General features: G+C 36.7%; 1 non-coding gene across 1 annotated transcript; it reads left to right on the plus strand.

The window, feature by feature from the left end:
- Positions 1 to 25475: 25475 nt before the first annotated feature.
- Positions 25476 to 25547, plus strand: TRNAE-CUC. The gene has a single exon. It is a non-coding gene; the product is annotated as a tRNA-Glu (tRNA).
- Positions 25548 to 72089: the final 46542 nt, after the last annotated feature.

Genomic DNA, 72089 nt, shown 5'->3' on the forward strand with positions numbered 1-72089 from the left:
CTTTGCATTGATAATGATTTTGCATTGATTTTTCAGATGCAATATTATGACATTATGCCTCTAACACTGGTCCCTGGCAGACAGTGTGGATTACTGATCTGATTCAAGAAGGTCATTTGTATGTCCTTAACTAAAAAATGTCTTAAAATCAAACATCTTGAAGAAGAATGCTTCCCGTCCTGTGGAACAGTGTCAAGAAATATTTTGGTACAACATTTGCCAATCTTTGGACTCTGAAATTTTTTAAATTACTTAACAAGGGAGACCATGTCCTGCAAGTTATTGTTAAATTTATGCCATCTGTTTCTCATAGAAGCAATCAGAGGAGTATAAAACACGTGAAAAACTACTTGCATTTGAAACTCCAGCATATGCATTTTCAAAGACCTTCTTTCAATAACCCAGCTTCCTGGACTAGACATGTCTGGTAACTTAGCATTTATTTACCCAGGTCTGCTGAGACCTCTTCTACCTGTTCTAGAAAACTTACATATGATTTAAAATGCACTGCAGAGATCTAATTTTAAAGCAACATAAATATACTGTTCCCAAATTTTATGTAATAAACTATGATTTAAAGCACTTATCCTGAAGAAAAGGTGACAGGTTAAATTCCTTTTTCAACCTTGAAGGGATTCAAACCCAGAATACTTCCATGACAGGTTACAATCCCAAACAAATGCTTATTGTTCAGGTCAGGTGAGAAAAACTATTTAGGCAGCATTATAGCCCAAATCTTATGAACACGGTCTGCAACATTGTACAGGGTATGCTTGGAGTCTCCCATTCTGGTACTCAAAGCTCTGAGTAGCAGGTGAGGCTGTATTCCAGAACAGTTCACAGCTGACCTATTACAATCTAATGTCCCACTGTGCAGCAATACTTAATTTTTTTTTTCTGTGTCACATATGAGTAATTCTCTTTGCTGTACAACTGACCATTTTTAGTGGGAGCAAAGCAGAATAATTCTTTCTGTTTTTTCATTCCAGAATAAATGAAGCCTACCCTTTAATAGACACAGAATTGTGCCTTCGAGTTTCTTCAGGGCTAATAAAGGTATTGCACTCGCTAGTTTTCAAGCAAATGATCTAAGAAATAATTAGTGTGTCTTCAAATAAGATGGTCAACACTTTTTAAAAAAGGAAGGACTTTCTAGTCTTTATGGTCCATTGCTATATAATAGAAGAGATTTCACTTTTTCCCCAGTTACCCTTTTCTTCTAAGGGCTGGAGTATCTTGGACAGCATTTTTTAGGTACTTCAGCCTTTGTGATAAAGGAGCCTGTTGGCCGCATCTGTAATAGAGCACAAAACATGCTGCTGAAGTGCTACCAGGGTCTGTGGCACAACTGTGTCATGTCCAAACTCATGTGTTTTTCAATGTGCTGGTTTAAAGGTAAACCAGCAGGGGAAATGAACTCAACTCAAAAGAGAGATTATAAGTCAGAATAACAATTTAATAAAATAATACAATAAGTATAATTATACAGACAAACAATTGGTTTTAACCCACAAAGCCCAAATGTATAACCCAGCACCCTGGGGCATGAACAGAGTAGTGTTCTTTGGGCCCCGAGTCCAAAGTAAAAGGAGAGGGGAAAACCTGTTGCAGTCTGGTTGAAAAGTGGTGGTTGCAGTCCAGTCGAGAGTGGTGGTCTGCAGTCTGGTTGAGAGCAGTGGTCTGCAGTCTTCCTCTGGATCCCATGAGTGGTTAAAAAGGTCCCAAGACTCCAAGATTATATATCCTCCAGTTCAGGCAGGAATGCTCAGTACCTCCCTCAGGGCAGGGGGGTCCTTAATGGGTGTGAGGACAAAAGCAACATCCTATCTCACAGGCCTCTTAACACCTAGTTTATAGCCTGAGGAGTCAGATGGTGTAAATGGTTCAGTGGTAACAGTTTCTGGGAAATGTCATGGAAGGCTATAGAATACACAGTTTTGGGTTACACCCATCCAGTGATGAACTGGTCTCAGCTGTCCTAACTAGGACATTCAAACAATGCTTGGTCACTGCTCAGGGGTGAGCAGGAACTGAGGAGCATCCAAAAGAAAGCAGACTGGATGCAGTTATCCTCTTTTTGGTAAGGAGGGAGTAAGCATAGGTGCCTGAATACAAGCCACTCTGTGCCAGTTAGACGGATATAGGTGCTACCTGTCCTGTGTTCCTGCTATAGAAATGCAGATGGATGCCTACCTCTGGGCAACAGATTTCTTGCAAGGTGACCAAGATTCAGAATTTTGGGCATGTAATTTTTATTAGTCTATATCCTTGTACATCTAGCACAAGTTCAGCCAGGTGAACAGCTCTGTTCCACGAGTGAGAGGGAGCTTGCAAAGTCCTTGCAAGACCTTATGCCTTTGTGTATCATGTCAACTTTGCTATTGAAAAAAATCCTTGCTCAAGTCCTTTTATGTTGAGAAATGATGATTAGCACCAACTATCTGAAATTGGTGGATTTATGTACTGATTAAAGCACCACTCAGTGTATCTCTAATGAAAGCCTGCTTCGGTAAATTGACTAAAGCAATCTTTTCAAGCTTCCTAAGGATTGACAATGAGAAAAACAAACAAACAAAAGTCAATCAGTTTTAACCCTCACTGGAAGTTCTCTTATCTAAAACCTTCCTTGCTGTCAGAAAGTAATCTATGCAGTAATAAGCAGATAGTTCTTTACTAAATTTATTTCAAGGCTGTTTGTTTATAGTCAATTTATCAGTTCCATAAGGACTCAACTCTTTTGTAAAATATACACAAAATAGTTTCCAAGGAAGACATATGATTTTTTACTTCAGAGGAGTCAAAACTGAGCCAAAGTACCTGATAATGTTTTCTTTTTATTGAAAAATATACAACAGATTGTACATACATATATTTAGTTTGGAAATGAAAAAGAGCAATTAAGACCTGCTTTGATGTGAAAAACACCCTATGCATTTTATCTCCTAGACAGACTAAACGTGACCTTGACAGTCTTTGAAGCTCTAAAATAGACAGATCAGCAATTCATAGCTAATCTACCAGTCATCAAGTACTTTACACAGAGGTGCGAGAAGGTCTGGGTACATGTGCCTGTGCTACATCTGGAGTGGGAAATGGTGTCCTGCACTTGGCAAAACCCAACAGAGGTGGGTGTGGCATGATGGATAGGGTTAAAATTTAGAGGAGACTCAGAATTCTAGGGTAAAAAGCAGCTGCAACTCCCTGGGTGGACTGCAGCTGACATGCTCCCCATACAAGATAATCATCTACTCAGAGGGATGGAACAGAGAGTGGAACGAAGTGGAGGTAATGTGGCCACCCTCCATTCAAGTCCCAGCAGAAAGGGGGAACACTGTGGTACTGTGAAGATCGTGAGACCGTACAGTACCTGTCAGCCAAGGGAGAATCAAGGTGTTCTGCTGCTGAGCCAACAACAGTGTGGAAACCCTCTCCTCAGGTGTCAAGCCACAACCACCCCCCTCCCATTAGGTATGGTGAAAGAACTTTACACCAATCAGAAATAAGAGGTATTTGTGACTAAAGCCACTCAAGCTCCATCTAAAATATAGAGAAAGGGTATAAAATCAGCTGGGGATAGGGGGGAAATTGGAGAAAACTCCACCAAAATTTCTGGGACCAGTTGATGGGCTGAGCCCATCTTCTTTCCCCACAGGGACATCTTGTCTAAGAAATGTACTCTATGCATGTTAAATACTTCTTTTAGGACTAGAACTTTTGTTTCTGCTTGCCCTATAATACATCAGTAGATTGCTTCATATTAGAGCTTGCGCTTGGTTAATATATACATAGATTGCTTTAAAACATATTTTTGCAGTAGACACTATCATCGACAACCTTTGAAACTTATTAATCTGTCACAATTTGTGTTAATAAAAAGTGTTATTCTGTGAACTGTTAAGGTGAGTTGCTGGCAATGGATAACACCTTGGCAGGAAAGCTCTGCACTCTTTTGAGTCTTCTCTAACAAGGGTGGTCAAAGTACCCTCTGACCTGTGAATCTGTTGGTAAAGGGTCTCATTACGAGATGCTGACTGACTGTGGGACACCAGGGTCTTGACTTTCCTGTGGGTGCCAACAGGCAAAAATCTAAACTCCCACCTTTCACATGACAGGTGGGTCACATAGTTAAAGAAGACTGAGATGTCCTTTAGAAAATGAATTTTGCTCCCACTGATTTGTATTGTTTAATTTAGAAAGTGTATTTTGACTTTAAAATTTTGAATAAAATTTTGCATTATTGGTATACATAAAGAGTATACTTTATATAAAAAAGAAGATGTCATTTTTCATCCAAAAAATCCTCCCAAACATGGGTTTCAAAGTTAAGCAGGAGAGGAAAATTGGTTACTTTTGTCTTCTGTCAAATGTTGAAGTAAACATATTCCATCAAAACCCATTCTCATTTAAAATCTAGCAGGACTGTACTTTGATTAAAGAAACACTGCACCAAATAAATGTTCATTTAGATCTCAGCATCTAGCTCATTTAAATATTCAGTATAAACTGTCTTTCTTCCTTCAATTGCATCAATCATAAAATAAATACAATTAACTAATTGTCCCATTAAGAATAGAAAGTTTATAGAAAGCCAATTTTTCTTCATTTTTTCTATTTTATACCTCTTAACGATCAGAAGGATGTATTCTTTCATTTTGGAAATATAAAATAAAGGGAGTTGTCAACTCAATGTTTATGCTTAACTTAGGAATACTTCTTCCAACTACAGATGCACTCTAAACTTTATTCGATCATGTTTCAAAATTCTAAAAAACAGAGGTTGTATTCATTCCAACTATTCATGTTAGAATTTAAAACAAAAATAAAATCTTTTGTGACCCTGGGCCCTAAATTCCTGTTCTCCCCTATATGAATGGAAATTTCCACATATAAAACACAAGAATAATCTTGAGCTCTGTGACTACAATGACGAATTTATTCCATTAAGATTTTTAAGAAATTCAATTACCACTGATCCACATATTCTAATTTTGTAGGATAGGATGCATAGGATACAATAGTATTCCCATCCCCTCACCCTCCCAAATATTAATAAAATTATATATGGAGAACTTATTATCAGATTGGCTAACAGAATTCAGAGCTCGTGATTTCCAGATATAGGTTTTAAATCATACACGAGTTCTCAGTCAATAAGCTTCAAATTCCTTTAATTTATCAATTTAATTTTGATAAATAAGCCGTTATCCCAACTATATTTTGGGATCCTAACAGACTCTATAACTGGCTACGTGAACAATTGTTGTGTACAAATGTTCCTGATATCCGCGCTATTCACATGAGACATAGCAGCCAACAGACAAAGAATGACACTATCTAAAGAGATTTTATTATGTTTGTACTTATTAGAAATTTGCAGCCAGTGATGCTATCTCAAGAAGTTTAATTATGTTTACATTCATTAGAGTCACAAAGCCAGCTCTTCTCCAATTACTAACAATTTACAACTTTTATTACTATTTTTTATCTAGAGGTCTGCCTCATCAAGGTCAAAGCCCTTGCAGAGTCACACTGTTTAGCCAGTTCCCCAGAGATGTCCCTAGATGAACATTTGGATAAGTTCTGTAGTCCAGAAGGAACAAGAGCCAATTTTTGAACTCCTGAGATTTTTTCATAAGTTCAATTAGTACTGCTTTAATGCTAATGTTGCTTAGATGTGAATAGCTTCTACAGAAAATATTTCAATCTTTAATACTGTTAAACAACAAATAAACAGAACATGATATTGCACACAGCATTGTTTCACATACTTGCAAATTTCTTCACGATTGCTGATTATTTTTATGGTGTTACATACTTGTACTTCAGAACTTAACTTTCACTTATAAGTCTGAAACCCTAGGATTCTGTAACAACTTCAGTATGTGCCATCTCTTCACAAATCCCCTTCTACTTCCCACTTGTAATATGACGACGCCTGGGCTGGGCACAGAAACTGCTCAGAGGAACAGTTATTTCAGAGTTATGCAATCCATTAATTTAACTTTCCTCAGGATATTCTGTCCTCATTTTGGGGACTGCTATGCTGACTAGAACAGTAACAGTAGTGATTCTTAACGATGTACTTTAATGTGCACTAGCTGAGAAAGAAAAGTAGAAAGATTAAAAGAAGTAAGAAAGTTTTAAAAATCTGTCAAAATTTTAACTTCCTGTGTTCTGAATCTCTTTAGCCAGAACATGCATTATCTCAGCTAAATATTAAGAAGAAACTCTAGAATCATGTATTTGTATATTAGGAGGAGGTGCTAGAAAGTCTAGTTGTCATAGCCAAAAACCTAAGGTTCCAAAACAAAGATTATGGGATTTTTTTCATTTCTTTGATTTATAGTAATGTCTTTTTCTTTGCCAAGTACCAAAATTCTTAATATCACAATCCTCATATATCTAATAAATATTAATAAGAATTTACATAATATTGTTTAAAAATATTACATCTTGGGTCTTTCAGGGAATAAAAGCCTCAGTTGTTTCCTAGGGAGCAGTAGTTTCTCTACTAGAATACCTAAGAAGTTCCACAATACAAGTAAGAAAAATTGAGCTTAATATCAAGTAAACACCCAGAGCTGAGGGACTGGGAGAAGCTAGCTGTGATTCCTGGAGGATGTAGTTTAAACTCAAGGTGCAATAAAAGACAATACATATAATCACCATCTTTTTCTATATTCAAAGTTTGTAAGGAAGTCTTTCTGCCCCATGTATTAGATACAGAATAAATGTATTGACAAAGATAAAGCCCGCAGTGAATGTAATTAAATTATCCAGAAAAAGCCGTAGTTGCAGCTGGTCCTCCAGTCAGCTGGTCAGTTCCAGACCCACACTGGAACTTGTGACGATCTCTTATCATGGGAGGAATATCCGTGTCCCCACTCTGGTCAAATAATTGAATGAAACTTAAAAGTCAAAGCTTAGGTTAATTATTAAATACCCAATAATAGAATTATTTGGAGTATGTCTACTGCAATAGTACTCACACTGAGTACTACTTGAGGTGAATTATTCACAGCCTTTATTCCAGTGCAAGGTCAGAAGCTCAGCTGATGTCAAAGGGTTCAGAGATTGCTTAGGTTGAGTTCTGAAAAACAAAACTCAGGAAGAATTATAGCCTGTATATTTAATTTAGAAGCTATAAATTTATTGTCATAGTCTGTCTAGATAATCTTTTTCTAGATGTGAGCAATTCTCTTCAAGATGCAACAAATGCAGAAACTATTGCTAAAAAGGTAAATATTTTGAACATCAAAGAAAGTTAGAGCTCCACTAAAGGAAAAACAGGGGAAGTAAATTGATCAGATCTAGTTCTACAGTCTCTGAGCAAAGTACAATTTACCCTAAATTACCCCAAAAGAATTTCGTAATGCTAAGAAGTAATTCTGATAAGACTTCAATTGCCATTCCCTGGGCATTAAGTTGTAGTTTTCTCTAATTAAAGCAATGTGTTTTCTTAACTATATTTCAGATAGCTCTTTTAAAAAGTGTAGCTCTTGCATGGTGATACAGCCTAAGTATTTTGTATAAGCAAATATAGCCTGTGCTAGCAAAAATTTTTAAGTGTTAAAATTTCATAAGTAAAATATAAAACAAAGTGAAAAAAAGATATTACCTCTAACAAAAATGTGAATAATGTGTGTGCAACAATATAATTTACTTCCAAAAAACATAATTCAGCATATGCAAAACTACTTTTGAGTTGCATTTTTTTGATATGTAAAGGAGTAGTGCTAAAACAATATATCACAGAATCACAGAATATTCTGAGTTGGAATGGACCCACAAGGATCACTGAGTCCAACTCTTAGCTCTGCACAGGACCATCACCAAGGGTCATACACATGCCTGAGAATATCATCCAGATGCCTCTTGAACTCTGTCAGGCTTGGTGCTGTGACCACTTCCCTGGGATCCTTTTATATGAAGGGGTAAATCTAAAGCAAGAGACTGACAACAAATCAGATTTTCATTGCCTGCATTCTCAGGGTTCCCGCGCTGGGCTCGTCATTTACACAACTGGAAAAACCTACCCCAAAGCAAAGAATCATCCGAAGTTTTAACTCAGTCTGGAAAAATAAAGATCACCAGCATCGGCCTGTGCAGCAAATTTCACTGAAATAGCAATTGCTTGATTCAGCTGCCTTGGGACTCCGACCTTGCCCAGGACCCCATATCAGTCCCTGCCCCAGTGATGCCACAGCTGGGCTGGTTTCCAGCTCCTCCCAGCCCATCCCTGACCGGCCACGGGGCCTGCTGAGCCAGGCCCAGCCTGGTGTCATCCCCAGGGAGGCGCCCGATGCCCAGAGCTGGGGCTGTCCCCAGCACTGTGCTCCTGGCTGGACTGGGCTGAGCGGCTGCCAGGTCCTGCGGGGCTGAGGGAGCCCTCGTGGTTCCTCGTGGCTCCTGGCCCCGGGGTCCTACACCGTGCACTGATGGCTGTGACTGTCGGTGAGATCTCTGCTGAACTCCGTGCAGACACTGGGATGCAGTGGCGTTACTGAAGGTGTCGTAACAGTAAACAAAAAGCAAACACCTTCCTATTCACCTCCCCGCCCCCCCTTTTTTTCTACCTATCACTCTTTGAAGGGTTGCTGCACCAGGCACAGCACCAGTGCTGTCTTGTTGACATATGTTCAATCTGCTCTTAGCACACTGCTCTTTTATGACACCAGCTGAGCTCCTGAGTGTGATCACATCACCCTGTCCCAACCATGTCCACACAAGGAAGTCAGAACAGCCTGTTCTAAAGAGTGAGAAGTATTGAAATCCTGCATCTTGTCACCCGGAGTGGTACACTCCTTAGGAGAGCTATGAAAAGTTCTGGGCTTACATGAGAGTCAGAGGTTGGTGCAAAAGGTGGAGAAAGTAGCTCAAAGCCAATTCCTTCTGAAAACAGGAGTTTTAGAAAATTTTTACAGTTTTAGAAAATACTTCTTAGTAACTTGAGGTGTCATCCTGTAGGCTGTGGCTGGCTGTGCATTTACTTCTTTGTGAACCTTGGGACTCCCACCTTGCCCAGGACCCCATGTCAGCCCCTGCCCCAGTGATGCCACAACAGGGCTGGTTTCCATCTCCTCCCAGTTGTATGATAAAATGAATCTCTTCAGATATTTTTCAAGTGCAAAACAGAAAAATCTGAAAAGAGGTAGTTCAAAGGTGTTAGGAAGATCATGGAGCACTAGAAGACAAGATTAGGGAAAATTTAAACCTGCCGATGGAGTGAAATGCAACCTGACTAAAGATAGAAACAATAAGAAAGATTTTCAAATCTTTAATAAGACAGATAAAATAAACACTTTGTGAGACTGAAATTAAATTTGTTTCCACAGAGTCATCTGATACCATTGGAAATCAGAGAGTGAAAACCCTCATGTCAGTTTTCGTCACTCATTTGAGCAGAGCACAGCAGCTGTCTTATCAAGTTTATCATCTGGCAACTTGTAATATATTCAGATTTCTGAAGTAAGTGTGCACTTCTCCATTAAATTAAATTCAATGTTTGATCATAAATTCACAAAGATAGCAATTAGTGGTCAGTGGGTGAGATAATTTAAGGTACTTTTAGTTGCCACATTTATGTTTGAGAGAAGAAAGTAGTATTACACATCATACATAGGGAGGGTCCAAAAAACTATGTGATCCCAGTATGGGGTAAAACTGGAAGATTACAATTTAAGGGTCTTGGGGGCAGGACATATTAATGAGGAGGACGAGTTATGTTAATTAGGAGATGAATCATGCTAACTAGAGGATTACACAATTTTCTACCACAGTTACACAAGTGAGTAATATTTTTCCTTAGCTAGGACCGTGTGAGGGGAAAAGGATGAAGGAGTTTCTACATGGTCTGATAACATCATCACAAAGTCTTTCCATATCTTGCTGGAGGAGACAAGCCAATTAACATAGCTAAATATTAGTAGGTCTTGTGATGGAGTGTCCTTAGAGCAAGGAGTTTCTCCCAGCTCCTGCTGTCCAAGGTTTATGGTAGATATTATATTTTTGGGATCCTACAATACATGAAGCAGAGGACATAGTTCTGGGCTTTAGTTTCATAAGAAAAGAAAAAAACCTTTAGTTTTTACATGCCTCTCAAGTAGGAAGTAGATGGTAATTGGTTAATTCATATGGGTTTAGCTGCAGAAAACTGCATAGGGCAAGACTGCTGATTATATTTGCACTGACACAGGGAACAGGGGTTTAGAGGTGGTTACTCTAAAAAGAATACTCCTTGGGTTGCAAATATGCCACCATTGCAAACTCTAGCCTTCCCTTGCTAATTGCTGTTGCCCTCTCCGCCTCCTCACTGCCCTCATTGCCTTCTGTTGCCACCTCTGCTGACCTGAGAGTTGAATTGTTTTTAACAGCATGACTTTAAATGCTTCTGTTGGAATAGGTTTGGAAAATAAATAGGTCTTTGCTAGCTCAACTTATTTTGACTGCAGCAGTGGAGGAACCACCATCATATGATTAGGAGGAGGTGACTTCCACAGGGTTTACGTGAAGGCAGTAACTTGTCAAGCTGGGGACTAATTGGGGTCTTCCCCTGGCAGGCATTTTCTTGGGCTCACTCCTCGAAGGCTGAAGTCTCTTTTCTGAAACAAGGTTCAGACACACAATCACATGAGATCTTTTATTTCCTTCTGTCCTTGTTTTTTTTTTTCACAGAGGTAAGGAGTATAAAAAATAGTTTGGTTTTGCCCTAGAAATTTCCAGAAAAAAGTGTTTGTTCATTGGAAATTACCTGTATGAAAACCTTCAACAACTACCAGTTCTGCTTTTGTAAATCAAGATTATTTTTCATAGATAATGTGGTTGTTTCCCTAACTAAGTCCTGGAAATTACTATAAAGCTGACACTAAGCATAATGCTATAGAGTCTCAGAGGTGTCTTACATGAGATTTCCTATTAATCATATACTCCATCTGAAAATCCACAGGTAACATATGTATTAATTTTTACTAAAGAATTGATTCTGAGAATACACAAGATTTAATTTTTCTTCTACATCATTATAGGATATGATACAGAATTATCAGGAAGGAATAAGTGCAACAATATCGAGCTGCTTGTTTACTAAAAACTAGCAATTTGAGTGATGTGACTCTTTAGGGGTTCACAGAACTGCAAGAGAAAAATTACGCTTATGGAAGTACATTTTTTATTTCTTTCACATGAATAAAACAGGACTAATTTCATCCCTGCCACCCTGAAACTTCTCTGGGACAAATAAAAACAACTCAAACATGGGAAAAAGAGGAGAAACATGTATCAGATTAACAGACTTTATGTACTGTAAGCAAAGGGAGAAGCAGGAAAGAAATAGATAGAAAAAATCTCCTGAATTTTATTTTTAATTTAGTAATATATGTTATGAAATATAGAAGTGACAAGAAAAATATGGAAGAAAGTAGTGGGGGAAGGAGTATTCCTTACATGGCTGATTGATAGAGATGTCTTCCAGTGTAAATCCTCTCACTCTGATCATACTGGAGGCTAGAGGTATCCTAAATGCATTCTGTTCTGTAAATAATTTCCTGAACCCCACCACTTTCATACTTTTCATAAAGTACATTTAATCTAGAAAAAAATAGTCTGAAATATGCTGGCCTTAATTTGATGAATTTCAATATGTATTCAGATCTCTAACTCAAATCACATGCTTCAGTGGTTTCCTGATTAAGGATATTACCTGAATGAGTCCTGGTGAGCCTTTTTCTTTCTCAGTCAAGCATACATGCAGTTGGACGTGGCCTCGTTTCCCCAAATGGTGCATCAGTACATTCCTTTGGGCTGTCATGCCGTTGGAAAGCACTCCTGTCTGCCTAAGGACCCTCTGCATTAACGAGGAGTAGAAGGGAAGCACAGAGGAACACAGGGCCATTTATGCAAGGGATTTTACAGGGAGTCATAGGGAAGGGTAATTATCTACCCAAATGAAGGCTCTATATTGTGGATATCTTCAGCCAGCTGAGAGAGGAGAGGTGATTATTTCAGGGTCAGAAGTCACCTTTTAAAGAAGAGTTTCTCTCATGTGATCTTCAATAGTGTAGCGTCTCAAATTACATGATATGAGTTATTTCTTATCTGAAATATCTGCTAGGTTAGATGAATCACATCAGAAATGTCTGTTCGCTCCACTGAATTTAAAGGTAAATCCATTTGGTCTTCAATTTTCAATAGCAGATGCTTATTTGTTGAAAAAACCTTTATTGATTTATGGGTTAGCTGGTGATTTAAAGACTGAAAAGGATAACTAAAAGCAAGTTAAACATTGTAGATGGTTTTTAATCATTATGAAGTCAATGCCTGTGATGGTCATTGCTGAGTGATCTCTCCCTGCCCTTATCTCAACCTATGAGCCTTTTGTTATATTTTGTCTCCCCTGCCCAGCTGAGGAAGGCAGTGACAGAGCAGCTTTGGTGGGCACCTGGCTTCCAGCTGGGGCCAGTCCATCACAATCAGCAAAAGTAACCTGGTAATGCTGGACTGATTGGAATGATTTATCAGTCAGAACTGTCTCCTTTACTCTTTGGTCTCAAATATGCACAGGCACTTTACCTTTGAAACAAAGTGGGTCCTGCTTTCAAGTGCAGTACATGGCAGGGGGAGTGAGGACGAGGAAGGGGAAAAGGGAGGTGGACATTTTAAGTTGTTGCATTTTCTTCCCTATTTAGATGCAAAGATTAATCTTGAAATTGTCAAAGTTTTTGTTTTTCCAAAGGCAAAATAGAACATTAAAATGCACATTTAGAATAAATGAACCAAATAGCCTGCAGACCTACTCTGGACTTTAAAAATGATTAGTTTTGCTGATGTCCAAAGCACTGACTTTCAGTTTATTAAAATGCTAATGAAATTTTGATTATAATATAAAATATCATTTTTTCCTCTATAACATTATTAATGCCATTCCAGAGACTAATGTTGCAACCAGAATGCTTCATTTTTCATTAATCCTCCAGTTCAGTGCTGAATTTACTTATCAATCTCCCTCTTTATCTAGTTTATGTCTCATTGCTACATTGAGTTAAATTGTATTTAAAATTTTATGGCAGCAGAAGTATATTACTGCAATTAAAATATCCATAAAACAACCTATAGCACCATTTTCACTATAGTGTGCACCATGCTGGCAAGATACAAGGACTAAAGCGAGCATTGGCCCTTTTATGATACAACTGGGCACAGGGAGAATCCAGGCTCAGTACTTGAATAGAAAGATTTGATAACATTAATCAATACAACTAGAACAAAAGCAAAATGGATACTGAATCCCATTAATCATGAAATTAATTTTCACAGTACCCCTTTTTCCCCTTTCCTGCCACTGGTAGGCCATGTAATGAGGATTAGTTTTGTTGTCATGTCTGTATTGCCTCTAGTTCTGCAGTCACTATCAGTATCTAAGTCCTTGTCAGTTATTCTTTAAGAAACATACTGTTTGCTACATATTTTTCTCTCATATTCTCTCTAGGCCAAGGAAATGTGGATGAAAGTGTGCTTTATTCTAGAAAATTGAACTTTTCATCAAAGGAGAATGACATTCTTGCCTGTGCTGGGTGCTTAATTCAGATGCAGATTGCAGCTTTCAGAATTATTACGTGCTATAAATCCTACTGTAAAGCTGGCAATGTCAATACAGGTTGATAAAGGTTTTAGCTGTCTTGTATATCCTCAGAGTGGGCCTGGGGGAAAAACATCTGTTTCAGTGTTTTCTTCCCTCTAGAGAGGTCTGATTTCTTAGTTTCTCTGACTTTCTTACTTTTTTCTGACTGTCTCTTATTGTAGTGAAAATTGCTTGAACACCCAAATCTATGTGGGAGATGAGAAGGACTGTTATGAGCAATGATTTGGTTACCAAGTCTCTTGCATATCAACACAATGATTCATCAAACTCCTTGACTTCTTGTTCTGTGGGTGGAGTGTCTTTTAACACCTATTGATACTTGATTTTTCCCCATTCCCACCTTCTTGATCAGCAGCTTATTTGAGAAATACACGCACACAATTAAATATTCTGATGAGTTCAACCTGTTCTAGATTTAGTAAAACTCACCAGCATATCATAAAACTTGGGTAGTGAAATACAAGGAGTATTTTTACAGAACGTAAAGCATTTTTGCAATATCCAGTGTATACGTAACATATCTCGGATTCTGAATTCAAGATTTTCCTGCATGTATTAATGGATAGATAAATATTACCCTGATATTACTCATTTTGTCTGTGGGGTGCATTGGGAAGGTAAAGGATGTTTGGTGGAGTGATATTCTTTTTCTCTCTTCCAAGTAAAAAACTTGAAAGCTTTTTGTAATATTAAAGAATTAAGAGCATATATTTTTCAATTGTATAAAGTCCAATATTCTACCTTTTAAACTCCTCATGGATAGGACTCTTTACCTAAGCCTGGCAGTTTAAAATTCATGATAATGTAAAATTCTAACAGGATTTGTTTTTTAGCAACAGAAAGAGCAATTTTGGTTAACTTTAACCAAATTTCTTTTTTTGTTGTTGTTGTTCAAAGTTTTTCTTTATAAAAACAAATAAAGTTTGGTCCCATTAATGCAACAATTTTGTCCTTCTAGAGCTCTCAAGGTTCTGTTTTCAGCTTATGCAAAAGTATTGAAACTCCCACTGAACTAAGAGAATAAAAAGTCCCTTTGCTGCTAACAACTGTAGGATATTATTTATGTTCCTCTTATCTGAGAGAGAGAGCATATTTCCAAGGTTAAATGCTGAGGTATGGAGTTATTGCACAGTGCACTATCAACTTTATTTTTAAATGTAAATCTTTCATCTGTGGAGGGTGCATTACTGTGCAGCTTTTAATCTTAATTTATTTCAAAATGCCTTGAATGTAAGTGAGCATTCTGTGGTATTTTTCCTTTCTATTCTTCATTCTTATGTTCTTGTGCTGTGCTGAATTTTCAATAGTGACTTCTGTCTTGCTTACAGAAGCTTTAATTCAGCAACTGCATTTCACAGAATTTCATTGATATCTGAAACTGGGCACATAGATGTTTGTCTTGGTGACTCAAATAGCCAAAGGATGCATGGAAATGAAAGAAAAAGGAATCCTGCCTTGGTAATGTATTGTAGTGTAGTGATGGACCTGCTTTATACCTTCGCATAGCCTTTCAGCTTTGTGCTCTATGATCAGGGATTAGGGTTCTGAAGGAATTGTGCCCTACTTACTCCATCAGCTTTTATGGTCTCTCTATTCTGTGACTGTATTCAGACAAGCCTGTAGTCTGTCAGTGGTATTTTCTGCACATACACAAAATTTCCTGATTTTCTATAACACACATATCATTTTCTTTACACCTTGCTTAGTCTTGCCTTAAGGCACTATCCTAAGAACCATGTGTCATGGTTTGAGATAGCCCCAAAATCCAATTCCCTAGCTCCATCCCCCCCTCCCACATCTCAACCTAATGTGAGATGGTTTTTTCCAGACAAAACACAACCAGACTCAGAATGGGGGAAAGGGAATATATTACAATGACTGTACAAATAAATACTATAACACATTATACACACAATCACAACTATCTCTACCATGACATATAGTATTTACAATGGATCAGATCTCCTCTCCCCTCCAAATAAAAGTCCAGGAGGGGAAGAAGAACAGATCCCTTCCAGTCTCTCAGGCAGCAGCTTCTTCTAAGGCAGCAGGTTCTCCTCATCTCATGCATGCAGCAGCTGATAGTTGGATCTCTGCCAGCACTCACGAGGGGGGTATCCCCCTCGGCCCCTTGACGCAGGCAAAGGGGTCTTCCGTGGGCTTCGTAACCCCAGACAAAGGTCGTTTCACCACGTCATATCACGAAGACGCAGGGGGTCTTCGTGACGGTCTGGTATCTCCAGGAGATTCAAGCTCCTTGCAGGGCCTCTGTGCCCTGTCTCAGGCTGCGAGCTTCTTTGTAGCTTGCAGCAAGGGAGGGCCCCCAAGGCCAACCTCCCACACCGTCCTGGCTCAGCTCTCAGGACGACTGAGCTTCTCAGCTCCTCTCTGCAGTGCATGTTGCACTTCAAGGCTCTTTCAAGTAAGAGTCCATCATCTTCCTCCTTTCCAGGAGGTTTCAAAGGAGTTTTAGGGGTTTGGTACAGTTCCTACCCCCAGAACTCCGAAGCTCTGCTGCAGGCTCTCTTCTCCTCAACTCTCCTTCCAGGAGTCTTCTCTGCGGTGCTGCATGTCTCTGTGGTTCCGTCTTATCTCTTCTGGCTCTCTGCCACCGCTTCTCCGGTCAGTGCCAGCTTGGCTGCTGCTTTTCTCCAGCCGCTGCCCAGTTTGGAGAAAAGATCTCCCAGCTCACAACTACAGGTACCTAGCCCAGTTTTATGCTGTTCTAGGTCCCTGTAGCCCCAACTGGGGCTGGGGGGCCCCAGAGGCCCCGAGGGGCTTCGGGCCCCTTTCCTCGTGGCTCCTACAACAATGGCTACTTCTTCTAACCACCCAAACTACAACTCTTCTCTTCCGGTGCTTGTGATATGTTTACATTTCTGCAGGAGCGCTCATTGGGCAGAACTTCAAAACTTCCAGGGGTTTCCACCCCTGGGGGTTACCACTTTTCAGCCTCTGGGGGAAAACAAGGTTCAAACCACTACACCATGTGAACTACTGAAGTTTTCCCCATGCTAATTTGATCCTAGAGAATACATAACTGTGCCTTTTGAATTAGCCTCTATAATTTTGCTACACCAATAACTACACCAGTATTGAAACCACAGAATAAAACTGCAGATCAAGACAAGTTAGGATAAAAAACTGGATAAATGGACAATTCAGGGTGAGTTATTAGAAGTCTGATAAGATAGTTTTGAAGAGTTTAAAAATCTTAATTTCATGAAGTAGGAAATGGTGATGAAAGAATCTGATGGAGTGTTGAAGTCTGAGGGGAAAAAAATCTAGCAGATGTTTAATAACCCATCCTAAAATCTACTAACTCAGAGTGATCAAGAGTGTATCTCCAGCTTTGCAGGGGATACATTAAAAGTCAGGTAGAGAAAATGAATTCTGACAAGAGAAAATAAGTAACATGTCATCTTTAATTTGGGAGATGAGGTAGAAGAAAGTCACACTAAACTCAGCAAGTCCTCCCAGACAACAGAAAGTCATTCAAGTAGATAAAAAGATCAAAGGAATAGGATTACTTTACATGGCTCCTACCATGTTAAGTATGTACACTACAGAACTTTATGGAGTTCTTCTCTCAATTAAAGCTCAAATTGTAGACTGTCAGCATCACATCACTTGTGGAGAAAGCAGGATTATGTGAGCAATTTTTCCTGCATTTCTGTAGGTCTTGCCTTGACATGGCCGGGCACAGACACTGTAAAATGCACAGTCATCATGGTTTCAGGTTCTGAAGCTGAAACAAAGAAGGATCTGTGCCAAAATTAAGGAGGAGTCCCAAGAGGTAAACAAATGTCCTCACCTCCCGTGGACACCTACAATAATCCAATTAGAAGCGGTCAATAGGGCATGTTTAGACCATGGACACTTTCGTGTAACCAATTATGTAAAAGTGGTCACGCGCTGGGGTGTAGAAAAAGTATAAAAAGGGTAGCTTAAATAAATAAAGTGGACATTTTGCAGATCATATTGGTCATGTGTAATCTGTCTCTGAACCCCTCTTTCTGAGCAATCACTTTCTGACATATTGCTGTTACTGTTTTTAATTGATAGATATCTGTCAATAAGTTAATTCCAAGAGGACTTTCTGCAATGTCACCAGGAAGAATGTCAATGTTCTGTCAACAACGTAACTGTAGGAATGACACACACTTGTTAATTCTGGCAACACTGCACGTGCTGGGAATATCTGAAATATATCATAATATCCCATCTGGTCCCCCCAGTTAAGCAGGGATGGTATAAGACAATGCTTTAATGATAGAATTTTACAAAGAATTTAGAGCCTTCAGTGGTGTGAGCTGCTTAGATATTCTTTTTTTGGAGGCAGTAGCAGATGTGCAATGAAATAGCAGGGTTTATTCTGCCTGGTCAGTCTGTGCACAAAATATCCCTCTAAAATCTTGTTTCAGAGATGCAATGATGTAAATACCCTCATTATTTTAATCCCCACCCTCTTTGCAGCATGAAAAAGCATCATGATTTTAAAAATAAAATGGAGAGCCATCACAAGAATTATCTGCAGGGGAACACATTCTTTACACAGGCTGCCTCTCAGGTACTTTGCAACAGCTCGTGGTACTTATCTCAGTAACCAACACACAGTCACATCCCGGGTGATCATTAGACCCATGTGACCACCTTATCAATGCCTGTTCATTGCCAACACCTTTCGCAATGAAATGTACTAATTCCCTAAGTTTTTAATCCCTAAATTTTAACGGAAAGGAATAATACCTTCTGTTTGAGGTGAGCTAGCTTTCAGTTGACACTTAGCGTTTCCTTTCCAGGACAATTTAAATGTTGTACTTAAGACTGAGCCAGTGGAGCTGAGGTTGCACAGCACCTTGTGGAAGCAGACTAGTAATATATGGTATTTAATCATATACTGTAATGATATGTTTATATGAATCTTCCCTCTGAGAGGGTCCATCTCATCCCAGTGTGATAGAAAGGAGGCTGCTGTGGGTCTCTGTTCTCTGTGCACCACAGGGAGGTTGAACACGTATTCCCAGCTGGTGCACGTGAGCACACTCACACACATGCACACGTGGGCAAACACACAGACCAGAACAGAGAGAGGTCAGTGCCTGTTTCAAGCACTCACATAAACACGCACAGCACTTACACTGAATATCAGAGATGGCCTCATCCTGTTCCTCCACCCAGAGTGGTTGGGATTGGAGTCAGGACATATACACACCCTCACTCTGGATTCACAAACACACATCTGTGGGCTTCTTGAGTCCTAACACAGCTTTTAATTCCATCCAATATCTGTGGCCCATTCCCACACACAGCCTGCAGCATTGAGTGTTTCCCTATACAGATCACTTCCTACTTATCACTGGTCTAATCTGAAGATCATGAGCAATTTTTACCCACAGATTCAGGGAGTTAGCCAAACAGAAAATAATTAGAATGTGTTTAATAAGAAATTACAGCAGGCTGTGGCAATCAGTCATCAGATTTGCCAGGCTTTTGCCTATTTTTCCTTTTTATTCCATCTTTTTTCTTTGCTGACTCAACCTGATACCTCCCTTCCCCTACTTTTGTTCCCTCCTCTAAATGTTTTTCATGTTCTTACAGTCCCCTTGAAGACACTCTGTAGTTTTATATCACCAAATTTTCTCTGCAGCATCTCAAAACCCTCTTCTGCCTCCATTTCAAAACAAACACTGTACCCCTTTAGAAAATAATCTCCTTTAATTTTTATAATATTCTAGGAAGAGAACTCCAAACTTTCTGTGGATCATCTTGTCAGATGGGACCAGGGACAATGGTCTAATTGTTCTTCTTTGACAATCTTCAGAGTATCTGATTTGGTATGCTCCATATTCACTGGTCAGGTCACTTGTTGGCTGCCTTGGACTTTCATAGTTCCTTGAATGCTTGCTGAGTCTTTGTTTTCCCTGTGCATAGCTTTTTACACATAACTTAATAAAACAAGGTGGTGTCATCTGTCATCACAAAAATACATTTAAATATACAATATATATATTGCATTCTTACAAGGATCAAAAATAAGCTGTTATCAACATGAAGAACAATCTACTTACCACTTTTAATCACAATTTTCCAAGAACTCTTCGTCTCAAAATGTTGACGACATTTTGAAAATCTTGTCCACGTGAAAGTGTTTGTAAGTGTAGAAAGATTTTCTGACGATCAATACTTTTATCTCTGGCCTCTTCAAAATCTTCAGAAATCACAATTGCAAAACTCATGCACTTTCAGTTTAATTCATATTACTTTTATTTATCGATACAGTCTCCTATACGAATAAGTTCTTTTTATAGTTACAGTGAACATAAAATGCATCTATGTATGTAAAATAGTTATGTCTTCTCTGCATCAACAAATGTAGAATGATAGAATCAAGATTGCTTCAAAAAATTAAAAAAAATAAAATTGTTCATGCCCTTTCTAAAATTTTTCATAAGTCTGATGAAATACAATAGGAATACAAGACTGTGACTGCACAATTTCAACTGTTAGGGGTAGATAATGTATGAATTTAAACAATCAAGCAGAAGATAGCAACACAAATGACTACCATATATCAAAACACTCTTCTCATGACTCCTGTACATCCTCTTCAAGCTCTTTTTCCCTTACACACTAATTATGCAGGAACAGCAAACTTTGGTTACGATGGAGAGGCAGTCTTATTTTATCTTGCAAGCCTGACAAATCAATCAACTTGTTTTTAAGAAAGTCTTAGCTCAAAAATCCTTCAGCAGTTTTTTTTTTTAATTTATGCAGCACTTCAGGCTTCAGAGACAGAAAAAAGACTGCAGTGCAATCCCCAGTGAATAACTGATATGCTCACATGCATTTAGGTCAATGAAAGCTTTGTAGAATTTATGCTGGCAAAAAAGATGTTGACTAAATTTAGCTGAATCATCACTTCATTAAGTATTCTTTTTTATTCCTACATCACATATAAATGAACACAAGCATTTTAAAAGTGATCTTTTTCTTCTCATAGACAAATCTTTTGAATTTCAGGCCTAATATTTTTATCTGATACAGCTGTTGTGGCTTCCATTGGAAAAGTACAGATTTTAGAGGCCTAGGGGGGAAAAAAAGGGTTTTAGCAACATTCTTCTTAAAAACAGAAGATTTCATCTTCAAGATGATATCTAAATACTGCCCTTTACATTTCTGTTCAGTGTCAGACTTTAAGGGCAGAATTCAGATCAAAATTAAATATCTAAATTTAGTTCTCTATCTATAGGCATTTGCAGATGTGCCACATATCTATGGAGTCAATGGATATATAATTACTACAGTCGGTGTAACTTAGAGCTCTGCTAGGTCTTTGATTCAACTGCCCATATACAGGTGCTTAATTCTGTATGATATTCTCTAGAACAACCAAGACAGCCTTGTGAGTCTGGTGGGTCTAGTACCCGATACTTGTATCCTTTAGGGTCAGGAACTGACAGATAGGATTTCTTAGAATATCTCATATTCCACTACACTTTCATGTCTGAACAGCTGAACAAAGCCTCAGAATTCTTTTGACTGCAACAGTTATCGTGTCTGTATACACATGTTGTGTGGAGGGATGCATTTAGCTCTCTGATTTCTGAATTGAATCCTTCACTGATTACAGTGTGCAATGGAATGATTTCTTCCAACAGGACTTCCATAAATTTTTCTGGTCATACTGCATCCATTTATTTTTGGTATCTTGAATTGTATAAAAATAATAGAATTCAGTATAGATAGGGCTTACGATCAAATTAGATTTTGTCAAACTAGATTCACAAAGTTATCTTGAATTTTTTAGCTTCCGTTTTAGACCCCTGTATCTATAATTTAAATTCACAAAATCATTTTCAGCTACCATTTAATTCTAGAAGCAGCAGGAGGTCTCCAGTTTCCAAAATATTACATGGTAATCACATAAATGCTTTGCTTTTGATGTTGTGCATCAACTTCATGCCTACCTCTTCAAAATCACAAACATTTTTTTATATTTGAGGTAGTAATTTTTTTTGACAATATATATATTTGGGAAGTATGCTTTCTAGCCAAATTTGCTGACAGACTTAGTACAGAAAGCTTCTCAGAGCTTCCACAGTTTACAGGCTCTACACACATAACTGAAATGAAGATGATGTATTTTGTCCAATATACTCAGTGACTAAAAGAATGTCAGAGATCCTGCTTTGTTCCTGTCTTGAGCCTACTGGGAGTCAAACTCCCAGCCCACGTTTCTGAAAGATAACAAACCATTGCTTCCTTTTGCAACATTATAGAAGATTCTTAAAGCCTAGTACTTATGTTGCTAAATATCTATTGAATCCTGTTGAGATTGTTCTCTATTTCCAACGCTGGACAGTGGCTCTGATCTTAGATGACTCTGCCCTTAGAGGTTCTGTGAATTAGTGAGGTTTTGCAATAGTCACTATTGCACAGCATAAATATATTTTCTTTTATCTATCAACAGTTTTGTTTTGTAGATAGATAAGTTACATAGCTCAGTTTGTTTTAGTATTCTTATGTCCCAGAAATTAAGCACTGAAGAAGACATTTAGCACCATATTGCCTCCCCAGAGCAGTGCATGATTCCCTATTGAGCTCTTCACAGTATGTTTCCAGTTATAAACTATGTGTTCTTTTGTTATACTTGTAAAATTGATTCATTCCAATATGCCCAACTATCCTTTAGTGAAAAATAGTCTGAGTAGCATACATATCTAGAACTGAAGAATTAAAGGCAAATACTTTTTCTAATTTAAATTCTCATGCTAGTTAGGAAAACAAGTTCTAATGAACTACATATACTTCGCATGTTTTGGAAGTGTACCTGTGGTTTTACGTAAATGATGCACAGGGATATGGGGTTTTCTTAAGAGTATTAGCTTTTTTTTCTCCCAAATGAAATTAGTTTTAATTCTTCACAAATCAATGATTGACATAACTTGAGTTTAGTCCATAGTCCCTTTTAGCCTTTTTTTCTCTCTTGCAGCCCAAAGTATGGTAGAATTATACTGAAAAAAGTCTGAACAAGAAATTCCTGTATTCAGAAGTAGTTTTTCAAGCCAAAAAGAACTTTTTATCTATGATATAATTTAGAAAAGAGAGAAAGAGTTTAAATCACTCAGTGCATGAATGACATATTGGTGACCTTTGCAATACACTAATGGTTTCACATTTATTAAACTAAGACTAAATGACCAAAATGCTCTCAAACAAATCTGAAGGGGATTAGTGTTACATGCAAAATGTTTCTAATTTTTTTTAATCAGCATGAGAGAAACAGACAAATTGCTCTATTTGAGAAAATATACTCAGTGACTGGTAAAACTCATTCTGGAAGGAAACGTATTGACTGATAGGAGAGAGGGAAAACATTGGTTATTTATTTTTTGCAGTCATCACTCCCATAATACTTTTTAATATTTAGAAAGGAAAAGAATAATGTGTTTGACTGTTCCTTGTCACAAATGCATGTAGAAAGAGAATCTAGAGTTCCACATGGCTCCTACCTTGTCTTGAATATACGTTGCAAATACAGAGGTATTTGTAAAGGCACAGAGATTGAAAAGATTTGTCTTAGAAGCTTAGCACTACAGTTAGGAGAGGTGAAATGCTCCAAAGAAGACAGCTTCTTTAGATCCATACAAATTAGGTCTGAAGGGCTGGACTGATATCACAGAAAAACTCAATAGCAAGCTTGATTCAGCTTTCACTGAATGCCTGAATGCCTGGTATACATTGGGTCTTAACTGCAGCTGGGTTTGGCTTTGCTAAGGAAAAACAAATGTAGACAAGTCACAGATGAAATAAAAAGAACCCAAACCCTGTTAACACTATGAAATAGAGATATCGTAGAACAATTTAGATTGGAAAAGAACTCTAAGATCAGTGAGTCCAACTCTTTATCTATCCCTGCCAGGTCTACCCCTAAACCACAGAACATAGAACACACAGAACTGTTAAGATTGGAAAACATCTTTGAGATCATAAAGTCCAACCATCCACCCAGCATCATCACCATGTTCAACATTTAACCACATCCCCAAGTGCCATATTGACACATTTTTGAACACTTCCAGGCACCGTGACTCAAACACTTCCCTGAACAGCCTGTTCCAATGTGTGACCACCCTTGCGGTGAAGAAGTATTCCCTAATAATCTAAACATCCCCTGGTGCAACTTGAGGCCATTTCCTCTCATCCCGTCACTTGTTACCTGGGAGACTGACATCCATCTCACTACCACTTCCTTTCAGGGAGTGGTACAAAGTGATAAGGTCTCTCCTGAGCCTCCTTTTCTCCAGGATAAACACTCTCAGCTCCCCCAGTCACTCCTTTTCAGACTTGTGCTCCAGATCTTTCACCAGCTCCATTTCCCCTGTCTGGGCACTCTCCTGCACCTCAGTGTCTTCGTTGTCTTGAGGGACCCAAACCTGAACATGGGATTCGAGGTGTAGCCTCATCATTGTCAAGTATAGGGGGAAGATCACTACCCTGGTCCTGCTGGTCACACTATTGTTGATACAGTCCAGGATGCCATTGGCCTTCTTGGTCACCTGGGCACATGGCTGGCACATGTTCAGCCACTGTTGACCAGAACCCCTAAGTCCTTTTTCACTGGGCCACTTTCCAGCCACTCTTCCTCCAGCCTGTAGCACTGCATGGGGTTGTTGTGACCCAAGTGCAGGACCTGGTACTTTGCCTTATTGAACCTCATGCAACTGACCTCAGCCCATTGATCCAGACTGTCCAGATCCCTCTGCAGACCCTTTGTACCCTTCCAGAGGTTAACACTCCCACTCAACTTGGTGTCATATGAAAACCAAGGGGGCACACTACCCCCTCATCCAAATAATTGATAAAGATATTAAACAGGTCTGGCCCCCATACTGAGCACTGTGGAACAGCACTAATGACTTATCATCAATTGGATTTAACTACATTCACCAGCTCTCTTTGGACATGACCATTCAACCAGTCTTTTAGCTAGTGAAAAATGCATGCATTCAAGATATGAATAGATAGTTTCTCCAGGAAAATGCTGTGGCAAAGGTGTCAAAGGCTTTACTAAAATCCAGGTAGACAAAATCTACAACCTTTCCCTCATCCACTAGGTGGGTTGCTTTGTCATAGAAAGAGAGCAGATTGGTAAAGCAGGACCTGTTTTCTTGGCCTTCTCCTTGATTCTTATTCATAAACACAGCTCTAGTCTTCAACATCATTAAGCTCTAGATGATCAAAACAGTCCCTAACTATTTCCCACAATCCCTCTCTCCTTGTCCACCCATTCTGAAGAGTTTATATCCATCCGTTGCAGCACTGACTGTATGATTTAAGACCTACTTTTGCATCATTATGGAATGTAGTTGCCTGAAGACAGATATTCAGTAAGATTTTACCTCCTGGAGTCCTAAAGGATTTCCCCAGGCCCCTCCAAGTGCCTCCTTGCCTCACAGAAGTGTAGCACATACCCATTAGATGCGTACTTTGAAACAAATTAAATCATCCCCCAAAGTAAGAATAATTTAATGTACCCCTGGACATTTAAACATTAGATAACTAGTCTAACCTGATCATTTAGACAGTAAGTCATAGAGAAACAGGGAAATTAGGCGGGAGACCCATACTGTATGAAGATATGTATTTTAGAAGGATGAGAAGAATTCCCTTTCTTTCTCCAAGGACTATTGAGGGAACTAAAATCCCTAAGTTGGATAAAATTTAGGTAGCTAAGTTTAGGTGAGATCAAGCACTCCCTGAGAGATTGATAAATGAGTATTCTAATTTAATCTAAGATGTCCTAATGCAATATATTTTGATCAAATCTCCATATTCCCTGGTGGTCTAGTGGTTAGGATTCGGCACTCTCACTGCCGCGGCCCGGGTTCGATTCCCGGTCAGGGAAGAAGTCCTTTGAGGAGAGTAATGTGTGGGGTGTGCAAGGGACACATCATATTGTAGCTCTGTCTTGTAACTGTTGTCCCTTCTTGCCAGCGGTTACACTACACTGTCTTTGTATCCATTACACACATTAATACCTTCTCGTGAACTGCTAAACCCTATATTCTGCCCCCACTCCCTCTGATCCTTATAGGACTTCCACCAATTGTGTGCAAACACCAACTTGGCCTGGATCCACTTGCCCAGTTCCTTGCAAAACTCACTCTGCATCTGTTCAGGCTGTTCCTACTACATTATTTTCCACAACATGGCTTTTCCAATAGGCATATTTGGATTTTTGTTTGTTTATTTGCTTTATTTTATTTGCAACCTTTCATGCTCCTTCACTGGAGATAACTAGTCTTCTTTCTTTTTGGGATTTTGTCTATATATTGCATATAGCAGCTAAGGGAGGATCTACACTGTCCACAGATCACTGGACTTTCCACTGTCACTCCAAATTCCATAGCTTCTCTACTTCTGTGAGTCAATCTAACACTAGTCTGAACAACAAGAGTAGCACTTCACACAGCTCATCTTCTATTGTTATTTCAAGCCAGTGTACAATTTTTTTGGAAAATCTTTGCCTACCATTAATGGAATAGCAAATATAACATGGGAGCACTCTACTGTCCTTTATATTAATAAAAAAATCTGTACTTACTTCTCTATCCTTCCATAAAATATTCTGATGAACAGAAACAAAGCATCAAAATAAGTACAGTTAATGATGACTAGCAATTTATTCTTAAGCTTCCCGTGGAATTCAAAATACATAATCTACCTTCTCTGAAACTTCATACTTTTAATTTCTGCTTCTTATCCTTGGATTTTTCCACTGTAGACAATAATCTGCTAGGAATTCCTTGGTACTGTCAATAAAGCTCTGCTGTGACAGCAATTGCAATAAGGCAGGTATTTTGCTTCTGCAGTTAGACATTTAAAACCACTATAGTTCCTACTTTTCCTTTTAAGCATTGTTTCAGAAATGGTATAGACAATCATATTTTGGTCACCTTTAGAAGTTTGTTACACTTCATTGATGCAAGGTTAATCCAACTTCTGAGTAGGATTTGCAGTTATCTTTGTAGTGCATAATTCTCTGCAGATAAAAAGACTTGGGGAACAATGAGAACATGATCTCTTGAAAAATACCTGTTCTATGCATTACTCATCAGTGTAACCGTATTCTCCAACTCCTTTTGATGGTAATAATCATTTGCTTTGTCATCTATGAAGGTTTTGAGGTTTCTGTTACTTTAATATTGGCTTTTTAGGCTGCACCTTTTGCTTGATTAATTTAGTGACTCCATTTTCCTTTGTCTTTACATCTGTACTTTGTACACTGGGCTTGAGAGATTCCATTTTTTGTCTCCTACATAATTTTTCACATCTGAATTATGTTTTCCAGAAGTCTTAGATTCTGTAGGTTTTCAACATTTTTCCTTCTGTTTAATATTTGTCAATTGAATTGTTAAGCTTACACTTTTTTTGCTAATATCATAAATTTGATTTTCTGTCCTGGAGCATGGGAGCTAATTATGATGACTGCTATTAAAAATGGCAACTGTATGTCACTCACCTTGTGTAACTATCCATCTTTTGATTACCAAATCCACCTTCTCCAGTGTCAGTAGGTTCATTCTTTACCACCTTTCCCTTGTATTGCCCATTTTCCATCTTGGTGAGCACATTTGTGAAAGTCCCTGCTGGAATGCTTATCAAATTTTTATGATATAAATAAGCATTATGTAAAACTGTCATGTGCAAAGAAGTTAATTATTGTATTTTATGGGATATACTTATTATTCAAAGCTTATTCATTTGTATTATGTTTGTAAGAAATCAAATACGATGTCTAGACCATTTCTCTAGTACATTATAACAAACAAGGTATAGAAAATGTTTTTTATAAGAAGCAGTCTATTTTAACTCACCATCTATAAGTTGGCTTTTTTTTAATGCTTGAATGTAAAATTTGAAGTTATCCATTGCCTTGTTCCAAGTTTCCTATGCTATGTAATAAGAGCTCACAGAGTTCATACAGAAGCTACAAAATGTTTCATTAAGACCGAATATCTAAAGGTAAACCAACTGCTTAAAGATGACCCTAGAGCTGATCCCAAAAGATAGAAGACTGAAAAAGATCAAGTGTAGTTCACTACTCAAGACATTCTACCAACAGTTTGTGAACCTGATAAAATGCACATGGAGCTATATGGCCAAGTTGCAAATTTATTATAGCTCACATGGCACCTGAGCCACTTTGTGGAGTCAAAATATTTAAACCCTACTTATAAGCACCTACTTCCCTGCAGATGCTTATAAACATATCAAATTTATTTTAATTTGATGATATTCTGATATTATAAGCATTTGTACTACTGAAATAAAGCAAAAATTAAGTTCCTGTCTAAGCTTTACATATTTATTCTGTTCCATTAACATTATATTCCAAATACTTGTTCATGCATGAAATACCCAATTTTTATGATTAATATATTTCTTACCATCTTAAATAGCTTACTGAAGGTTGTAACTCAGGTTGAAACCATTATACTTTTCCCAAATCTTTATACTGTGATTATCTATCTGACGTGTAGTATTCAGGAAATGTGTCACCGGTGTCACAAGAAATACAAAAACATTTGAGTCTGTGCTGCTTTCAACAATAGACACTGACTGAAGAACAGGCCAGTGACAATGGAGCTTTATGGACCCTCAGCTTACACTGAGGGGTAAAATGTGACATGTAAGATCCTTAGCTCTGTGTTGCAGTGATGTTCTCTGGGAACAATTAGCCATTTTTTTCCTGAAATTTACGTATTTCTTCAAATACACAAGCTCTTACATGTGTACTTACACACAAGGGTAAAGAAAGACTAGCATAACACTGGCTAAGGTGTCACCATGTGACTAATATGGGACATCCAGTGCATGACTTTTAGAATAAAAAACTCAGTAACTGATCAATGTGTATGCCACAATGGTAACATGCATGCTGTGGGACATATTTGCCCAGCTCTTCATAGAAGGAACATATTAATGAAAGCTAAATTCATGCTGCCAGAAGATTCAAACGACCAGAAAAAAAAAAGACAAAAATACTGATCAGGTAATACAGCATTTTATGGGAAATGATTCGCATACAGACAGATTCATATTGGTGTGTCTGATGCTTGTAGCAATTTGTCTCCATTTTTATTACATGTCATTAAAAAAACAATGGAGAAATGTTGCAGTTAGTCTTGCTAAAAATCTACTTGTTTTGATTGTCTGAAAAAACCTGTATGAGAATTCATAAAAACCTGTCAGACTTTCTATCCACATTAAACACTATTTTTCATTCTTTTCTGCTAATTTGAAGAAGCAACAGCATGCATATACCTAAAGTTATTGAGACAAAACTTTAAATGCCTATAATAAGTGCCTGCATTTTACCATTACTGCCTAAACACTAAAATTTCACAACGATAATATTCATAAAATGGTTCCTTCATGATTGAAAACAATTGTAGATTCAGCAAACAAAATGTGTTGCTAAAAATAGTCAACCTTAATAAAAGAGCTTTTGGCTTGTAGAAGTTTCCAAATGTGTCGTGAAGGTGGAATAACTGGGTCTTACTCAGTAAGCACTGATCACTGTGCACTGTTTTCCTGCTATGGAATACCTGGCATTGCTTGTGTTTTTCTCAGAAAAAAGGCACCCCTTACCTAACTGACTTGCTTATTTCAACCAGTTATTGTCTCCTTGTCATCTATTTAATATAATATTAAAAAATAATTGTGCTTGTAGCACGTTTTCATAAATTAGTGAGGTTTCTCCTATATCTCTTCAAGCAAGTGGAAATCCTGACCATTACACAAGGCCTTTTTCAAGGGTATAAACAACTTTAAACTGTCACAATATATATCTTTGTCAAGTTTCCTTTTCAGATTTCCTTTTTCTGTCATCTTATCAGTTCTTTGTCTCAGTATTTTTTGTACATTTCTGTGTTTGTGTGCCTGACTGATACAGAATTCCAGAAGTAGCTAGGTAGGTTCAAATAAATAAAAATAATTACAAATTCTCATTACTTTACAATTCTTGAAGTCAAAGAGCAATGTGTTAATAATGTTTGTAAATGTTACAATTTCACAACTATAATATTAATAAAACTTATCTTGATTTAAAAAGTTGATAACTTGAGGAGTTAAATATGTGATAAAAAAAAGTTAGTACTGATATAAATATAAGGAAAAAATACTTATAAATGTATTTTTGATAAAAGAATTTTTAAAAAAAATTATAGCCTTATTTTACAGTGTTATAGTCTTATTTTATGCTGTTATAGTATACTTAGTTCTGGCTTCCTGAGGTGGTACTCAGACCAAATGCAGAAATACAATGCTACCAGAAGACATTTTGAGAGATTTCAAGTGTGCTGTACGACTTAGACAAATCTGATTTTTCCAAGATCCTATAAACTAAATAGTCAAACTAGGGAAAAAGGTTACTATATATGTTTCAAAAGAGAAAGTAATTCTATGACTTTATGTTATATATCAATTTTTCCTTTATGAGAAAAAAATATTTTTTACTATATTGAAACTTGAAAAGTTAATTTTACCTCAAATAGAATTTTTTTTTTTCTGGGAGATGTACAGAAATCTTTGTCTCATTAAATCAAGTACACTGTTTATTTGTAACAAAAGTTTTGTTCAGGCTGCAAAATACACACTAGCATCCAAAAGTAATGTTTTCCAATTTCTCTTTAACCAAAATTTTGTCCAAAAGTCTATAATATTGTTAATTAATATAGTTATTACCTGAATTTAAAAAAGAAATAGTTTCATTGCATGCAGAATCTGAATTACAGTTGATTTAATTAATGAAACAATAAAAATGTTTGGCTTGTTTTTTAAATTTCTAATCATAATGTTCAGTACATGTTTCATCACAATCCATTTTTTAATAATATCAGTATAAAAAATGACTGCCCTGTGGTGTTGCGCTGATAAAAAAATCAAGTTACAAAGTGTGAATTTTCTAACTCATACTAGTCTAAGATGAGCTGACTTAATCAAAATTTAATAAGATTTTATCTCTTTTCAGATTTTACAGATGAGGCCTAGTTTAAATTTCATCATCTTTTCAGGCAGTTTGAGACATATGTTTAAATTCTTTCTCCCTGAGATGGGGAATCTAAATTTGGACTTAATTCCACACTCTGTGTGGGTAAAAGTTCTGCTGTTTGACTCACTATTTGTGCCAAGCTTTTAACATAAATTTACCAAGACCGATAATTAACTCAGAGTAGATTAGCTGTAAGTGCACTATGAGTCTCTATGGTACTTTGAAAGCTTTGCAATTAGTAGACATTAATTTCCTATGTATGCATATGCAAGGCTTTATCCAAAGCTTTATCAAATGTAATGTAAAAGTTCACACTAACTTCATTGCAAACTGGAGTGCTCACAAAAGGGTCCAGATGAGCAAGAGTACATTTGACATTAGATATATGAATAGTGACATTGAAGACAGAGGAAATTATTCTCATTCTTAAAACAAGTATATATTTGAAGAGCCAGCCTTTACATTTGTTTAATCTTCTCTAGGACTTTGAGCAGCAAATAAAATGAAGTCGTTCTGAAATAAGGCATTGATAGAATGAACCTGGCGAAATATACAGGTGCCCATCAGACTTCATTAAAACATATCACATCTTGCCAAATACATGGAGCAATTCACTGCAACCTTCCTCCTGAAAGACACTGACAACAGCCTCTCAGAGAAGCTCTGCAGCCAGTAAGATACATCAATCTTTATGTCAGACTTGTTCAGCCAAACTAATATAAAGGCACACACAGAAGTAACCCCAGAAAACAAGCAGTTTGTTCATTCTTTCACAGTGTCTCCAGCCCCAACAGTTCATCCCTGTCTTCTAAAGTTACACTCGTGTGCTGTTATCGTTTATCCATAACAAATGACAGGATGTACAGGTACCATAAAAGATTTAACACAGCTGTTCCTACTGTTCCTTTCCCTTTGTGTTGAGATGCCTTTCTTGACAGCACATATTTGTGACAAATAACACTCAGTGTCTTAGGATGTACTAGTAGAGCAATATAAAATTTTCACTTCTTGAAAAAAATATACTGTAAATAATATGCACACATAACAATATTGCAAGTGACTGCCAGGCAAAAAGAGGTGTGCAACAGCCTTTAATTAAAAAAAAAAAAGTTCTCTTCCAGTTAAATTATTTACAAAATGTTTATTATTTGCCTGGAATATAAATAAATTTATATTACAAGCTGAAGAGTGGGAGGAGAGAAAGAATAAGACAGCTCTAACCACCTACTGGAAACTTCAAATTACTCCTTTAATCTGTTTGTGCAATTCTGCATGTGCTCAGCCTTATTAGGTGAATGTATGTTCTTGCAGGTGTCAGTACTGTGTACTCTAATAACAAGATACAGTGCCATGATGCCCTGAGTACTCAAATTTATGATCAAGGAATCAAGAGGCTAGAGCAAGCCAAGGCTCTTCTTTTCAGTCAGGAAAAAAGAAAATGCAACTCCAGGGAGCACAGCACCTCAATAATTGATGCCACTGAGGAGGCACCTGTACCTGCTAGATCATCATCATCCTTCATAGCTGAGAGTGACTGAATGAGAACAGAATAGGGAGCTGGCAAAATCCCAAGGACATTTGACAACACTGGATTTGCCTTTTATGAAGATCATGCACATGGGCAATTAGCGTGACTCAGCCAAGTCTCAGTACTTGAGAAGAGATGGTGATAATGACCTGAGCAGTAGCATTTATTCATGAAATGATAGATGCTTGTACCCTCGGAAAACAACAGTATCAACTTAAACTGGGCTGGTTTCTAATAAAATCTATAACCTTTATATGCAGTATTGACAATGTCCCCCTGACCAATTGAAACAGAAATTAAAAAAAATTTATATATTTCAAAATCTGTATAAAATACATACATACATACAGCATATAACATGTATTTATTTCCCTGTGTTGTTTCCTCAAACTTCTCTGATTTGGAATGGTCAGAAGTTCTCTCAATACAACAAAAATTCTGCTGAGTAATTTAATTCTCCAGTGGAATACCAAAATGAGGTGATTAATCACTTGCCAATTTCCACCAGAAACTTCAAGAGAGTAATAAATGTTTCATGTTTCTAAATTTGCCACCTCTAGTCTAGCAAAGGGAGACAAGAAAAAAAACAAACAACAGAGATCAACAAGAGGCCTCACAATTATAATGTCTTTTCCATAGGGAGAATTAGCTTAATACCCTCCCCACTCCCAGCACACACATATCATTCATATAACTACATTGTCTCTCTGGTCCTGCACAATTTCGTAATTTTATTTGGACAGAGTAGGAATTCACACATCATCTCAATGTGAGTAAAATGCAAATGAAGGTATGATTAATCATCAGAGGTCAGACGTAGAAGACCATATGCTTATACAAACCCACATAAAATCACACTGGATAGAAAGAGAAGGATTTACCCATTCTGTGATTGCCAAAGGGATATGAAGATAAATGTTACTTAGAAATTACAAGAAAGCAAATAATCAGCTGAAGTATACAATCATCTAAACCAGTCAGGATCAGCTCCTACCTCCTGTTCTTATCTTAACCGTCTCTTTTTCTCTGAGCTCTGTAGATGCAATACCGGTGGTGAGTGGGCTCCTGCGTGGGGAGAGTTAAAGCCTTTTCTTTTCTGGCAATAAATAGTCCTATGTTTTTGTTTGTTACTAAACAGTGTCACAGATCAAGTCTTTTGTCTCCTCATGTGATTGGAAGCAATCGGCACATTGTTACCAGTTATCCTGGAAAATACAGCATTGCTTCCTCTCCATTCTAGTAGTGGGAACATGCATCATTTTCAAACCTACCAAAGATATATGCAATTGCATGGTCTTAGGAGATCTTCATGGAAGGCATTTTAAGAGGAATTTCTGGCCTCTGAAAAAGGGGTTGCAGCACTGATTTTCCCCATAGCAAAAGGTGTAAATTTACAGCACCCTTAATGCTGCATTTGTTCCATACCTTTGGCAGTTTTCTGCAGTGTTAGCCAGAGTGATGTATAATGTTGCCAGAGGGAGCCAAATTTTCCATAGAAATGATGAATCTTTAGCACAGGAAGCTTAAGGTTTTGAAATGCAATTTAATACTAGCTACTGATTTTTGCTGACCCCTTTGTACTCTCTTGGAAAAGAAATAAAGCTCATAGAAATACTGTTTGCATGACAGGGAAAAGTAGTCCTCTGAAACAGGGAGCTAGCCTTGATTCTCAGTGCTCCTGAACTTTTTTTTCTCTTTAAACCAGTTACTAAGGAAATTAATCCTCTCTCACATTTAGAGTCACATGTTTCAAATTACTTGAAGTTTGCAGACATAAGTGGAAAAAAAAAAAAACAACTAAAAAAGTAAGAGGGCAGAGAACTTAAGGCAATTTATTCTCTCAAATTAACAAGATGGCACAGAATATTTTTAGGGCAATTACAAAAGAGCATATTGGTTTGTAGTTCTATAAAAAAGGAATGGGTAAGGCTCCTGTTTCATTTTTGTGTGTGTGTTTAAGTCCAGATAGAAGCACTTTACTTGTTTGGATCCTGAGGAATGGAACTGTCCTCTATTTGTGTCTGGCTATTTCTCCCCTTTCATCTCCCACCTTCCTTCTGCTAGCTTTTCACTACAACACAACACAAGAGAGAAAAAATTGCTGGTACAGCTTCATGAAAATTAGACTGTGACCAGATGTCGTCCCCACTGCTCAGCCCTTCCAATTTGCTCTGGTAATGTCTTTTGTTTCTCTTTATTAAGGGAGACAAGATTGCAAAAGCTTCTTAGGTAAAGGGTAGATAATGTATCTAACTTGAAATGGAGAGTAGGAGAGGGTTCAAAGCACCAGAAAGAGCTGCTCTGTTCTTTTCTTCTGACAAATAAAAATGTTATCAAAAATGCTGATGCAGTAGATGTGTATTTCTACAGTCGACGCTATAGACCAGTATTTTTGAAAAGGACACTATACAGGTTTTTTAAATTACATGTAATATATATGAATACACAAATACATATAATTATTTGTATACAGTGCCAAAATACATATTTGACAACATAATTGCATTATGTTGGATTCCTTCACACCCAGTTTAGAATCTGATTCAATCTAGATCACATTACAAATAGGTGCCAGATGCTCCAAGTTCCAGTTGCGGTCAGGCAAATGATGGAGTATCAAGATTTTTCTACAGATAAACAGATCTATACTTTCCAGTTATGTTTAGGTATAAGCACTGATTCATATCCTTCCTAAATAAGTGTTTATTTTTGTTGGCTTTATTAACAAAACAAGTCTCACACGAACAGTGTGCCCACAGAGCAAATGGGATGAGGAGGGGAGATGGTGAGACATGCCTGCACTTCTGCTAGACACTCACACAATATTCAAATTATGTTAGCACCATATGAAAGTAGATATATTAATCTTAAACTAAAAAATTACTGGCTAATTAGTAGAGCTTAAAACATAATAGGAATGAAACTCCTCTACAGTCATATTACGTGCTTCCCAAAGACAATACAGGGACTAGTTGCTGGTCAAAGCCTCTTTTTATAAATTAATTGAAAGGCAACATAGGACAAGACTTAATAAAGATAGGATTCTTGGGCGACTAAGTCATGATGCAAAGAGCCACAGAAGTAAAAAGAGGTTTTATCAGTTGGATGTTAGTTGAAGTCAAATGCCTCAGACCAGTCACATGAAAATAAAAGAGAAGGCTACAAAACTTCAGTGCAGGGGGACATGGTAGATAACTGAACAACATGAAACATAGGCCAAGGGTACAGCACAAGAAAAAGAGCTGGTTTTACATATACTGGTGCATAAGGAGATGTTATTTCAGGATTACCTCTACTACCAAAAGAGAAATCTGGTTCCTTCTCTGAAGTGTTAATAACACCCTACTCCTCCACTGATGCTAATGAGGCAAGCAATCCTAGCCAGGCAACATTGATATTGTTCTATGTTATCATGCCAGGATCTGTATTCATTGAAACAGGGTTAACTATTAATCATTGCTATGCCTGTGCTTCTGTACATTTTATAATTCACTGAAATGAAGTAGCATATGGTGGATAATATTTTCCAATTACTTTAGTTAAACAGTGTAAAACAAATGTAAGAGATGGTGCTTCCTGTTGGACAAAACACATCCCCATTTACAGACAATCTGGGAAGAAATAAATCCTAGGACAGATGTTCTAGTGTAATTGATTTAAAAATTCTGGAGTTTAAGATAACCTGTTCTGCATCCTCTGATAACAGGCTGTTATTTGTCTCTGGTCTCAACACTGTATCCATATATAGAGACATTTTCATACCATCTACTGGGTCGGTTTGTCTCCCGACATCCGTTAGTTCTTGTGCCATTGATAAGGTACAGGTTCTTGTTCTGCATCACAAATGTTCTTCAGCTACTAAGAACTAACTTGCATAATTATTTCAGAATCTTTAGTACTTTAAACAATATTTCTGTACCTATTGCCAGCTGATATCAGCAACACACAGGCTCTTTGTTCAGTTACACCTCTACCTACAATATTTTTGTTCCTTCTCACTACCACACACGTCTTTGGTTTTGATTTCCAAGCCATGAAAGTAATATGAGGAAAAGAAGGTCATTCACATCTTAGAAGCCATGTAATCAAATACTATTTGCTTGCATTTGCTCCTAGCCTCTCTTTTTTTTGGTTTTTTTTCCACAGCCATATCCTGAGGAACATTGTCAAGTGCAGTAAACCAGGTCTAAAAGGCCATCAAAAATGTATGAAATAAGAGAGACAGAGAAAATTACTGAAAAATAAAGGTTATCTACTTTCTCTTTTTTTTTTTTTTTTTTTTTTTTTTCTGAAAATTCTGGCCATCAGAGAAACTCAGTGCAGGAATTTTAAAATTATTAATTGTATGTGAACTTGATAGTTCCAAAGTACTATGGAACTGCATACCAAGAACGTGGTTGCTACCAAAATTGCACTTTAGTCCTTGTTTCAGAGTCCTTTATAAATATGTTCTGAATTACTTACTCTTAATATGATGTTATGCATACCCACTGTTATGTATGAAACTACTATATTGTGTTATTATTCTTGTGTGCAGAGCCTGATCAGCTTTCCATAAGCAGAACTTTCTTGGATTGTAGCAACAATTTTTTGTGTTGAAAATTTCCAGTACAGAAACAGAGTTGTACAAGACAGGAAACTACTAGAAGATATAGAAAATATGGCAGAAGATAAAAAGATATAATATAGTTTCTTGTACCATCTGCCCTCCAGGTGTTTTGCTGATGGCATTATTCAGCTGGGGACATCCCTGCCTTAGGAAGTGCATTTGCAAATGAATATAAGGGAAGCTGTTTGCTTTGAATGAGGGAGGGGGGTGGGAGATACTGAAAAATTAAAAGGCTTTAAGCTGTGCAATACAGTCACTAATGAAATTTTAACTAATGAATAACTAGAAGAACTAAATTACAGTTTTTGAAGTAGTGTTTTAACTTGAGTATACCTTCATGTAAAGAAAGCAAATCTTTCCAATTTTTTTTTTCCTACTGCAATGTATTTGCTAAAGTATAATGGTTTAACCTGCTTCTTCTGTTTTAAACAATTTAGGACTAGATGTCAGGGTCATGAGGTTTAAGTCCACTTCCGAATCTATTAAGTGGACATTTTAAATCAGAATATCAGTCCATTGTGAGGGAAGATATCAAGGTGAGATTAAAAAAAAAAAACAAAAACAAAAGAGAGAACACAAAAGATAAAGACATATACAGTGAAATTTACATGAATGTTACATTTCTATACCCATAGTTGTATTCCACATTTTTTTTAAATGTAAATTCTTAAACTTGAATATGTGTGAACTCTCAAAGCATCTCACCGACTATGTTGAAAGACCAGTTTTCATTCATAATTTTGCAAATACCCACACTCAAAGTCACCCAGCTCTGTAGCAAGGCAGCAGACCAACGGACACTGAGTGTGATGCCTTTTCCTGATGAAGGGTCTGTATTGACCAAACATTCACTGCAGCACAAGCACTTCAGTGCCATCCACTTTTATCACAACAATTTGTTCTGATAACACAGAACTAGTGGTGCCTGACAGTCTATATATGGGAGCTGTGTCCTATGTACCATATATTTCTTACTTCTGTAATCCTGAACTCCTCTGTAATTCTGATGACAAACTCCCTCATTATTTTTGCTCGTAATTTTTCTGTCTTCCCCTTATCTTCTGCTTACCTTCTGTGGCTTGCTGCCTGATGTCACAAGGTCCTGACTGATGGGTCAGGTTCTATCAGCAATTCTTTAAACAAAGACATTAGCAGAGCTGATTTACATTCAGGAGGTGATTTGCAGAACTCTGCATGTATATATGAAAGAGAAATAGCACTTAACCAAACTGATAGTTCTCTTTGCTGATATGACTGTGTTGGTGGAGGAGGGGAGAGAATTCAATGTTTTAAAAGCTTTGGACACTGTTTCCCATAACATCCTCACAGACAAACTCATGAAGTGCCAGCTGGGGTAGTGAACAACAAGGTAGACAACCTGGCTTCAAAGGGTGACCAGCATCCTGAAGTCCAGCTTGAATCTAGTCACTAGTGATGCACCTGAAGGGTCAGTACTGGAGCCAGTACTATTTAATACCTTCATTAATGACTAGGAGGGTGGAACAGAATGTATCTCAGCAGTTTTGCAAATGATAGAAAGCTCTCAGGAGTTATTGGTACACAAGCATGTTTCGCTGCTCTTCAGAGGGACCTGGACAGGCTGGAGAATTTGACAAATTGGAATCTCATGAAATAAAGAAAAGGAATAATCTCAGCCACCAGGGCAAGCTGGAGGCCAACCAGTTGGAAAACAGATTTGCAGAAAAGGACTTGGGGGTTGTGATTGTCAAAATGGTGACTAAGAGCCAGCAGTGTCATCTCATGGCAAAGGTGATCAACAGCATCTTGGGCTGCATTGGGAAGAATGCCATGAGAAGCTCAAGGGAGATTATCTCTGTGGTGCTCTGCCTGGGGTGTTTAAGTCCTTTAGAACTGGCCAGCAGGCTGAAGCTACATCTATCCTAGTGAGCTGAGCAGTGCTGGGACTTATTCCCTGGGCCAGCTGGTATAGGCTGGCCTCATCCATGTTGCTAAATCCTTTTAACCTTCTGATAAAGATATAGTGCCTGCAGGATTTCTGTTAAGGATGGTTCCTGACCTGTTGTAGCCCAGAATCTTTCCAGAAACCATTTGGGAAAGTGTGATTTGCCCTGGGACGATGTTGTGCCAGGAATGTTGTAATAATTAAACAGTCCAGATGGTTGGTACTGTTTATTTTATAGATACAGTAGTAGAACAGATGTAGTCTCAGATAAAAAAATTATCTTATGTAATTTCAAGGCCAAAGTCTAAAGTGACCACCAGAATCTCCCTTAACCTAAATGGGACAGTGGTAGATTAATCTCATTTTAGGTAATATCCTGTTCTCACCATTGACTGTGGTGCAATTTAGGGTGATTTAGAGTGATTATCTTAGATGAAAAAACTAGTTGTGGTCTGCTAATCAGGAAAGAGTCACATACTTAGGGGCCTACTGTCAAAGAACATTCAGCTGTCAGTGATGTGATAGATGCTTTATGAGGGCTTCAAAAATAGCTTAATAGCTAACCATTGCATAGTAACCACTTCTAGGGAATTGTATCCTGGGCTGAACATGAATCAGAAGTAAAATCATATCATGGATCACCATTAATCAGCCTTTCTTTCAGAAACTGCACAGATAGAAAATAATCTGATTTCAATCAAATTCGATTAATTGCAAGCCCAGAACCTAAGATATGTGTATGAATCTGTTAGACTTGAATAAGTAATGACAGATAAAGGGTATTTATTACACTTGTCTGACTCAAATTCCATCCATGAATAAAGATTGCTTGAATATGCAGGGGGATTTATGATTGACAGATGTTTAATTTCAGTTTTCTTGCTAAAAAAAAGAACCAAACCCAATGACAAATTCATCTTCATGTGTCACATGTTCATTTTACTAAGGGGAAAGGATAATTCCTGAATATATGAGCATGTCTTATTTACAAACAACTTTCTGTAAAGGCAACTTGCCCACAGTTGCAGAGAGCTGATCTTATTTTGTTGGGAAATGGTTTTAGAATGGTTCCAGGGACTTCATAGCAAATAAATAAATGTGATGATATAAGTAAATATATGAATACAAAAAATTAATATCCAGTTTTAACTCTCCAGGAAAAACACTGTGATTGCCAGGACCAGATCCACATTCTCCACCCAAGAATTGCCTGAAAAATGGCAGAACTGTTACAAATAACTAAACTCACTCACAGGTATGAAAGATTTGTCATATACACAGCCTTTCATTTAAACTTTGACTGTTATCTGGTGCTAGAACAATGTCAATTCTATTTTTCTGTCAGGATATCACGTTTGAAAAAATGACTAATTAGTAATGACTTTTCCTTGTCAGGAAGAGAATTTGGAATAAATTCTTGTCTAGAGCAATTAATTGAAATTTGCAGTGTTACCATATGTAAGTGTGAGTTTCCCCTATTAATTAGAAGCCTTAATTACTTTGATCAGAGACTTCATTATACCACTACTGGGAAGCCATGCAAATAGAGAAAAAAAAAAAGAGATCTCTAACAGGCCAGTTATTCTAGTATCAAAAGCCTTTTTTTTCTTGTTGGTCCTTATAGCATTGCATAAAAGCTTTATTGGATCCAGATCTGAACTCCTGTGGAAGTTTATTTCATACCTGAACTCTACCAAATCTATAATACATTTTTTCCAATGTATATTAATGTTGTTTTATTATTTTCCTTTTCAAGAGCAGAACATCAAAGCATTTTAGTACTCATGGTTGTCAGCAGAGACAACAGCCCTGTGAGGGAGACAGGGTATCAGGGTTTCATGATCTATATTTAGCTTCTGCCAGCCAAAGTTTTCTTGTGAAATCTCACATTAGCTGCTTAAAATTTCTTCAATTTGCCTCCTGTGTAGAGAGATAACAACTATATTCTCCCTCTTCTTCATCTGGCTTGTCCCATTAGAATAAACTGACAAGCACAGCACACTTGCACGCAGTTTGTACAGTGGCTCACAGCAGCCTTGTGTGGAGCTGAAGGACAGGGTAGAGGGCTCTCTACAACACCATACACAAATGACCAACAGAGCAGAAAGCTAAACAGACAACTAGTTCATTAACTGTGCTAATGACATCTTAGTGAAGACTTAGATTGCCTTAGTAATTTTTACTTGTACAGTTGTGCATCCCATGTAAAATCCTAGCATAGGTTTTTACGTGTGTGCACACAAGACAACAGTCATCCCAAAGCTGTACTTAAATCCATCTATAGATGCACCAGTGTAGTTAATATTCTTTATAAGGATGAGAGGAACAAAGACATTTCTGTTGTATGTCAAAAAAAATGAAAAAAGAATTTCTGCTCTTTTGTATAGTCCTTCACAATACTGAAAGTAGTACCATATCTTTATTTCAAATGAGTTGTTGTTCTCTTCAGTTGCTACTATAATACTTGTGCTACCCAATTACGCATGTCATCAATCACTTTTTTTTTTTTTTTAAATCTGAGCCTCCCCTTGATCCACCTCTCAAAGGTCTGTAGTCCTGGTTTGCATTTTAATGAGGTGATCTAGAGACACTTGAAAGTTTGCTGAATGCAGTCGGCAGTAATGAAACAGCTTTAATAATTCCCTGCAGCAGCACAGGTATCTAAATTCTATAGAATTTAACATTTTTGGATACTACAACATTAGATCAGACATAAACCTGTTGTTTTTCTATTGTGATCACAGCAATGAAGTTTCTTTTTCCTGTTATTCTGAGACAGCCCAGAGGCTTACTTACCTTTGTGAAAGCATATAAATGACATATTTTTCTTAATTTGCCTCTCAAGGGGCAAATGTATGGACAGGATGTGAAGTAGAAAGGGTAAAGACTGCACTTTAGTTTTTAGTAATATTGTGTACCAAGTTCAAAAACTAATTTTCTGTATACCAAATATCAGTATAATGGCTTAAAGATGTAAAGTTTGTGGGGTTTTTTTCCCCTCTACATGTAGTGTGTTATATTATATGTGATCAGCCAGAACAAAACAGCTGTCACTGCAAAACACCAGCTGTGTATCATTATCTTGAATTTGATCAAATATTCTTCAGTCAATAATTCTGTAATGTTCTGATTGTGCTTCTAAAGTATTAGACAGAAAATATGCATCTAGGTTATGATGACAAATCTGAATGACATTTAATCAGCAGAACACTGGTCTCATAATTAGTGTTTGAGACCTCGAACTTTGACTTTCTTTGTTTTTATTGTCCATTAGCTGGAAGGGATCCTGAAATAGGCACAGAAACAGAGGAACTTAGTTAAAAAAAAGTTTTCTGTTTCAATCAGTAGTCTCCAACTTTTTCTAGCTTTCTAGCAACCATACTTGGGAATAAATATGCTGCCAACAACATCCGACCTCGCTCTGCATAAACATATTTTAGCTTTACCAGCAAAAACTTCCATTGGCCTCTGGTGTTGGAGGATCTTGCAGGGAACATATTACCACTAAACCACTGATAAATGTGAATTTGTCTTGGACTCATCTAATATTATACCTTTTACTAACATGAGTGCAAAATCCCTGTTTTGCTATACACTAACCAAAAAGCGCTAAGGTCATTACATTTTTTCAAAAATCAAGTTAATGATGAGCAAAATTCAAACGGTCTTTTGGTGTAGCCTGGGAGAGGGGGAGGTGAAAATATTCAAAGGAAACCTCAAATATGTACAATTAACATCAAGTGTTAATGCCTATGTAGTCTACCTCCTTCAAATATTTTGTAGTATATTCATCCTTTCCCACAGATTTTTGTTCTGTTTGCAGTCTTTGTAGATTTTATTATCTGCACTTAGTGTGGATGCAAAAATTTAGCTTTAACATAATATGTGTTTCTCCCTGTCAGTCTTCTGTTTACAGCTTCAATGCAACTATAGCTCTGAACAGTGCTTAAAGGCTTTTAGCTATGCTTGTTTGTATCTGACCATGTCTAAGTATTTTTCTGAAAGAGAAAAGATGTTGAACTGGAGGCCATATAATCAACTTCAAAATTACTGTTGAATTAATAGGGAATATTGACCTTAAATATAGTGAGTGATTCCCCTGCTAAAAAAACCTTACATATCCTAAAGTTTATGCAAAATACCAGATTTAAGGCCAAACATTTTTGTTATTTTTTATAGACTGCAGAGAAATGTGTGTTGTCCATGGCAGGTTGTGGATATAGAGGAATATAAATTAGGCCAAATCTCATTACATGTTTACAGTTCAGCTGGACAACCAAGCTAAGTCCTCTCTGTGCTTTGGAAAATGTCATGGGACATGTAGGGCTTAAAGTAGCCAGGATCTTAATTAAGGTCTACCGGAGTAGCGTGACTTCTGGGATGACAGCACATTTCATTTAACACTGGTAATTAACAAACAGTGTCTCAGTGGAAACAACAGCATCTATTGGAGGAATACTAAGAAAAGAGTTTATTAGTGGAGGAACCTCAACATTGTTCACACTCGAAGCAGTCAGTCTGAAAGAAAGACAAAAAGGAGCAAAAAAGGCATATGTCAAATTATTTATTAATACATTTTAAAGTTTTATTTAATATCTGACAGCCATGTGGATAATTAAAATACCTGTGATATCCAGTGCACTCAAATAATTAATTTAATACTTGGATCATTCAAAAAGAATGGTTAGCTGTCCAGAAGACAGGCCAGCGTTTCATAACAGCCTATTAATTACACAATTCTACTTGGAATTGTGTAATTAATAGTTCATATGTATATTTATAGTTTTCACCCATATACATAAAAAGACTTTCATGTGTTTATACCCAAATGTATTGAAAGTTTAGTTTTTATTTTTTTTACTTTAATCAGTATGTAAGCATTACAAATCAGCATGCACCCTTGTATTCAAATTTGGGTGTGCAAAAAAAATCTCATTGAGTCAGAAATCTTTGCCTGTCCTGCCTTTTAATGGCTGTAAGCAGTTTCATTTCATCAGCAGACTGTGAACTTTGTTTGTCAGATTTAAGCTCTTAGAAAAGTATATCTGCATCTCAAAAGGACTATAAGGACAAAAAAAGATAGTTTGCAAGGATAAAAATTACAGGAAGAGACCTTGATTTAACCTTTCTTTCATAGGTTTCTCTTTTCATTTTGCAATTTTTAATACTCAGTAAATTGCTTTATTTCTGATGATAGCAAGTGAATATCAACATGTCAACATCAGAATAGGAAAACAGGAAATCAAATGATTTCTTGATTTTGATATGCATTTTAATAATTAAGGAAAACAAAGTTATGAGAAAATAAAAACTTTCTTCATTTAGATGTTTCTGTCTTCCTACTCAGTGGTTAAGGGTAAACCCAAAGGATTTCTGATTTAGTCTGAAGATCTATACCTAAAAAAGTTTGGGGTCAATTGAATTTTTTTGGCTATCAGTGTGTGTAATCTGTAGAACAAATGTCCAGACACATCTCCAGAGTGCTCATGGTTTCTGGTTTTTTCCCTCTGGGTGTATGGGGACAGAGATGGGTGTGACACCTAAGGGAATGCTCCCCCCTCCAGGCAGCTTGTCAGATACAGTTTTCTGTGGAAAATCAAGTGGAACATTGTCACTAGGAAATACAGGCTGAAGCAGAACAATTTAGTTACCTTTGGTAAAACATACAAAGGTGTCCCGGAATGACTCTGCTATTGTTGATGCTTTTGACACTTTGGTTTTGTAAAAGAAGGAGAAAAAGTGTTTTTGATAAAAGCAGATTAATGCATGTGCATGCAGATGTTGGAAGTCATATTCTTACATTAGAGAAAAATGCTGCTGGTTAGAATAGAAAGATTAATTAATTTAGGAAGTTTTGGTCTTTTTCTAGAAATGCTTTTAGTTTTGTAAAACAAGGTCACTTGCAAGGTTATGTTGCACTTCCAACAGTGTGTTAAGAAGTTGCAAGTAAATAAATAAGTTGATCTAAAATAAAATCATAGAATGGTTTTGGTGGGAATGACCTCTAGAGATAGTTTATTTCAACCCCCCAGTACAGGATATAAATATTTAATACTCTAATTAATTACATAAATCTAGACTGGGAAATTTTGAATAAATAAATACAAAGAGTAGGATATCATAATGTATTATGAAGGGCAATAATTAAGAAGTTGCCTATAATTTTTGTCTATTGCCATGTGTTGTACCTGTTTAAATATAGGTATCTTCTATCTCACATTCAGTTTCCGTACGCCTGAGACTCCCATGACAAATTTTCCACTCTCTGGTCAGAGAAGTATTTAACAATGTAGCATGTTTATTTAGTCCAATTCTTTCTGAATCTAATTTCATAATATGTACTATGCAGTTATTCATAGCCTAGTTCATTCTTAATCATCAGTCATTTTACTGCCAGATCTGAAATTGTGCTTCCAAAACCTATGACTTACTTTATCAGCTATAGATGTGTAAAAATAAAATGATAAATTGAGTTGGCTTTACTATAATGAAGTAATTATTATTTTAGTACATTGATCATAGCTCCTCTTATTTCTGCCACCTTTTTTACTAAAGATGGATGATAGACCTTACTTCTGTTCATATTTTTGCTGAGATAATAAATTGTACTTTTCCCAGTCCGACAACAAACACAAGAGGGTTATTACATTTCTGTCAGGTTGGCTATTCAACTTAATTAATCACAGGGTCATCTTTTTGATTTTAATACAAATGTCAAAACATTACACATTTTCAAAATACAAAACCATTACTGAAGGAGAAAAAAAAATTTTAACTGTCTTATATAGGCATTAAATCCCAACAATCCCTTGTTGTTGTTCTCATCCAGTATAAAACTCTTTCTTTGTACTTTCAGGTATTAAAATTTACAGGATATATAATATGCTATTGTAATAGTTACAAGTTGTTAATCAATATATTGTCTTCAGTTCTATAAAAAAGAGGCTTTGAGAATATCAGAAAAGCCTTCTCCCAGAGCCCCATTTTGTATTTGAATACATTCTTCATTTGGTATATACCTCAAAGATAATTGAATCCAGAAGGTTTTTTAAGGACTCTTTTAGTAGGCCTTAGGTCTATCAGAGATACTAATCTTTGGATAAAATAAATGCCATCTGATTTTTCCTCACTGACTATAGAGGCAGCTTAACAGCTAGTGCAGAGTTATTAAGTTTAACCTTTAGATACATATATTAGGACAGATAAACCCATTTTTTCCTGGATACCTTCTTGGTCTGCCATTAACCACTTGGTGCTGTTTATATAAAGTTAGTTAAAAGTTTAGACTTTTTTTTGTTTGCTCTTTCTTTTCTTTTCCCCTGTTCTATTGGGGCTGATGGGGGAAAGTGAGCAAGCAGCTCAACTGACCACCAGGGTTACCATAATAACCATATGTAATTGTCACTCAGAAATAAATGTCTCAAACCAGCAATACTATCAACAAAAAGATCCCTAACTATACCAATCATTTGGAAAGACAGATGGTTTCAAATAACTGTAAACATTATTTTAATTTTCACTAATTGGAGGTCAGACGTCTCTATAATATACTTATTGATTCATTCAGTTTCATATTGATGTTTTTTAAATGTTTCATAAACTGAGCTGTATTTCTGCACTGTTCTCAATAACAACACCCTGAAAGTTAGCAGGAATCTTATTAAAGAGTCAATAAGAGGCATTTTCTTTTCTGAATGCAATGCAGACTGATTAATGCATATTTTATATTTGTATAAGTGAGAATTATGTTTTCATCTAGAGATCTCTTGCTGTTCAAGAAAAATTTAGTTTCAAAGATTCTCATGTCTTGAATGTATTTGACATGCTTCCTATTTGCTTGTTCTTATCTAGTTCTTTGAGAGATTAGTTTTTGATTAAACTGGTCTCTCATTAAAATCTGAGATCACCTGAAGGAAACCCAGGAGATTAGGAAATAACTGGTTATTTTTACAAAATAGTGATAAAACATGACATAATTAATCAATTGCCTGAGAAAATGTGAAATTGTGGACTTAATCTTTCAGCTTTACATAGATCTTGCCAGAAATGTAAGCACCCTTTACCACTGTCTTGACAGATTAGTGATAATGGCTTTGCTGTTTCTGGTTTAGAGCAGAGCATTGAACATATTTTACAGTCACCGGGGTAATGATAAAATGAAAAATATTGTGAATGGAAGTCAAAAGAAAGGGCAATATTTCAGATCCAACTGGCTGCATATTTACAAGAGTTGTATCATTTTACACTTTGTTTAATTCCTATTTTTTGTTGGAAATACCTCCCTCCCTCTCAAGGAAACTTGCCTTTTGTAGTTAATAGTTTCCACACATTGCTTGCATATCAACAGGAAAGTAAAGGATTTTACTTTTTCTCCAAGACCCCTAAGAATTGAACAAAACATTGAATTTGGTGAGATCTGACATTAATTATGCCAGTTCAAGGCTTGAAACAATTAATCTATCTGCTAAAAAGTTTCCTTTAATCAATGATGGGGAAAAAAATAAAAGTCTACAGGGGAAAACTCCTCCCATGCTGAGAAAATCTGTCCAACAGGTAAGATGAACAACCCTCCAACAGTGTCTCTTTACCTCCATTGGCAATGGAAAGATCTATCATGCCTTGCTTGAACAGGATGCTAACTTCTCAACACTTAACTTTCAGTGAGAGGAAGATTTTAAGAGTTCTGCCTCTCTTAGGCAGCTGACTCGTTGATTAAGTACCTAATTTTCTTTGAAGTTCTGCTTCTTGGGTCTTGAAATTTCCACGGATAAAACATTTCTGGAAAAAATGTTTTCTAGTACTGTATCAAGGAAGTACCAATTTCCACTAATTTATAAACTTATTAACATGCTGCTTTTTTTCTGGCAATAGCGTATAATTAAAAGTGCCCATGTTCCAAAGAAAGAATTTTTACCTTCAGCTTATTTCTGTCAAAGGTAAATTGGCAAATGTGAGTGAACAGAGTAGCGTAGAACAGAATAAGAGCAGAATATTTCAGTTGTAAGTGAAATATACCTCTTAAACACTGACAGACTTGGAGCACCCATCACCTCTAGGAAGCCTGTTCCAGTGTTTGACCACCCTCTCAGTAAAGAAATGTTTCCCAATGTCCAGTCTAAATTTCCCCGGTGCATCTTTGAATAACTTCCACAGGTCCTTGGGAGACCAAGCAGCCCACAGTTCATCCATATTATTGAAGACTGAGGTAAAAAATAACATAGAGTGCTTTAAGGACAGCCTGCAAATATATCTTAAACTTACCACATCATCTAGATCAACCAAGAGGGGTAAAAGGGAAATTAAAGAATAATAAAAGAGAGTCAGCTTCCCCTTTTTATTTATCATGTGGATGTATGCTATATTTTTTTTAGCATTAATTACTATTTATAAGGTGTTTATTTGTCTGTTGGTTCTAAGAAGGTATTTATTGTAAAGTATTTATAAACTAAATCTAAAAGTATGAATATTTGTTTTAAATGTTAAATTCCTCTGTGCCTCATCAGGAAACCAATGACTGGCTTGCAAGGTGTTCAGGAAAGATAAAAATCCTTGAAAAGAATTACATCTCGGAGGTAGAATTAGTACATATTTTTCCAATTATATATAGAACTTTTATATTATACTATAACTGCAAAAGAGACAATGCTGTAGCATCATATTTATACCAAATTCAAACGGTGATTATGGATCCACACATTACATCCTATAGCATATATTGCTGTGTTAATTCAGAACAAAATAATTACTAGACTTAAACATTTTACAAAATATCTTAAAATGAGAATACTCTTTGCCTAATATTAATGTTTCTTGTTCTGCCTGAAAAGCTGCATTTTTAGTAGTTTCCTTCACTCAAAAGGCAATTAAATGAATTGTTTTCATTTAATTTGTTTTCACTAATCTATTGCTGCTAGGGATTAATTTTTGATTGATTGTTTCCTCCCACTCAAATGCAAGTTATAATGGGAAAAAGCCTACACAGCAAGTAAAGAACATTTTAAATAGTACTTCTTATTTAAAAGAGAACTGTTATTTGATTATACCAAGTTTAGGAAGTTTTGCAGGTGTAATAGAAACAGTAGGGAGAAATCTATCTCAATTCATGAGTTTGGAGGTTATAGCTGTCTTTGTTGGTGGATGATGCAAATCCTGCTGTACTAGAACCAGCAAGACAGACCTGGTTGAATGATTATTTTTTTCTTTCAACTAATACCATACAAGTTCTGCTCTAAGTGCAGGTATTCAAGTATTTGGAGAAGGGAACACAGTTACAGAATAGTTGTCTGAAAATGTAAGAGAAAGGGAAAAGAAAAAATAACATAAGAAAATATATCCTTCATATAATTTACTGACACTTCTTTCTTTTTTTTTAATGTAAAAAATTTTGACTGCAACAATACAAGACAGTTCGAGAGGAAATACCAGTTGTACAGGAGGAGGGAGAAGCCACTGATGTTAGTTCACAATTCTGTTTAGAGATGCTTATGTTCTTTGAACAATCACAATTTGGTATTTATTAGTTCTACACTTTGGCAACAGTCTCCCTTTTCTACCAAGGAACTCCAGGCTCTGACAGAGCTGTTTTCAGTCTGCTGTCCTGCAGTGTGAGGCTATCTGAGACACCCTGCCGTGGAACTGGTCCCCTAAAATTAGTTTTTGAAATTCAGATCTGGTGCCCTGGGAAAATGAGCTATAAATCTTCTGGGCAAAGGAAACTATCAGATTAGTATCAACTGGCACAGCAGAAGGTCCCACATCATTTCTACACAGAGTTTCCTGTGCAGCTGGAGGCTCTGCATCCTCAGTCTCTATAACAAATTGAGGGATGCAACATAGCTCTGAGGCTTCTTTAGGGTGTGTCCTTTGCCTCAGTAGAAACTATGGACCCATATGTGCAGGAAATATTGAGTTCATTCAGCCCATTTTAATAGTTTTTGAGTTTTGATTTACTACTCTGTATCTCAGCTGAGGCTATTGGACAAGTAACGACTTCCAAAACAGCTTGACGTGAGTCCAAATGTTAGTACATTTTCTTCAACTGCCTTCTTGTTCTAAAAAATGTTAATAATTCTCAAGTTAAATACATCAAACCTACATGTAATCTTTTGACAGCCCAGATACTGGATTGTTGTTATTTCTTATAGATAGAAGAATTGTTATAGTTAGACCTAATTTTCCCCCAGTTTTATGCATGTTTATAGTGTGTAAAAAAGGGAATGTGTCTTCCACTCTCACTCCTTTTGTCAGTGGTAGAAAATAGGGTCAGAAAGAAAGTAGAGCTACTGCAAACTGATATATACAAGGGCTGTGAAACATCATTGGGTTTGGGGGGTTTTTATTTTTATTTTTCCTTTTGTTTTTGTATTCCTCTAGGACTGACAGTGCAAAAAGCAATGGATGATTAGATAATCCTATCAGTGTTTCATCTGTGCACCTAAAGAACTGCAGGAAAAATACAAGAGCAAACGACCTGACAAAAATATGGTAATTAATGCACAGTCTCTCCTTTGCTGTCAGCTTTCTAATCTTCCAAGGCAGAAGCATCCTTTCTGTAATGCAGAGGGAACAAAACCCCAATATAACCCACAAATTTTTTACCTCTCCTGTCAGATTAGCTCAAACATTTTCAGCAGGTGAGCTCCTAGTAGCTGAGTTAAGGGTAGGTTTAATTGTTTGTTCTCTGAGAGAAAATAGGACAAAGAGTGTATTTTTAAAATGAGAGTTACATGTATCATATTTTCTTGGGACCTTGCCTAAAAAATAAAGTTTTTGGGGTTAATCTAAACTGGCCCTTAGCCTTCCAATGTCAGCAATATCACCTTTGCGATATCAGCAATTTTGTTGTTGTTTGTTTAACTCAGTGAGGACTCATAGACCTGTCTTTTTCCAAGGGAATGAAATGTAGTTTTAAATTTGAAGTTATGAAATTACCTTTTGCCCCTCAGCAGTATTGCTCATTTTTGTGTGGTGTTTAATTTTGCAGGGTTTGTCAGAGTAACTTGTTTTAAGGAATTAAACGTCCTGTCCAAGCAACCTGAAAGAATCAACTTAGATTATAATAATTCTCTTGGTTAAATATTGATCAGCAAACTCTCAAGGTAATTAGAAACTCAGTTTTGTCAATCTAGTGTTTAATTCCTTCTCATGTTTTGTTAATATACAAGAACCAGAAATAAGAAGAGAGAAACTGCAGCAGTTCTTATTATTTCATATGCACACAGTCTACTCAGTGTTGCAGAAATTACTTTTCTACTCTGAAATGTTTAGTGTCAAGTCTTATGTGATGTGTGTCTCTCAGGTATCACATATGGAGAACAAACAGAGCTTGTATTTATTCTGCTTTTGATCGGCAATTTCTGGGTAGTTTGTAACACTCGTGAATTTACAGAAAATTACAAGTGTCACCTCCAGCCACCTTCCACAGTTCTCTAATATTTAGGTAAACTTTTGGTACCTGATCAAATAGTCCTCCTGAGGGAACTGTTAAAGTCTTTTTACTGTTAGTCAAGAGATGTGCTCATCTTTGACAACTTTTCTTACTTGTTTAAGTGGAACTTTCTAGGCTAATGAGGAAATTTTATCATTATGAGATTTCAAATACATCTCCAAAGCCTTTCTCCACTTATGGAGCCAGACCAAAGCTCTCCTGTTATGGGGTCTGACTTCACAAACAATTGTTATTTCTCCTTCCAAGTATCTCCTTTCAAGTATCAAACCTCTTGCATATGTGGAAGAATACAAGATTTTTTTAATTCTGCTAGGCCAAGGGAAAATTCATAAACCTCTTCACAGCCAAGAATTCTCCTATAAATATCACATGATTTTCATCATTACTAAAGCATTAATTTAAAATATGGTTACATGTAGATTTAGAATTCGACAAAGCATCCACCAAAAAAAAATACAAATAGATGGTGTTTAGAATTCCCTTAACAATTCCATAAACTGCCATTCATTAAAACTCTTTAGTTCCTAATATGGGCTAAATCTTACTAATGCTGCTTATTTATTTTGCAAAGCAAAAACCACTGTCATCTTTATATCTCAGAGCCATTTTTACTCAGTTCTTTCATTAAAAGACCAACAAAACACCATAAAAATAAAAATAAATAAATAAATAAATTTTAGCTTACTGAGTCTAAGCAACATTATTTGAGAACTTTCTATAGAAGGACTGACATTTCTAAAGAAAGATTAAATAAATAGTTAAAAAAAATGTCATGGATCATTTCAGAGCTACATCTATTTTTCCATGCTAGAAAAAGAATTCTTAGATTGAGTTTTTAGGTGAGGACACTCCACCTCACAACCACTCCAAAATCTCATGGATTTGTATTTTTTTCTGATAACATGAAATCGAAAACCAATTTCTTTTCTTCTATAGTAAAATACTACTGCTTCTATATTTTGTAATACATAAACTGAGCCCATGTGTGATAGTGACAATCCAAAACTCTCAAGTTTTATTCTTTTTTAACAAGCAAATTATACAAAGATGAGGAATTTAGAATTTCAAACACTTGAGTATGTTTTACTAATACTGTCTTAAAACAAATGATTACAAAAATATTTCCTTAAATTTGCATACTAGTTACTAACAATTACTAACAATAAAAATAGAGTACTTAAATGTTAAAATCAAGCATGTGGATATGAAATACAGGGAAGAGAAAGTACTAGAGTTAGAACCTGCTAGTGCTGCCGCACAATCCCAACAAAACAATGAAGACGGTTGAAGAAGTGTATGTCATGTCCCATTAATAAGAACAGACATATAAGGATATTATTTTCATTAGTATCCTAAAAAATGTCTCTTAATAATTATACCCTCCTAGAATTTGCATACGAAAATGACATTTCTGTCTGAGAGTTTGCTGATATTTTGATTAGCTGATGCCACATTTCAGCATTAAAAGCTTTTTCCTTATTGACTAAGTAAAGTCATCCAAGGCAAAATATAATAATATCTTGAGTGGTAGAGGTCCTCCTTCTTGTGTGTGCTGGATTTATTTAATCATGTCATTTACTCTATCTTTTTGATAGCACCTGGAATGCAAAGGATAGCCATAGATTTGCCAGCCTTTCATTTCTTTCATATTAGCAATATCTCATGAATCTGAAGGTTCACATTACTTTTTACTGTTTTATACTTTAGCATAAAATCTTTTTCATATATTGATTTACAGATATATAAAACTTCTGGTTGAAGAGATATACTATATTTAATAATAATATTCTATTTCTGTGTTAGATTTTGTTTTAGGAATACTTAAGTAACAGTAAGTTCTTAGGTATCTCAAGAAAAGTAAATGTAGAAAAAAAAAACAACCCTGAAAACTATATTTTAATTGAAGGAATAATTTTATAAAATAGGTATACTACTTAAGTAACTTTCAACTTTTTGACAGTTTGAAAAGTATAAAATTATTTCAAAGTTTGCTATAAATTTCCTTTTATTTTAAACATTTCCATCCTTCATTCAGGAGAAAATACAGATAAGAAAGAAGAGATCAAAATGGAATTGGGGAAAGAGGGATCCAAAAGGGATTCTCCCAAACTACAAAAAATTCCGTTTGCTATTTCTTAGCTTTAAAGCTGAAGTATGAAAATTAAAATTTGACCAACATTTTCAAAACTATTTTTGAAGTAGTGAATTTCACAGAGAAAAATGGAAGAGGCAGAGAGGCCCTGCAGAGAGACCTCAACAAAATAGAGAGGTGGGTAATCACCGATCATATGAAGTTCAACAAGGGCAAGTACTGGATTCTCCATCAGGGATGGGGCAACCCTGGTTGTGGGTACAGACTGGGGACTCAGAGGCTGGAGAGCAGAGCTGAGGAAAGGGACCTTAGCTATTAGAAAGCATCCAAAGGAGGGCCACGAGGACAGTGAAGGGTCTAGAGGGGAACCCGTGTGAGATGCAGCTGAGGTCACTTGGTCTGTTCAGCCTGGAGAAGACTGCGGGAACACTTCATTGCACTTACAACTTCCTTGTCAGAGGAAGCAGAAGGGTATGTACTGATCTCTGTGGCAACCAGCGATAGGACCTGAGGGAATGGCCTGAAGTTGTGTCAGGGGAAGTTTAGGTTGGATATTAGAAAAGGGTTCCTCACCCAGAGGATGGTTGAGCACTGGAACAGGGTCCCCAGGTCCTCAGGTCACAGCACCAAGCCTGACAGTTCAAGAAGAGTTTGCACAATCCTTTCAGGCACATGGTGTGATTCTTGAGGATGGTCCTGTACATGGTCAGGAACTGGACTCTGATGATTCTTGTGGGTCCCTTTCAACTCAGAATATTCTGTGATTCTGTGGGATTCCAGCATTGGCTTGTTATAGTTTCTATTAACTTTGGTTTCCTTCCTTGCAAGATCTTATTGGCACAAAATCCTTTCTGTTACATGTTTAAACATATTATTCTGAAAAAAATATAGTTTCTGAAGAAAACCTCAAAAAAAGTATCAGCAGTCTTACAGCTGCATTCATGTTTCCTTGCAATATCTTTCTAAGGACAAAATGTTGGCAACTGATATGCTTTTCTAGAATGCATAAATGAGAAATTTCTGCCAAAATTTAAAATATGGGTATCTTTTCACAATCCTATCACTCAGTTACTTTCTTCCCATTTGTTTGACTCAATGTTAGTCACGAGTAAACTTTAAAAAGTGAGAAAGAAGCCCTACATGCTCTATAACTAGTCATGTGGTCATTAACAAAATTCTGAAAAAAGCAGTTGATAAGTTTCAAGTTAGAAATTAAATACCTGAAGAAGAATAAACTTTTTAGCCTCATCATCACAACCCAATTTACCATAAACAAACTGGCTCTCCACCTATTCACTCTTTCTTTTCTAGAGATCTTGAGCCTATAGCTGCTTGAGTTGTATATACCATTTCAGACACTCTCTAAAATAGAGTGGGTATTCTGCATCCTAGACACTGTATAAATTGTTATGGTAAATATTTAAATATATGCAGTACTTGTTTATATAAGACATAATGTATTTAAATTGGGTTAGTTAGATATGCCTGACCAAATGTACATTAATAATTTACTTTCCATCAATTTGTTCCAGTGCCTAGACGGCTCTGAGAACATTAAAAAAAAATCCTAAAATGTTAGATAGAACAACAACTCAATTTATCTGAACAACGCATGCTATCTCAAAATAAATACCCCCCATCATAATAGATTAATCTAGACTCAGATTAAAAAAGCAAAGAACCAAATAATTTGAGATCAGACCTCTAGGCAAACAGTAGGTGAACAGAAGGAAGAGGGAATAAGTGCATATTGCTTTTTTTTACAATATTTTGAATGGGATTTGACCCAGAGTTTTTGACCACAGGTTTTGTTGTTTTCTGGTAATCTTAACATATACAAAAGGAATCAGTCAAAGACCTTCTCAAACACAGAATATTAATCTTCATTTCAATTAAAGATTTTCCATTGTGCAGGATGTATTCCTGGTCTCATTAATTTTACCATTCTGTATAAACCACACTAGAAAACCTGAAATATATATTTTGAGAGATTCTGTTCATGTTAATATCAATGTGAACTAAAAATTTCAAATACAAGATCTTGTAGTTCCTTATGAAAATTCTTCACTACTCAGAGGTACCAGTCTTTGGTAACGAACTATGCATCTAAAATGAAGATGCCTTCAGAGATTGTTGATGAAAGTCTGATTTTTCAGTTACCATGAAAAGACACCAAAAGTTATTTGAATACTAATATCACTGACTTTTTCTTGCCATGCCTTGTGGGATTTGGTTCCCCATCAAGCCACCTGGAATAATGATTCAGCAGCACACATGTATTCACACCGTGTCACTGGCTCTGTATCAGGTAGCTCACCTGGCTTCCAGCTGATTTCCAAAAAGTCCTGTGTTATATATGTGAGTCCCATCCAGGCAGATTTCATATCCTCAGGCATTTCGCATGGTATTAAAGATGTGTGTGTGGACAACCAGAAAAAGACATCAGCACTGACAATGTTGCACCAGTGCAGTCAATGGTCAATACAACTCATGAGGTCACTGTGTATTTCAGACGATCTGGCAAAAATCTCAGTTTAAGTGCAGCAACACAGACACATCCTTGGGGCTGGATGCGTGGAGGGCCGGAATTCTGCTCAGAGGGGGTGATGAAGGCCTGGAGAGATACTGTCAAATATTTGCAATGACCTTACCTCTTATGTTGAAGTAGGGAGGTTAGTTTCAGGCAGCTAAACAGAGCTGTCTAAGAGTCGATGTTTATAAATGTGCCAAGTGTCTGGAAAGGAGATTTGTTCTACATGAAGGCCCTGAGGTCTGTTTCAGGTGTTCCAGAGCCCCTGTGACAGTGTGTGATTTAGCATATCTCTCTCCTCAGCAAGCTTGACTCCAGTCTCTTCCATCTTCCATGTAAAAGGAATAGTGTGATTTATTATCCCTGCTCCTAGTCCTCCTCTGTACCTGCTGGAAGACTACCTAAGAGTACTGTACATTTAAGGACAGTGAGAAACTCTTTCCCATGAAATATATGGGAATATGTCTGCTATTGCTGATCAGACCCTGCACAAATCTGACTCCGTGATTATGAATAGCTGCTGAAGAAATCAAGCAGCTGGTTATATTAGGAAACATTCTTGGTAACTTATCTTACCCCTAAGTTACTCATTACTGTGTGTTTCCCAGCCCCAGACTTTGAATATATAACTAGAGTTCAGCAGGTTTAAGGTTTTTCACCAAAAAAAAAAAAAAAGTGAATTTTGGCATGTCTTATGAGAAATGGGGACAGAACTGAATCAACTATGAAAATGTTACATCACTGACAACAATTACTGCTAGTTTTTCTTGTGCATTTAACACAAACATTTTTTGTGGAAGCACCTTCAACCTTGGCTATCCCACTTTTATGTTAAAGTAAAACCACCCAACAAAGAAAACCACTCAGTATGTAGGACTTTTGTCCTTCCTCAGTGCGTAAATCTGATGCCTCTTTGCACCTTTTGTCAGCTCAAAGGTTCTCCACCTCCTCTTTACCTATGTGAGGGAAAAAATAACAATGTGAGGCTTCTCCTTCATATAGTTGTCAGTTCCCATGCATACGTGGGATAAGATCTGGCTTTTACAGAAGTAGTGAGGGCCCAAAGTTTAAGAGTGGGTCTGGAGCAGATTGACTGTTCATACAGTTCCCATTATTAACTTCAGTGACCCTGGGAGTACCTCTGCAGTTTTCTTTCAAAGAGTTTTTTTGGAGGCACTTCTGCTATGAAGACAGGCTGAGTGAGTTGAGGTTGTTCAGCTTGGAGAAGAGAAGCCTCTGGGGACACCTCATTGTGGTCTTTCAGTACCTAAAGGGGACCTATAAAAAGGATGGAGAGGGATTTTTTACAAGGGCTTGTAGTGATAGGACAAGGGGGAATGGCTTTAAGATGAAAAATGGTAGGTTCAAATTAGATATAATGAAGAAATTCTTTACTGCGAGGTAGTGAGGCACTGGAACAGGTTTCCCAGAGAAGCTGTGAATGCCCCATTGCTGGAAGTGTTCAAGGCCAGGTTGGATGAGGCTCTGAGAAACCTGGTTTAGTGGAAAGCATCCCTGCCCATGGTGGAAGTTGAAATTAGATGGTCTTTAAGATTTTTTCCAACCCAAACCATCCCATTATTCTATGGTAAGGAGCAATCTCTCCAGTGTCCACTGAGGGATTCAGTTTTGCTCTCATGCCATAAACTGCCAAGCTACACAACACATCAAAGTATAAAGACTTATGCATAGCATACTTCACATCACTGAATTTTATCCCTCTCCATCCTTCCTTTCTACCCCATTGTTTGCTGTTCCCTGGAAAGAAACAAATTAACTTATCAACCAAGGACAATTGAAAAATTATTTTAATAACATCAATAAAAGACCTGGTTTTACACTGAAAATACTTGTCTCAGATTTATTTTAAGAGTCTTTTTTCAAAGCCAAAAGTCTTGCTTCAAAATGTCATGTGTTTTCATCACATGAAATATTTTTCTTTCCCTCCATGATACTTTCCCCTTTCTTTTATTTTTGTAGTACAGTACTATTTTCAGAAACTACATACTTACAAAAATAGTTCAGAAATAGAAAAAAAAATACACAAAAAGGTTTTTTTTCCTATAAAACCACAATGTACTGGCCCAAAGGTAGTGAAGTATCTCTTAATATTGCAAAATATAATGAGTGTACTCTGGAAAGATGAGTTTCAGTGTCACTGTTGACATCTTCAGGGATATACCACATAAAACTGCATTGTTAAAGCAACATGAAGTAATAAAAAGTCTCAGACTGTCTGTATTAGGATGAGTTGTAGAAGATGGTAGTCATGGTGTGTGGAGGTCTCTTTTGAATTTAGATCTTTGGCTTCATGAAGTATGATGACAAATGTCTAACTATTTCCATAGCAACTCTACAGAGCAGGATTCACAAACTTCACTACAGGGTGATAAAGTGTGTTTAGCAGACAGAATGAAAATTCAATGTGACCACAGACAGCTTTAAGTTATGCAATCTTCACTTTATCCCAGATGTTGCTAGAGGAATTTCTCTTTTGTTTAATATCAACAACATTTTTCACTTGACTTCATTCACTGTAGTCACATGTAATCATGTCAACATTAAAATACAGATGCCCAAAACTACCTTTTGTATTTATCTACAGTAGTCAAGGATTAAATAAATAGTACAAAATGGTAGAAATAAAATAAATGGATTGGACTGCACACTATCTCTGTGATAAATCAAAGCTTTTACAGGATATTATTCAATAAATGGCATGGGAATAACCTTTTAACCTGCATTATCCTTCACATGCTTCAAAACGTTATGTTGTCTGTACTGCTGGAAAGTAAATACTGATGTATTCCTGAGTGCCTATACAGGCACTGACCAGAAAGCAGTGCTACCTGTCACATCCAAATCAGATTGAAATAAAAATTTATGAAATTTCACAAAAAAAGTAATTTCAGCACTTCAGACAGGAAATGCAACCCCGGGACTCTGCAACTGCTCCAGGAAATTGATAATCTTAGTAGTTTCTCCAAATAACAACTTGCAGTCCCAGGCTCTACCTACAGCTGTAGGAAAAACCAAGACTAAATGAGCTGCTGTAGTTTATGCAGCTGCTTTAACCTATGACACTACCACAAGCAAGTTTGCTACTACGTGCAATGTGCCGTTGCTGTCCTGCTTTAATGTCATGTTGCCTACCATATGAACCTGTTTTTTTCTTCAGTAAACTCTCTCTCATGGCTGATTTTGCTGGTGGGAGTATATAACACTTTGCAGAACATAATCTTATTTATCTGGGTTTTCTACTTATTTCTAAAAAACTATTTTTAATATTAGTCATTTATTACATTTGCTTATTTGATTTATTTATTATAAGCAATGGAAGACTGTTGGCATGTTTGTTTATAGCAAAAGAATTGTTTGCTTTCATTTTAGCCCAATCATACCTTTTGCCTGAAATTTTATTTTGTGTATGTGTTCTCATTAATATTCAAAAGGGTTGTTCACTGCAGGCAAGGTTTAAAGCCTGTATAATTGCAATTTTTCTCACAATATTCTACAGAACAAAGAGAATTCCAAAAAAGAAAAAGTCAGACCATGATGTATTACAACCATTTATCACTTTTAAATTCCCGTTATTTCTGAGGTGAAGGAAGCGTAAATCAATATTAAAGCACAATGCTAGCAAATTGTGCCAGTCTTCAGCTTCTCAGAACTCAGCACCCTGTGTCTTGAGAGTACTGAATAATGGTTACTGCATACCAAAAGTAGGAGGAGGTCCCTGTGTCCCTATGCTATTAGCATAACTCTGCATTGCAGGCCTTTTTTGGATTCTGGTTTAATTAATAGAATTATACAAAGTTCTGGAGGAAGCAGTAACCCTTTCCCACTCACCCCTTCTTATCCACTTCTGCAAGCAACCTCTGAAGGAGTTGTAGTGCAGTCACTAAAGTACAGAGTCGCTGGTTTGTTTTTGCTTTCCTGGTATCAAGCTTCTCCTGCCTTAGCTCTCTCTTGACTCCAAGTCATGAGAATCAGGGTGAAGATCCCTTTCCCCAGTCTCCTTTGTGTGCCCTGGTGGATGGGACATTCTGCTAGGAAACAGATGATACGGGCTTGAGTCTTCTCAAGCAGGAAACACAGTTGTGGCCTCTCATCTTTGTGTGATGGTGACACTATCGCCTTCTCCTGTAGTGTGGCTTTACCCTCCTTCTTTGTTTGGCATTTCCTCACAGAACCTCTGATATTTTTGAACAGCCCATCTGAGACGTTACCTCTTTCTGTGTGCTGTATATGAAGCATATGTACCTATGTGACATGTAGGTATGAGATTCGTAGTGGAAATATAAACCTGAATCTACCCAGTATTGCACTCTTTCACTAGAAAGCTTAATTAACATCCTAAATTTGGATGATCCTGTGTTTATAGAAACAATCTGATAATATTCATATGGCAGCTGAAATGTTTCCCCTTTTCCAGCTTTTGAGGATAATCAATCTATAAGGAATTACGATACTTAATTAAGCAGTATTTTAAAACTGTACAGCTAGATGGGATGGAACCAGACCCTTATGCTTGGAAATTAATTATTGATTCTAATTTTAAAGACTTAAGCCATTGGCTTCTGTACTACACTACTTTCAACTGTGCAATATCATTTTCTTACATGTTTTCTCAAAATATTAACAGGGTGAAATGACTTCCATACTGTTCTGCAAATGTCTTGAAGCCATTTTGACTCCTTGCTACTCCCTGCTGTGACTCCAGGTCCCAATATATTTACAGATTAATGCAATGTTTCATAATTAGAGCTGCATTTGCCTTTTTCCATGTTGAAAATGTGTCAATGAATGTGATCACCATAAAAATATCTGTCATCTTTGAGTGCTCTTGGAAAGCTGAGCAAGTGAGCATGTTTGACCTTGTCAGCAAACTGGAGAATCAAAGACAGTTTAAATGAAAGATTGCTCATTGGCTGATCTAGCTCTTGACTTGCTTCACTGAAGGCAAAATACTGGGTACTGCATTATTTTAGAACATAAGCAGTACCAAAATATTGCATTTTCACTTTGCTTAGTTGTTTTTCCTGGAGACAATCTTTCTGTATTGGATAGTGGGTTTTGGGGTTTTTTCGATGATGAATAATACTTAGTAATTTTGGAACTCAACAGATGTTCAAATATAGCCAAGACATCTCAGCATTTACCTGTGTAGTCATAGAATATTTGTAACTATTTCAACTGAAAGGGCAATAGATGTTGCAACAGAAGCATTACCAGATTCCATTGCTTTATCTTGTTCCTTCCACATGTGAAATGTGAGCAATGAGTCTTCAAGGTTAGGTTTGGATGCCAACTTTGGTGACAACTTATAGATTAGACAGTACTATGTGAGTAGTAAGTTTTTTCATGTCTCCATGGCTGGTAAAGTACTTCCCAGTTTTCATGGTGGAAGAAGGATGGAGCCTCTTTCTTCAGAAGCCTCCAGCTTTCAAATATCAAAACCTAATACTGATCATTTCCCACTATAGCATAATAATAATAAAATGATAAAATTACAGGTCCTACAGGGATACAGTATATTTCTGAAACTCACTTGAGAGTGGGTTAGCATTTGATTGGCCTTCTGCTCTTTTTCCTAGGGCATCATGGAAATATCTCCCCACAGGTACCCACCTCATTGACCAGCTTCCAGACCTTTGAGAATGAAACAATGTGCAGGAACTCCCTCGGGAGTTTCCTGCCACCTCAAAAATCCAATTATTGTGAAGAATAGAAATGCTATATTGCAGCAAACTCTAATAACCTGTGCTAAAATACAACAATATATTAAACAGCAGAACTGTAAAATCCTTGTCAAGAGCAGAGTAAATACTTAAAAAAACTCCCTATTTAATTATTAAATAGTTGTCTAAAAAAATTATATCCACAATGGGTAATGATGATAAGCTTAATCATTTACAATTTTGTTTTTCTATATTCCTGACATTTTGTGAAATGAACTAATATCAAAAGGAAAAAAAATAATATATACAATATTGGATCCTGTGTACATGGAGTCTCTAAAAATACTCCCAGCTTGCCTGAAAATTTCTAGGGTCCTATACATTAAAAATATTGAAAACTACTGATATATTTGGATAAAATCATCGTTGTTTTAACTTTCATATATCAGTTACTGTGAGAATATTTTAAAAGTTACATAAAAAATAATAAATGCTATGAGAAATTAACACCAGGGTAAAATACTGAAGTGAGTACTCTGTCCTTACAGAGCATTCTTTGTGCATTGAAGGCGTTTCAAGATCTTCAGTCCTTTTTCTTATCTGTCATAAATTCAACTTCAAAGCAAGTTGAAATATCTAGTTGAAAATATAGTGAAAGATTGTTTCTCCTCACTGTGATTTCTCTCCCTTCTAACCTGAAGTCATGACAGACTTTTCAGAACATACTTTGCTGGTAATATGGAGCATCTTAATAGGTCAACAGAGACAGGCATGAAGAAGGAATTTAAAGTTATTTATTGTAAAATTAATTGGTTTGTGAAAGTTAATAGTTTAACTATTGACAAAAGAACACTGATCAAAGAACACCATGAAATCAATCAGTTGTTTTTGAAAGGTAGCACAGAGACATGCATATTAAATAACATCAGCAGTAAATCATGTTAACATCAAAGATGTCATCTGAGACTAAAAGAGCAACAAGATTAGAAATAATGACATATCAAATATGTTATAAGAAGCTACAGACATGTATTCAAGGATGATAACATCTTTGCCCTTCTGTAGTACCTTTCATCATAGGAATTGAATGTTTTTTAAAATTCCCACACTGCTCTACCTAGTTTGTAGATGAAAGTGGGATTCAAGTTAAGAACTTACTGCTTAAATAAAGACAAGATAAATAAAAAACTGTGAGGGTTGGAACTTTAACTCTATAAAGAGACCTCTACCTTAAGTCATCTGGGCCCTTTCTACAGTCAATGAGGCAAATAGGAACTAGATAATTAATCTTACTTGTTTGAAAAAATGGCAAAAAATAATAATAAAGGAACTTTCAAAATGTTTGTTTACTGTGTGATAAGAAGTTATGGTCCTTACCCTGGTTGCTGTTGTCTGCATTGCAGAATCTCCAGAGTCCAAGGATATCAACCTCAGGCGTAAGAGCTCAAATATCAATCAAGTACACCAGGAAACTTCTGCAAAAACTACACTTCTTCCTGAATCTGGCTGGCTTTAAAATTTTATCTGTTAAAGCAGTGAAGAAGGAAGAATAAAAGTGCATGCTCTGATGGTGTTTAGTATTAAACATGATAAGCTTTAAGAAGTGAATATGCAGTTATCATCTGAGAAAGAACAAAATGAAAATAGAACCTATTACATTATTGATCAATATTTTGATCTATTAGCTTGCTTAACAGTCTTGGTGAGTTATTAAAGACTTAAAAGAAAGCAATTGTTAAAAGTGTTTTGAATTTTTAATTTTCCTCTCAGGGAAAATTAAATATGGATATATGTTTTTATGTGTATGTATACTGAGCTCAGGTTGTTTTAACAAAATGAGACAATCATCTTAAATCCAAATTATTTTTCAAATACCTTTCATCCATACCACATAATATCATCCATTTCTTCCAGAACATCAACTCTTTCCGTGTGTGCGTGTGTGTGTGTGTGCGCAGCTTCCCTTACAAATATATTTTTGGTAAATAAGTATATTTTTGAAATATAGGACCTCAAGGGTAAAATTTTGCTCTCATTTTCTTTTCCTGTAGTGACATTTTCAAATGTTATAATGAGGTATATAATTTGTTGTTTTGTTTTATTTTAAGATAAAATTAGTCTTTCCATGCTCATAATTAGACTTTGGATTGGAGACTTCCTGTATATTTGCCTCTTTAAACTTTTTTTTCTCTCTACCTTATCTTATTGTTTCAAAAAACCTTCCAGCCTTGGTGTGGTCAGAGTTATATCATCTCACAACTTCAACAATTCCAAAACAAACTTTTCCTTATCTTTATTCAGGTCAACTCTGCAAATTTAACCTTCCTACCAAAAGACTGTCTTTTTCTTTAGCTGTTGATTTAAGCATCAGAACTGTGACCATCATTTTAAGATAGATGTTTTCCTTCATGAATAAAGAACGAGAAAATAGATGCAACTAAAATAAACTTATTCTGGGTGAAAAACATGAAGAAAATGAATACTAGTTTTCATACTGGGATATATGAAGATAAAGACTAGCTTTCATACTTTTAAATTCTGTGAAAGAAGAAGGAAAAAAAAGAAAGCTACAGGAATGTATAGCATAGAAATACTGTGACAAGAGGTTATTTTTGTATAGTAATAAAAAAAGAATAAATGATCTTCTACAGATCAGATATCCGTACAACCAAAGGATAAATAAAATTATTAATTCTAATTATTTTTTATAAAGTGACAGTCATTAAAAAGTTGTTTTTTAGGCTCAGACAAACTTTTACCAATACTTATCTGAGAATAATCCTGAGGATCCAAGAGACAGTGCACACAATTTCAAGAAAACAAGTAGGTTTAAGTAGGGAAGAAGAGCTCTCAGGAATTAAGTGATTAAATTCCCACTTAGGAAGCTACACTGAAGCCCTCAGGAATCATTGCATACTTGTAGTTGTATGTGTGCTCAATTTGTATATAAAATTATAATCTTTAAATTCAGTCTCTCACTTTGGTATTTAGTCAGTAAGAAAGACTTTCCTGGCACAGTTGGTTGAGTTGCTGAGCTGCTCTGCAAAACAACCAATCCCATCTGAAAGAGTGGGTTTGGAAAAGCCACCAGTGACCCTGGAGGAGCACATTCTAGTCTTGGTGACACAACTCCCAGGAGTGGCAACGCTGTCAGGAAGTGCACATTGCTAAGTACTTTTTACCAGATGCTCTGAGAGATGTTTTTAGCTCTCCTAGCTCTAATAAATGGGATCTGAACACCTGCAGTCTAGTCCTGAGCCTGTGAGAAAAGGAAAATTCCATCAGGCTGTGGTAATAGTTGAGCTTTCTTATTCTAAATCCAGTCAAGAGGTTTGGCTCTTAAAATCTGGATACCCAAGAGGTTTCAAAGATTCTGCAGAAGCAAAGCGGTTGAACAAAAAGTTCCCAAAACTCATCTAACTTATTTGTACGATTGTCAAGATGTACTGACAATCCAGGAATATATTTCCTGGATGAAAGTGAAGAGCAGGCAGTATTTTAAATAAGTGTAATAGCTTCAGAGATGGCAGATATCATATACCACAGTGAGACAATAGATGTCAGATAATCTGAAGTGACAACATAAACTGATGTTTGCGCTCCATTTCACATTAAGAAATGCATGGTATTTCCATAGAAATAGGTAATTATTATTAGACAATATATATTCATTTTAATTATCATGGGGGGGGAAGAATGTGCAGCTATGGCACAGCTGACTGTCTATAATTTCAGGATTAAAAAGGGCATTTTGAAGTCTTAAAGTAATAGTTAAATTTTGTTCTAAGAAAAAAAAATCCAGCTATTATGAAAGGCTCATAATGGAAGCATTTTAGTATGTGACATGCCTCAGGCATATTCAAATCTTTGTTTGACATATTCCAAAGTACCATAAACTAACATGACTGACAAGTGCTCTGTAGAAGGTGGAGCTTGAAATAAAACTGTATTTTGTTAAGTGCAACTATAGATAAGAGAGTTGATTGTATTTCACTTTGCATAATTCCTAAAACATAACTCAGTGAAGGCTGCTCCCTGCCAGAGAATTTAGATCACTGCTGCATGGCTGCTGAAGAACTAGAATGAAGTAACAATGTTTGCATTACTGTTAAGAGTCACATTAAGATGCCACATTAAAGTTATTTTCATGTGTGGAAATCCCTTTGCTATTTATCTGAATACTGTTGAGTTGTTAATGGTTTTAATTAACCAGTTCTCTGGTTTGATTTTTTTTTAACTGTCTTGCTAAAGAATTACGAGTTTTACTTGGATAACTCAAGTAAACCCCATTACCAAAATTTTTATAATTAATCAGTATGAATGGAAAAAAACTAATGAAACAAATACATTTTCTAAATTATACTAAGGTTCAGGAGTGCCACATTTCTTTAGTTACTGGGAAGAGCATTCACGAATCCAACTGCAAGATTAATTTCACTCAATCAGTGACAAAGATATTTGTTTTTGTTGCTCCTGAAAAGCAAAGCCTTACTGACTGTTTTTTTTTTTCTGGTTTACACCTATTACTTCTTTAAGACAGCAAAAAAATGACTAGCAGGTGTAAATGTAAGCTTTCCCAAATATATCTGCTGAAAATATTACAGAACCATTTTTCAAAAATTTCTACTGGTATTACAGGATGTCTAATGCATGCATTAATGCAGTTTGTGCATGTTTACATACCATGCAATAAAATTTGTCTTTGCTGTCTGTTTAAACTTCAATTACCTTATATTTTCATGTATTTAAAATATCAAAAAGGTCACAAGGACTTTTTGAAGTGTGTATGTAAGTTCTTCCCTTGACTGAGGATGTCTCTCAAGGTTAGTCCTCAAGGCTGAGTGAGAGATTTGCCCATGGTTGTTAGTATGGGGGAGTAACATCAATCTTGACTTCATAATTATTTTCGCTAGCTTTAATATAATAGTTTCAATATAATTGCTTCAATATAATTGCTTTAATATAATTGCTTCAATAACAGTGCACTATCCTAGGAGCTATAGCTATCCATACTGTGTAGTAAACAATAATTATTAAGATAGTTTAATTATTAGCATAAAATTTTTAGTATATATATATAAAAATATATTTGGTTTACCATCTTAATCCTGTGGGACAAAGTTGTACAAAGGTTCAATTACAACTATATAACCCTTTAGACACAAACTGCTGACAAAGTGAGGCTAAGATTGGATCCAGCCACACCTAGACTCCTCTCTGAGAAGGAGTTTAGAAAGCAAGGGGGTCTTTTCTGCACCTCATGACTCAATGGGAGAACTTCTTTACTATACTTTGTCTGAAGCTCCCATTCTGCCTGTAACACTGTTATAGTGGAAGGTGCCCTTCACCATGGCATGGGGTCGGAACCAGATGATCTTCAAGGTCCCTTCCAAGCCAGGCCATTCTATGATTTTACAATTCTATCATCCATTTATTTTCAATGGGACATTTTAAATATTGTAAGTTCTAAAGCATTTTAAACAGTAGGTTTGTAAGAGGTTAAAGTTAAATAATTGGCACAAAAGCATGCTGCACAAATGAATGCTTGACAGTTCTAGTAGATGTAAGTGGATAATGCAAGACAATATGCACCATACAGAAAGTAGCGTACAAGGGTCCTTTAACCAGATGTGTCTATCCATCACTTTAGAAACAGTAATGGGTATTTCAGTAATGTCCCTCTACTGATTAACCTTTCCTGGGAAACTGATGCTCTCAGGACTTCATGCACAGTGCTGAGTTTGTTCCGTGAACGCACCAGCTAGTTCTGTAAATCTCTATTCTTTACACACACTGAAAGGCATAGACTGGTCAATCCTCATGTAAAGTTTTCTAAGGCATATTTACATCCTTGTGTTCAGTATCACTGTCAGCCATTCTTGTGAATGGGAAAAAGCATCTGCCTCACATCCAGCATGCCAGCTGGGGAAGAATACTTCTGGATATTGGGGTCTGTTGATTTGGTTGCTCTTAACAGTCCCTACTTCTGAATTTTACAAAAATAATGCATGAAAAAATCACAAGCAAGAGATGGTTTATTTAATGAAGTTACCTGTTAATCATCCCATAAGACAAGACCTGTCTATAAAAATAGACAGTACCTTCTGCCCTCGATATTAAAAAACTGGTATTTTTCAAAAGGGTAAGGAGTAATTTCCAGCATTCCTTCTTGGAGGAGCAAGTGATACGCTGGAGGAGGACATGGGTGCCATCCAGAGGAACCTCAGGCAGCTGGAGGGGTGGCCAGCAAGAACCACCTAAAGTTCAACAGTACCAGAGTCAAAGTCCTGCACCTTGGACCACCCTGTATTCTGATACAGGCTGTGAGCTGACCAGCTCAGCGACAAATTTGCAGAAAACGGTGTGGGGACCTGCTGGATGGGAGTCCATGGTGTGCCCTGGCTGCAGTAGAGTCTAACAGATGGCTGCAGGACATACTTGGACCTCTCCTCTCTGAGTACCAAAAAGATATTCAGAAACTGTAGAGCCCAGTAAAAAGCAACAAAAATGATTAGGGGGAGAAGTATTGGACATATGAGAAGCTGGTTCTTCTAAGTCTCCTGAGTTTCACTTAAAATAAAGGTTCTGTTCTGGAACTCTTGATCATATTAGTAAAGTTTAGTAATATGAATCCTTGTTTTTCATTTCTGATGGCAGAAAGAGCTGCAAAGTAAGATGGAGATAATAATTTTTCCCCCATTATCTCAAACACTCTCTTTTCATCAAAAAATATTGCATGTTTAAAGGCAGTAAATGACTAGTAAGAATAAAACTTGGAAATTCCCAAAGGAAGTCTATAACGAGCACTTTTTAAACACGGGGACATTATGTAGTTGTCAAAGCTGCTATGCTTTAAGACAAAGAAAAAAAAAGAAAGAAATGTTGTGCAGTGAATAAAAGAATTATCAGACTCCGTTGGGGAGAATAAAAAAGCTCACCAGCAGTTTAAGCTTCTCAGTAATGCAGACCAAGAATTTTGCTGTTCTAAAGAGCAAAAGCCTAGATGGGACTGAACTGTCTATGGTGAAGGGAAGGGCCACTGCTAAATGAATGACCAAGAATTAATGGTGTTACAGAACTGAGGAATGGAGACTGAATTCTGTTTATGGACTGAGTTCCAAGGTAGACACATACTGTCCCTCTACAGCAGTAGAAACCCTGCTTTCCAGGGTACCAGCACTGGCACAAGGAATCCTGGGAAATATATTACTCTGTGTCTCTGTCAGTTTGCTGCCTCTTCAAGGTTGCATCTTTGGTTACTGGCTGTGAGTAAATTTAATCCTGTGACTCACTAAGGGCATTTCAGATGTTGAAACACCTACACCTTATTTAATAACTGATTAAAAAGGCAATGTTAGAGGTCTCTGCATTCATTTCCAGTTTCTATCTGGAGGAATTAGTACACCCAAATACTACGGACCACTAAGCTAGGCTGGGATGTTCTACCAAGCTTTTGCTGTTCCCTCCCACCTTGTATCTTAAAAAGGTAACACTATTCAAAAGGCTTTTCTTCTGCCTGCCCATAGCTGCAAGAAGATAGTAATGATGGTAGCCAGAGATCTGGTATGTTATCTGTCCTGTGAAATACTGTAGAAAAGGTCACTAGGGAATACAAGGTTTCAGCTAAATGTGAGTAACAATCTGTGACGCTGAAATTCATTTATCTTCCACATTTGTGTGTTGCAATGTGCTGTGTGCAGCCTAGTGGGATTTTATACTGATACTGTTACTTTCTCTCTGACTACCTACTCACTTCAGCTTGAGTTGCTGCTGTGAGTCCTCATTGGAGCCAAACCTTGAAATAGATAAAAATCAGCATATCCATCCTGTGGAAAATCTCCTTAATACAGAGTTTTCAACCAGAAGCAGGACAACAATTTGTGAATTTGTTTAGTTCAGCCACGGACAACCACGGCCATTGTCTCTAGCTCTACTGCAACCATCCAGATTGTGTGTCTTTCTTTCCTTGTGCACTCGGACATGGCAAACACCATGAGGCCACTTGAAAGAAGTACCTGGCATGAGACACAGCTAGTGAGTTGTGAATGCTTTGTAGAATGATGAATAGAAATAGAGCAGCGGTTCAGGTTCACTTGACTTAAACCATGAAAGCTAATTAACTTGCACACCTCTACACCGTGGGTAGAAGCTGTGCTTGACTAGAAGAATGCATTACAGATCTTCATTTATTGAAAACATAAAGGTCACAAGAAAAAAATAAGAGCATTAATCTTGCACTCAACTGAATTAAACACAAACCTGAACCACAAAAATAGTTAAAAGGGAAGTTTTCTATTTGTGAGTGGTTCCTGTCTGAAAACATTAGCTTCTGGGGATTTTTGAATGAAGAACAGCTGGCAAATCCAATCCACACTTGTTCTTTCTGTGAGACTTGCAAAATGAATAGGCCTTTCTTATTGAGTTATGAAGAAAGGGGAAACAAATGCTATGTTACTTTTGAATAGAAGTATTTTTCAGAAGCTGGGCTACGTTCATCATCCCCTGTCCCATATGAGAAAGTTTGCACATATAGTAAAAGTTTTTCAGTTCAGATTTTCACCTACTGACTTACCTTTTGAATAAAAGTCCTCTGGTTAGAATACCCATGCAAAAAGTAAAAGAAAAATTCACCTCAGTCTGGGATTTGTTAATCTATAACTTCACTGGTATAGTTGTCATAGCATCAATTTATCAGGCTTTCAAAAAAACTAGGATTAGGACAATTTCTGTCAGATCTTTAGAGGCTATGAATTATGACAAAGTGTGAGATTATGCTTTTAAGAAAGGGAAGAAGCCTGATGTCAAGTCCAGTTGCAGTTACTAAGGGATTGGTAGTGACAAAGTCTTAGATTCTCTTCCTTAAAGAAAAATTGTAACCCAAGGTTGCAAGATGGGATGTACTGTCATCCTTTGCTTGTAGAGCTAGGTAACGCTTGCCTAGTGTCTCCTTGTCCGCAGGAGTCTTGCTCCTTTCTGCATGTGTGTCCCAACAGGGCTGCAGAGGTCTCGTATGAGGTAGGTTTGGACAGTATTTTGGCTTCTAGAAACAGTGGAGGTGAAAAGTCCAAGTGCACAAAAGAAGTTTAAAATCTAGGTTCATCTACTCAAACATTATCTAAAAAACCCAGAACTGCCTCTTTTGGTACCATTTTTGAATCGAGTTTATTATTTTCTTACTAACCACTCTACTCAGAGTCCTGATGAACTTTCCCAGGGAGCAGAAGATCAGGGTTCACAAGACCTCCTATTGCTGAGAGCTTGAAATTTAGGTCTTTTGTTCCTTCATTCATGTTTCGCTCACTAGGCTGAGGGCTATTGCACTGACAGTGTGCACAGGGGCAGTCTAAGTGGGGAATTTTGGCAGAAAAACTCTCAGGTTTTTAAACTTTAATAAACTGATGTGTTGGCATATCTCAAAATATAAGGGGTAATAGAACGTTAGTCTGCAAAATCTCCTAATATAGATGCAACGTCTTTGATGCTGGGGCATTTGGACAGAAAGACAGGGATTTCACCTTCTTAGTCTCTATGTAAGGTACCTACACACAGGTTCACAAAGTCACTTAAGCTCCTAGCTTCTATTTAAGTTTAATTTAAACTGATTGAAAGCTCCTAAGTGCCATTGAGAATCTGAATACTTAATTTTAGTTAAAGTGAAGCTTAGGCACATTTGGATTCAGAGAATTAATCACTATAAATCTGGGCTGAGTTCCAAGCTCCAGTAAGATTGAAAAATTGGTAGGTACATACTATTCCCTTTAGATTTCCATTCTCCAAAGGATGTTTTAGCCTGCTTGATGGAAACTGAATATTAAAGATGTTATTTAACTTCATACTGCCAGTGAGTAAAAATCTAGTGAAATAAAACCAGAGTGTATGTGTCTCTATAAAAGAGATGACACTTTGAAAAAAATAATGACATACTAAACTATCTTATATTTCATGAAGAGAAAAATACAACACATTATTCCATGTAAGATATAAACTTTTTAAATCCTTTTTTTAATCTGTTCTATCAAGAACAGGATAAATCAGAACATATGTATATAAGTTTGTATATATTTACAGCAATGTGTCCTTGCAGTTAATAAGGCGAATGGAAACCTGGGCTACATTAGGCAAAGCACAGTCAGCAGGTTGAAGGAGTTGATGCTTCCCTGTTACTCATCCCTGGCGAGATACATGTGGAGTGCTGTGTCCAGTTCTGAGCTTCCAGTACAAGACATGGATGTACTGGAGAGAGCCTGATGAAGCACCACAAAGGTGATTAAGGGATGGACCACCTCTCCTTTGAGGAAAGGCTGAGAGAGCTCGGACTGTTCAGCCTGAAGAAGAGAAGGCTCAGGGGGGATCTCATCAATGTATAGAGATATCTGAAGGGAAGGTGTAGAGAGGACAGAGCCAGGCTCTTTTCAGTGGCACCCAGAGACAGGACCAGAGCCAATGGGCACAAACTGCAACTTTTCTGTCTGAACATCAGGAAAGACTTTTTCATTGTGAGGCTGACCAAGTACTGGCACAGATTGCTCAGAGAGGTGGTGGAATCTCCATCCTTGGAGGTATTCATGATCATGAGGAC

The sequence above is a fragment of the Corapipo altera genome, unplaced genomic scaffold, assembly GCF_003945725.1.
Source record: "Corapipo altera isolate COAL_440 unplaced genomic scaffold, ASM394572v1 46, whole genome shotgun sequence".
Lineage (NCBI taxonomy): Eukaryota > Metazoa > Chordata > Aves > Passeriformes > Pipridae > Corapipo > Corapipo altera.